Here is a 72,089-nt window from a genome sequence, read left to right on the forward strand (position 1 = left end):
TGACAAAAAAGAGGGACTTGATGCTCTTTCCAGTCTTTATTTTCAATTTTATTCTAATCTATCATTCCAAATTTTCCTAACAACTGTTTTAAATCAAGGTGTTTTTAATTAATAAAAATATTTTTATGAAACAGCTGCATAAAAATCCAAGTTTCAAGTTAAAACTCTGGGAAAAAAAGTAATTATCTTTGTATGAGAGAGTGATTTAAGGGAGGAAAAGTAGGAGTCACAGGATGCAGAGAAAGTTCACTAAAATATATCAAACAGCACTGGAAGTCAATTAATGAGGAGGTAGAAGCAGGGAAGCATTCAGCTTTACCACTCTCCAGACAGCAATAAATCTCTTGCAAATTTAGCTGTCAGAAATGATTGCTTTGTTTTCGACAAGTGGCATTACTTCCTCTTATACTGGAATTAAAATTGATTGAAATTGATTCATGACTTTTCAATATTTCCCACACCCCTTCATTCCTTTCAATTTGAAAACATTATTTCTGTGAAACAAGCACAAGATAAAACCAGAGTATATGTTTCTGGATTTTGTTTTTTTTCTTTCTTTGAGACATCTAAGTATCAAGATGAGAGAGAGACTGGTATTAATTTTTCTTCAAAGAAGTGTCTTCAAAAGCGATGTCTTCCTAAGGGAATGCATTTTTTCAAATTGTTTTTTACTGATTTTTATGGGTCAAAAAATAGGAACAGAATAATTGTAAATTCTTAAGCAGCCACACATAATGGTTCAAATCAGAACAAAAGTTTTGCTATGCTGCTTGGAAGGATTTCCCATTTGAGGTCTTGCTTCTGCTTTCGGACCCACCTGGATGCAGGGCAGTGAACAAGCAGTGATGCCAAGTGTTGGGACTGGCTCAAGGACGGGGGCCAAGGAGGAAAAGAAGCCTGTTCCAGGCAGGGAGCCACAAGGGAAAGCAGAGTGTTCTCGTGGTTCAAGGAGCTTGTGACAACATTTCGTGGTGAAACTGCCTGCACACATAGCGCTGCCTGCACTTCTTTGGTCTCAGCAGCTGTAAAACTGTCCTTGTTTCGATTCAGCTGCAGTACCAGTTTACCTAAAGTCTTGCAGCAGCAGAACACAGTAAAATTCAAAATCTTTGCTAAGAAAAGATCATACTGAAAAGTCTGCTTATTCTTTTTCCAGGTACCATTTTAAGTGCAGGACCTAAATGCATCTTGAATATTTCTTGATCTATCATGACACCAACCTTGTAAGACAGCTGGTTTTTATGATCCCCACTTGCCTACAGGAAACCGAGGGAAAAAAAACGTGGAAAGATCAACTGGCTAGCACAGAGCTTTGCCTGTAACGTGAGGATGGGGAAAGGGCTGGATCAGTCACTGCTAAATCTCAACAGAGAACTGTAACCATGAAAACATATTTTCTCCCAGAATATTGACTTTTATATTTAGTCTAATTGAATTCTTTGTTTTTTGTTGTTTCTACTCCCTTTTATTTCAGGCCTTTGCTGACTTCAACTGCAGAACCCCACATGACGCCAGGGTGCATTGCTTTAAAAGTGAGACCAGCATGGCATCCTTATAGTGACACACTGGCAGCAGTCCAAGGACTTCCCTTATCCCAGTGGGCTTTTTCATATGTTCCAAGCAGTGAATAATGAGAAGATCACCAAAAGCTTGGCAGAAAAGTAGAGGACAAGGGTAGTAATCTGAGCAAGGGAGAGCTGGTGGGAAAGGGACCCATGATTGCATAGCTAACTCGTCAAGAACGGGAGTGACTAAAATAAATACAAAGCAGCTGGAGTCACGGGGAGCATTCTGGGATAGGGTGAGAAGGATAGCAGCGTTTCTTTCTTGCCATGAAGGTATGCCTTATTCTTGGTGATTAGTACCTGCTAAACCTGTTTTTCTAAATCTTGCTGTACTAAATTTTTTCCCTCAGAAGGACACGAGGAAGTAACATTCACTGTTGTTACACAGCAGTCTTTGGATGACTGACGTAGTGAAAGGATTTAACAAATATATTGTAATTAATAAAGTCTATGGAGTTACAAAAATGACTATACAATCTTCATAAAAACTAGATTGTGAAGCCAATTCCATTCTTAATTCTCCAAGAACCCTGAACCCTTGTTATAAGTTGGTACATTGATATTACTTGAGAGAAAATTGGTTCCTGAAGCCTGTAGCCATTGCAGGCAGAATGGTGGAGCTCTGTGTCGCTAGGAGTCAGAAACGCCTTTTTCTGAGAGGTCCTGAGGGACTAATAGTCTGGTTTTCTTCTGCACAGAAACAGCTCTCCTCTATGCATTTAATGACCTGATAACCTTTAGACTTCTTGGTGTCTGTGCAACCTGCAGCAGCAGCAACCTGTCAGAGTCATGTAACCAGAATTGGTTCCTTCCTCTTCTGTCAGACTGCTTTTCTTTGTTTTCATCTCCTCTGTGCTAACAGCCCTTCTGTGTAGCATCCTGCAAGGTCAATCTCTGGCACTCTCCTTTGGCACATCTTGTAACACCCTGGTCTCTTCTCTACCTGTACAGCTATCTGCACTGGGTAAGTGTCTTCTCTTCTGCAGCTTCAGTACCTGGAACAACCTTACTTTGTCTCTTGTTGACTCTGTCTTGTTTCAAATTGCATCTGAAATAGCTTTTCACCTTTGCTATATCTATTTTTTCTGTTCACTGCTTGCTTGACTTGTAATTGCATTAGAGGCCCTCAGTGAAACACTTTGGCACAGCTAAAAGACAAGTCCATATACGTATGTACTGTATTAAAGGGGCATTCACAGGCAAGAAGAGTTTTCATTTGATACATGCTGTTGTAAAACCAAAATGATGATGAAACACTGGAAGTGTGAGTTTGGAACTGATGCACCCCTCAGCCTGTGCTGCAGGGTGTTTCTCCATGGGTAAGAAGCAATTAGCATCAACAACTTCTCACATAATAATTTTTAAATACTCATTATTTTGCAGTATTTTTCCTCCTTTGCTGTTTGGGACATATACTAACGAAGAATTATGAGTGTGAGAGGAGAAGGTCTCTCATCCCCACAGTGTTAAGAAATGGTTTATCATAAGCTGTTGCAACGTGTCAATGAAGGTTTTCTGCTGCACCGAGGAATTTCTGTGCTGTCTCACATTAAACCGTGGTAGATAATTCGGGAAGTGTGATGTTGCATCCTGTCACTGAAGCTAGAGGCAGTAGAATCTGTTTAATTAATCTGTGTAATCTGAACAGGCTGCCTTCCTTTAACAGTAGTTTAGTCTGTATTGAACAGATGGCTCTTTCTGTCTTCCTCTCCCATTTTATGATTCTATACTTGTGACAACAATTCTGAAAAATTAATACATACATGAAGGCAACAATCTGTGTATTTTCTTTCTTTCATGAGTTTTGTGCAAAGGCTGTAGTTTGAGATTTGACCTTGTTTGATACTACATACCTTCTTGGCCAGAGAAGCATCTGGTTAGTTTAAGCAAACATGAGGTATACAAAATTACTGGCATAAAGTGTGCCTCTCATTACTGTAATTACTTTGCAGACATCTTTCTTTCTTTCTAATACACACACAGGTTATATGCATGAAGCTCCAACAACATAAAGTGGAGGTTAGAGTACTAGGAAATGAAGGGAAGTTTCTTCATTATTTAAATAATTCAGGTTGACAACAATTCTTTTGTATAAAGGTAAATACAGTGTGGGACTTTTATACGACTCCTGATATAATCAGAAGACTCAGAAACAAAACAGAGCAAGAGACAGGTTTACAGACCAGAGCTTGGTGAAGTCCTGCTCATGCTATGTGTTTTCAGTAAGAGAAGAGACTCTGTGATGGGAAGCTGCTATCCAGCCTCCACTGGCCTTGACGACTCAAGGGGGAGTAACAGTTTTCATTAAATGGAAAATTCTGTATGTATTAACTATGTATGAAATAATGTAGCATATGCATGTACAGCTGTATAAGAGACTGCATATTAGAGGGTTATTAGAATTATCACAGAACAGGCTACAGAGGCACAGCTTGTTTTCTCTCACAAGCATTAGTAGGTGTATAATTCTAGTTTTGAGGCAAATGAGTTTGTGACAATTGATTTAGCCTGGCTGTTGCTACAAAACTTGATAACAGCACATTGTAGAACCAGTGAAATAGTTCATAATTAAGTAAGAAATGTTATTATATTTATGTATAAACAACTTATTTGTATTCATAGTAGATTGTCTCTACAAGTCTATTCTTGTCTCAGAGCCAAATAGAAATTTAATGTCATTGTTATGTTTAGGTGAACATCACGCTCTTGTATTCCCCTCTGTTTGGCCTTGAATAAAAATCAGAGCAACAATAATATAAATGCTATGAAAGTAGTCATGAACAGTAGCCCATCTGTACTGGACAGAATTCTACAAATCAATTAGATGGTCATAAAAAGTTAATCAGATGTGGATGAATCAACTGTGGAAATAAAATGGATTGAACTCTTATGTTTATTGTTCATGAATAACCCTTTTTAATAATCAAGATGGGTAAATTACACTAATTAACCTTTAAAAATTTAGATGATTTCTAAATAATACCTTCCAACAATGCCTATTCTTTTCATTGTTATTTTTAAGTGTTTTGTCCATGACAAAGCAGTTTCATTAGATCTACAGAAGTAGTTAAGTTGTACTTTCTTTTTTCCTGAATCATTAGATTTTCTACTGTATGTTCTCCCACCTCTCCCCCATCAGATAGCATTTAAAGTCAGAAGTCAAATTCATATATCCTAGGATGAAGTGTTAAGAAAACTTGTCTCCTGGAGACCCGTTGAGTTGGGTCTCACTGCTTTTGGGTGGGATAGATTATCTGATGTGGCATCAAACCCTCCTCCTAACCACAGGAGCACCTTATCTGGGCTAGTGCAATGCTGGCAGCAAGGGCAAGGCATAGCCCAGCCCCTTTGGACCTAGGCTGGATCCTTGGGATGCCTGGATCCTTAGGAAGCTGCAGGGCTGGGGATAGTTTCATCCACCTTCTGTCATGCTTTGAGGTAGCGAGCAATTGTGAGAGGATTATGTGAGTTCCTGTGAGAGAATGGCTGAAGGGAGAGCCCTACAGCTACAGGAGCCTGGAGCATTTGACAACTTTTCAACAGGAAGGGTTATGGAAAACACACACCTTTATGGGGCAAGGGAAAAGGTATCTGTAAGAGAATCTCTCCAGAGACTTTTTATTGCCCCTTCAAAGCCCTCTCTCCAGGTTTTCATTGAGGAGAGGATGGCTACTGCTACAGCATCTGCTACTGTAGAAAATGCATTGTTTATTCTCACTGGTGCAAATGATTTGTAAACTGATCAATCAAAAATTTACTTTTATTCAGTATTTTGACTACTCGTCCTTCAAAAAATTAATTTTCACCACTCTGGGGTTAAAACTTCTCAGTATTGTTGTAAGGTCTTAATTAAAACAAAAGAGATAAATTGTGATTTATTAAATAAATAATTAAATAATCCAGGACTGATCACAATACATTGGATAGAATGGTGAATGGTTTGAGTTTTCTAAATTACTGATATTACCTGCTGATATGAGGGCTGTTCAAAAGGGCACTTCACTTTTGGGTTTATTTATTAAAATCCTGCACTCAACTGTAAGAAATTAGCCTCCTAGAGCTGAATCGCTCCCTACTCAGGGGAGCCTGAAGCAAAGAAACTGATCATGCACACATTGCAGAACTGTAACACAAGCTACAATGTTTTACTACATCTCTCACAGCAATGTGAGACAAATGTTCTTGGCATAATAGTGATGCTCTTAGACATTTTACTCAAATAATTAATTCCAAATTTACTGTGTTGTACAATTATCCTTTTTATCTTGTAACTGGAAGCCCTTAACAACTGAGGTGCAGCATGAAACACAGGCTATTGGACTCTGACAAAACCTGGAAAAATCAATAGATCAGCTTTCAAGTAAGCATAAATAAGGAGAAAGAATTTTATATGTGAATTTTGTATATTGAAGTTCAGATAAAAGTCCTTCTTGAGTTCTTGTCCTGGAAACAAAGTTATCATTTCAGGTCTTGGTTGGCTACAGGGATTTTTAGCATTTCCTTCAAAGCATGCTCCTTGCAAACACCGGGGCAGTAGAGATGCAGCTCAGGTAAGTGCCTTGGCAACCTGGAAGGCTTTGCAATCTCTCTCCAGCAGGACATACATTCGACGGTCATTCTTTTTCTTGTCAGTTTACAGCACAGTAAGGTTGCAGTTTTTGATAGTGTGGAATAGCTGTACACCAGAAAAATGATAACCCTGTTCTGGGTAAATTAATTAAGCAATGCAATTCCTAATTATCTGGAATTTTAATTTGATGTGTGAGGGAAAGGTTTGCAGGATTTCATCTGAACCTTGCAATGTATCATCCTGCAATCAGTTGCAGTTACGTTTGGTGCAAGATTTCTCAAATGGGAACACCTTCTATCCAGAATTAATATTGTGTAACACGAATATGGGTGGTAACAGGGAAGAATGGTAATAGGAACAGGAGAACCCACCTGATCAACATGTGGTGTAAAGACTGGTATCCTGTAAGAAGGTGCAGGAGCAGGCTGTCCCTATGCGCTCACAGGCAAGCCAGCAGGGAAGACTACCAGACTGGCTAAAAAGGGAGCTTTTCTGGAACTCGGGGGAAAACCAGGAGTTTATACCCTTTGAAAAAAGGGGCAGGCAACTCAGGAAGATACAAGGATGCCATTAAGTCATTTACAGTGAAAACTGGAAAGGCAAAAGGCTCACTTTGATCATTCTTCCTTGTTACCAAAGGGATTGAGGAAAACACCACCTGTGATCCTATCCCTTAAACCAGTTATCTTAGCATCCTGAAGTCTTTTTTAACTGCCCTGGAACTTCTCTCTTCTGCCTCATGACAACCCTGACTGACAAGCCAATTAGAAGTGGGTAATAATCAGATGTTATTCATCACCTCGTAACATTTCTTACCTGAAACCCAGGGAAGCAGCAGACTTTGGGATGGATCCAGCCAGGATACGGGGTCCCCCATTTCCCTGAGAAGGACATCACTACAATAATTACCCTTCTTCTTTTCTTAAAATCCATAGTTGCAATGTGACTGGCTGACTGACTTGCTCTGGGTAAACCCCTGGGTGGACCTTCACCTTCACTAGCATTTGCTTGAGTTCTACAAGTGCACCTGAGAGGCTGGTAGGGGATTCTCCTGCCTTTCAAACAGGGACTTGTTTCCAATCCCTCCTGTCTTTTAGGTCCCCTCCTTCTGCCTGATGGCAAGAGGCTCAGGGTTCTTCTGACTCCTGCTAAGCTTCTATCTGCTGCATTTCCCTCAAGGATGGAAGGGTGTGACTCCACCAGTCTATTTCTCTGAAGTTTGCCTGTGCAAGAACATAAGTGCTTTTGTACTTCTGTACTTTTGTACACCTCTACTTGGCTGCAACATGGAAGGAATGTCTACTGTATAGCAACAGGCTCATCTATCTGCAGAAACAGTCCTGACAGTGGAATTTAGTTGAGAAGGTAAAACCCAAGGAGACAAAAGGCAAGGAAGGATAAACTGGTAAGACCAGTAGCAGTGAACCAGAGAGGAGCAGCCTGTTCCTCTATGTCTCTTTGCATAAAGTCATACAGCAGAGGAAGGGAAACTTCCAACAGCCTGGCAAACCTCTGAAATATGCAAGCTTGTTTAACATTCAGCTCAGAGCAGAGAATATCTTGCCCCTGAATTTTTACAGTATAGGCACATTGACATTAAGCATTCAAGAAAGTAAGAACTTGAAACCAAAAAATGGCAAAAGACTAGGAACAAAGATGAATGCCACATGACTTTTATCAAGTTTTTCTGTCACATGCATTTGATAGATTATATAGGGTTAATAAATTACCATCCAGAGTACATCTGCTGTTGTTTCCTTAGCTATTCATTATGTTTTTAACACTTAACTGCTACCTTACTGCCATCTTAAGAAAGAGGAGAGTTACAAAGCAAGAGATCGTTCCAGTAGCTAGTAATTCACTACAGAAAAAGCCAGTTTGAAACAGCTAATGTGGTCTTTTATCAGTAACCAGTATCTCGTGAGGAAATCAGAAGTTTGCAATTCATTTCAAGAACTGACCCCTGATGAGGATTGTAGGCTTTTTTCCTATGTATATATACATATGCGCTTGTCCTAATGTAAACCAACAACACAGAATTTTAATACTAGACAAATATTTCAGGCCTAGGATCTGCAAAGTAGTATTTTCTAGGGCTTCACTCCAGAATTTTCCAAAGGAAATGACATACTGCAGAAATACCTCTACAGCAAATGCACCACGTGCTACCAGTATTACAACACACATGAGTGGAGGCTACTGCATTATAAAAGCTAAATACCTTCAGGCATTCCTCCTGGCCCTGTAACAGCCACCTCCTACCACTCTTTCAAGTACTGCTTGAAGTGTGTGGTGTGGCAACTATACCCACATTGTACTCTTTCAAGCTCTGGCTCCCCTGCCAGAGGGCCAAAAAAAGAAGTAAAGCTTATCTACTTGAAGTAAGAAAGTTGCACCTCACTGTGCTGCTTCACCAAAACATCCCTCATAAAATACTGTAATAGGATGTTCAACAATGGCAAAATAACAAAAGTTGTCTCTGTAGGAGACTGTACTGATATGTAACACACATGACAATCTTCCAACTGTACCAGTACCTCTGTGTATCCACTGTTGTATCCGAGATATCCTTCCTTCCTGGAAGGAGCACCTTAGAGGTTACTAGCATACTTTATCCTTCCTGAAGCCCAAGACAAGAGCTCAAGTAGCTTTCTCTCCCGTCTCCACTGGTTCACCTCCAGAGAAACATGAGCTGCAGTTGCTATAACAAATGTTGTTCTGGATAAAAAGACAAGGTCACAGAAAACACCTATTCTTCCAAAGGCTGTGTCAAGTCAGTACTGTTCATATCACCTGTCACAGAAACTGATACAGGGACATCAAAAATATGACAGCTGTCAGCAGAGCAGTTTACGTAAAACTCCCTCTGTAACAGCCACTTTTCTTTTAAACTGAAATAATGACAGACAGTAAATAAAAGAATTTGTATAAATAGAAAACAGTTTATTAAAAAACAAACAAAACCAAACAAAAAGTCACGACACAATCTCTCTTCACTGTCTGGCCAAAGATCTGACTTTAAGCTAACATTCATGCTTCAAAAGTCATGTAAGCATGCACATGGAATGGAAGTTGGTGCCTTGCTGGCATGCTCCTCAAATTCTCCTGTGGGATGGTTTTTAGAATACACTGTGAAAAGGTTATGAAATCTGAATTTCCACAAGACACTGAAAGTGAAGAACAGTTGTTTTTATTTACACATATAGGATTTCCATAAATACCTGTCACACAAAAATGCAATTTGCTGCATTTCTAACAGCTGTAAAAACAGTGATAAATACAGAAAAAGACCCACAGGTAAGCATGCCTACTGCAAGGTTTTGGTAATTTTTTTCCCCAAGTCAGTTTATTTCTGAGGAAGTATTTAATTTAATTTCACAGGTGTATGCAAACTACTTACATGAACAGCATCCAAAAGATAGTCCTTTTGAATACTTAATCACCAAGAATTGCTTGTGAGATGTAGCTTTTGTATGCAGGTTAAGACTTTTCAAATACTAACAATGCTGCAGTCCTCCTTTATAACAGAAGGGAACAGATTATTATTATTATTCCTGAAACATTCTTCATTTTAAAGTAACTATTTCATTAATAAAGCTGCTTTTAAACAAGTTAGTCTGAAAGCTTTCAAGATCATCCAAAAGGAGCTTATGTGCAATTCTTTGTCTTCATTGCTAGTCCTGTCTGATGAACACTACTCAGATCTATGGTTCAGGTATGTGTAAATCATGATGAGGATTCTGAAAACACTTTTATCGAAGAAACTGCTCAGCCTCCTTGGACTTGCTTTCTTTTGTTTTCCTCAGCAATGCCTGTTTTATAGCATTGATCTTTTCATCAAGTTCAGCCAGTGAATAGCTCTGCTAAAAGAACAAAATAAAAATCACAATCATTTACATCTCATAATTGCTAGAGAAGTGGCTTACCACTTGATACTTGAGGTCAATGCATATTGCACTAAGTGACAGAACTACTTCTGCAGAATTGTCTGAATCTAGTCTTTGCCTATTTGAATTTGAAGGAAAAAGAATGTAAACTTGCAAGAAAGACAGTCCTAATCATGGATCAATATATTCATGCTACTTCTATTAGATGCTTGTTTAATCTGCTCATAAAAGAACCCAAGAAATCCCTTCATGTTAAAACACTGGATGAGACTACCTAGATTTTGCAGAACTTGGGTTTACAGCTAAAGGTGTTTTTTTTCCTACTGCCCAACATCAAGTTCCTCTGTGCCACTTGACCTGACAATTTTTTTTATGTCGTCTTACACAAGCGGGTCATCATTCTTTTTATAAAAATATTTCACTCTACGCAGGTCATTTTTTTTCCTAAATAAGCCTACTTTCTCAAGTCCCAGACGACCCATATCCCATTCTAAGCATTCTCGCCTGTCCATCTGTCTCCAAGGGTGATAGCTAGGAGCAGACAAGGTTCCAGCCATAGTCCCACCTGCACCAATGATAACTTCTCTCTTGTGGCCTAAGAGGTACATGGTAAATGCAATCCCTTATGTAAAGGTGTTGTGAAAATGGCAAGTCTTACTGACAGGTTAATATCTGCTATAATGTTGGGTCCTTCTGCAAATCTTCTGCCAAGCCAGCCCTTCTACTTTTGTATTTTCATAAACCAATAAAGCAAATTGAAAGAAAAAAATTTGAATCAACAAAAACCACTAAGCCACAAAAGAACCCCAGAAGACATTAATAGAGGGCTGATCAGAATACAGAAATTGCCTGCTACTCTCAGCTTGATTAACAGCATTACACATTTGTTTTATTCTGTCATCCTCCTAACTGGTGAAAACCCTAGTATATATTCTTAGAAAACTCATTTCATTGTAACCTCCATTAGCTTTCTGTCTCCTTCCCTCTCTTTGGCAGCAAGCTATCCAATACTGATGCTGCTACTTCTCAGAACTTACATACTTGCTTCAAAGAACTTCTCCATACTTTCCACTCAAAACTAAACTTAAGAAAAACAAGAGTTAATAGCACTTACATGGGGAGATTGAACCTTTCGCCTCTTGCCAGAACAGCTCTGAAGAAAAGACAATCAAAACAGACTTAATGTTGCACTGACAGAAGATCACAAATAATTCTGTAACAACATTGTCAAGAGTCTTTAAAGTATAGAAAAAACACTGCCATTCCATGGATTAAAGAAATCTTTTTTCTAATTAAGTACTTTGGATCATGAGAAATACTACTGGAGAGCAGTCAGAAGCTGTTGAAGCTTCCCCATACTTGGCAGTCAACAACTATCAATTTAACTGAAGCTTCCTTCAGACAGAATCGAGCTTTTGAAACTGTCAATATTTTTGTCCCTAAAATTTGCCTATATCCACACCAGTATTTATGCAAAACTTTGGATAAAATGTGCTAATTACTGTGCAACACTACTATTGCCACCATCACAATTTTTTCCCTGATCCTCATTCTAGAGATCTTAAAGCATTTTCAATAGAAATTTCAGCTTATGATAGTGTAACTGTTTTAACTTCTGGTTTTCAGCCATTCGAAGGAATAGCCTCACAAATAAAGAACTTTACTGATCTCCAACACAAATTAAAAAATTAAACAAAATGCATACTATTGCTATTGATCTTTATTAATTGACTCTTCTTTGGCTGGTCTCAAGGGAGAAGATGCAAATTAAAATGCAATCAACAGTAAAAGAAACATTCTTACTGTTACATGAAGAAAGAAGAGCAAGATAACAGACAAGAAATTTCTACAGTCAAACAAAGCTTAATGTAGTAAAAACTAATGTTCTCTTTGTCCTAATACCCTTTGGTGAGTGAAGGTTAAGGTGTACTATTCAGAGAGAGAGAACTATTCCTGAAAACCAGAAATAAAGAAAACTAAATCACAGAATCACATGAAGCAATTTTTAAACAGTTTACTCTCTCATCCTTTTGGAAGTTATTCATGTATTGTTAGCAATCAGATCATGTACAGAAGCCTGAATGATTTCAGCTGTTTTAAGCCATTAATGATTTGTATCAAAAATCAAAACTTCAGTCAATTTTCTTGACATAAGAAGCACTTCAGATTTCAAGGCAAGGGGGAGAAATACAACCTCTTTGACACATTTCTTACAAATTAGTTAAGCTTGGGTGGCAGCAATTTTTTCCCCAACAGATACTTTCTTCTTTTGAGTAAGAAATTAGTTAAATATGAACTTGATTGGATGGTCTACATGTAATATAACCATTACACCAAGCCAGAGTTGTTTATTAAGTGTCTGCTCTCTAAGTTTTTCTCTGAATTTCATCGAAGATTCAAGCACAAAAGGCACAAACACACTTAGATATGCCGAAAGAAGGTAAAAAATTTCTTACTACAGATTGAAAATATTCAGGAGACAGTCCTTCCAGCTCAAGGATTTTATCTTCAAGCTTCTTAATTCTCTGATAAATGTCTCTTGGAACTGGACCACCTAAATACATCAGTAGTAATGCAAAGAAATCAGGAAGAGTGCTTGAATAACTTATTTAACTAAAGATTGAAAGTTTGACATTTGAATTCTTCAAGATTAGCTATCAACCAGTAGCTGAACAAAATAAATGGATGGAATAATATAAAGGAAGGATAATTAATATGATCCAGGGTAAAACCTGATTGATAAGCCAGTGCAGTCAATGAAAGCAGTAAGACAACTCCATGTGGTAGGCTGTCTGTCTGTCAAGGTCCCTGAAACAACTAATGATGACTCTTACAATACATTGGTCATATGTGAAATGTTGCCACTTCAAAGCTGACACCAGCATTAGGAGAGAACAGATGAGATGGCAGACCACACATTAATTCAGCTTTGATATCTAAGATAGGTTTCTCTCAGAACAATCTCCACTGAGCATCAGAGGTTAGAGGACAAGTATGAGTTGTGCTTGACAAAGAATACAGCATTTGCCTGACCATAGATGGGAGAACAGGAGTGGGGAATGTGTGTATTGAATTGAATAACAGAGGACTGGGAAAAAAAAATTAAAAAAATGACCAAACAAACAAAAAAGCCCCAAGCTCACCCAAGAACCACCCCAACCAAAAACCCCACAACAAAACCCACTCACACCACAAAAGCAATAACACCAAAAAAATCCCACCTCAACCCGTTTGCTGTTTTCATCTATACTATAGAAGCTTGGGCATGTTTCCCCATGTAAAAATAGAACTGATCAAAAGATCAGCCTTAGCAAGCATCTTATTTGCATTCCATAGTATTTTATAATTAAATAACTATATAAAATAACTGTTTATCACAAATAAGTACTGGCTATTCTAATTAAAATGATAGTCTGGGTCTGAACTGCATTGACAACCAAGGCCATAGCAAGCTTTTACTTTTTGAAACTCATTTCCTATTATTTCTGGGTCTGTTAGACAAGACAGCTCTATTCCACAAACGACCAAAATAAGCACTAATGTGGGGTTTGGGTTTTTTGGTTTTCTTTCTTTTGCCATTCATCTATTTTGTCTCTTCAAAGAAGCAATGATGCAGGTAGTTTTCACTCCTTCAGTTCTGTTCTAAACACTCAGCAGCTACTAATTAAATTGGCTAACCTATCACTCTTAATATTGCTTTCTCTTAATGTAAAGGGAAAAGAGCAGTACTAACACTAGAAGCTGTTCTGAAAAGCAGCCAGTGAGTCAAGATTAACTCTTTCTGTTGCTGGAAGCAAAAACTCATGGAACAAGTAGCTGAGGTATGTTACCTGTTCAGATGAGTATTTTTTTGCACAGCTGCTGGGGTATGCATCAAATAATATTGAGACATTCCCCATGAATGCTGATTTGAACAGGAGCTGAGCTGGTGTTGCATGTTTCCATCTTCTTAACCTATACTATAGTTTAGTTTAGCTGATCCATTCCTTCAAACAAAATTCAATTACCTTTTACAGGCACAACCTGGAAGCAAGGATCCCTCCTTAGCTACCTCCAACTGTTGTGCCTGATATGCATAAATTCCAAAGCTACACACTGTAACCCTAATGCTGGCCAGCCACTTCCAAATTCTATTTCCATGCACAAAAGCCAGCTTATTTTTGAGACACCTATAGAGCTATGCATCAAGTTCTAACTGCTGCCTCAAGAGTATCTATGCATATCTTACTCTCCCCTTGCTGCCAGAGAACTTTAATCCACTATGCAGTCACAGGAATCTAGCAAACTAGTCAACATTTCAAATATTTTTAAGATAATGGATTGGCATCTATTCAGCATTCAGAAGACAAAAAAAAAATCAAGTGTGCCCACAGTGTCATGTGTAGAAAATTCACTTTACTAGATGGAGATTTGGCTTCTGTTTTGAAAATCATTTTCAAGAAAAAGCCTAATTCCTCCTTGATAAGAGCATCATTGTGCCTCAGTGCCATATTATGGAAAACAGGGTCTGGGGTGAGGAAAGAAACTACCTAAAAAACATCAGTAGCCTGATGGCTATGGCATTTATTTTAGAGAAAGAAATGGACTCATGTTTGCAGGCCTAAAGAGAAACAGTGACAACAAGCTTACCACATTCTGGGAAATAAGCTTTATGCCTAAATGTATTTCAGGAAACACCCATCTTTAGGAAAAGATTTCAGGTCATCCTTTGTGTTGATTCTACCACCAGCCCACACGTTGTCCATGAAGCAGCCCTTAGTCCTAAACTCAGCTTTTCCTGTTCAGCGGGTCAAGGCAGGACTCCAGTAGCTATTGAGAACCCAAATCTCCAGATATTCCATATTATTTTAAATCCTGTTCTGATATGCCTTTCTCTTATTGCCGCTACAGAAAGTGTACAAGTGTACTAACTCAGCATCTCAAATTGGGCATAAACCTGGGTTCCATTTTGGGCATAAAACCCTAAACACTAGATCACTGTACTTGGGGTGAACTAAACCCTCCAGTGGATCCATCCACTTTTTTTACAGCATCAGTTTTTATGGACTTGCCCAGTTTCACCACAGTAATTGTAACTACAGTATAAAACTACACACCAATGTCAAAATTTAAAACATCATACAAACCTGTTTGTAACCGTAAGTGTGCCTCAATGTTTTGCAATCTCTCCTCGACAGCTTGGTTTCCACAATCATGCATGGGTACACTGGCTTTGTGACTGGACCCATGCGTTCCTTCAGATCTGGTCTGAGGTCCATATGTATTTACTACCCTAGAAACTAGATACAGAGAAAATAAATTTCAAATATATGCACATGAAACACAAAGCAGATCTAACTAAAAAATCAAAATATTGAAGCATGAAAAGCTGTGTTAAATCAGTTTTACAAAAGTCTTGCATGTGAAGGGTTCCACACATTGAGATCAAAAGTTCAAGTAAAAGCATTTTCTTATTTTTTTGCATGAGTAACTAAAGCTAACATAACCATTGGATTTTATATATGCTAAGTAAAAGAATTAGTCATACAGTCATGTAGAATGGCAGTGTCAAGAATTTGTCATCAGCTGCTGATAAACAGCAGAAACATTGATATCTATATCAGCAGTTGTACATGTGAGCTTTTATGAATGCAAAGTAAAGGCCAGACCTAATATTACAGGAAGTATCATAAATACATGAAGATGAAGGGAGGTACACAACTGAAAGAACCAATACAAAGGAAGTTCACTTCTAATTTTTGTCATTTGGGTAAAAGCTTTAGTGACTCTTCAGCTGCATCTGGGACTGTCTTTTACCCATGCTGAGCCATGTCTTCATCAGATTTGCTCACTTCTCATTAAATCAGAGTAATTCCTTAAGTAATTCCTTAAGTAATTACTTAAGTAATTCCTCCTCACAGAACTACTGCAGTGTACTGCAGATTTAAAGACTATACTGGCCAGATGCTGAAGCGTGCGCGCACACACACACACACACACACACACACACACACACACACACACACACACACACACACACCATCCTACTTAATACTTCATGAAGGCCACATGCCACATTCTTGCTTTAATTTATGCTGGTTTTACTTCCAATTCCTTTCCAAGTGTTTTTCACATTTCAGTTATGAACTGTTCCTTGAAGTGCAAATTTCCCTTTTTTCCTGTATTATGCTGCCATCCAACCAACAAATTAACACTCACTTTAAAACAGTGACTATTGAAAGAGGTTCTTTGTGAAAAATTCTAAAATCAAACTCATTTCCCCATTTCCTTCTCAGCTCACTATACCCTTCAATAGTTTTTACTTTGTTTTACAGTATTATTATGAATTATAGAACTCAAAATATTTGATTTCTAGGACCAACATCAAGCAGATAACTGAATATTGCCACTCTCAAAAATGCAGAAGAGGGTTACTTCCATTCTCATTTTGGGTATCTTGTTTGTTTGTCAAGAAGGGTAACTTGCGTACACCTAGAGAGCAGCAGATGAACAACCCGTATTTTATACACAACTTCTGTTAGACATAATTTTTATATTATTAATTCCTTTCCAAAAAACAATGCAGTGAAAAACTCATTCTCCAGCTTGTCACTTCTTATAAATCTGTCTTAGAACTTCCACTGTCCTAAAATACACTTACACCAACTAATGAAAAATAGAAGATAATCCTATTCAATCTCAATTCCTTATTGATGGCGTCACCTTAGAAGAAAAACTAAGTATTGTTCAGCCTCTTTGTCCTGCTTTATCTTTTTCACATTTCCTTTCCGACAATGAAAATAGGCTACTTTGTTTCAGTCTTTAGTGCCTAAACATTAATTTACTGAAGCAGTTAAGGGATTTAAAACCTTGAAGACATAAATGAAGACGTAAAAGTATTCACTGGAGTCAAAAATCAATATGTTAAGTTTGCATTTTTGAGCATTCTATAAAAAGTTTTGATATCAAAAACTTATCAGTGCTGTTATATCTATATCTGGACACTTAAATGGGTATTAAAAGAGTTGCTTACCCTTTATATGACTTTTAAATCCAGGATAGGGTGTGAAAATTGCATCTGTTCTGGCACAGCTATTTTCTAAATAAATAATGATATAACAAGTGAGGTCCAAATTATATATTTGTAATTGAAAATATTCTAACCACTCTCAGCTTTGATGCTTTAAATAAATCTAATTAAAATGCTTCAAACAATAAAAAAAAAACCCAGAAATACTTGTAAACACTTGCCCATTAATAGTTTCACACACTCGCATGGACCTACTGCTCTTAATTGGATAAGTCACTTATATAAGTATAGGCACACGTGTACATAGAAGTTTACTGGATCAGGACCAAATGTATCTGGTTCTTACTTCTCACTGCATTTCTCTGGAACTTATGTCCTTCTTCATGTACAGAAGCCTTTTTCCTACTTACCACTGTTATTCTGGTTTTATTCCTTTTCTGAAACTCTCCTATTTTTCCACTGATCCAGTTTACTCATCAGCATTCTTTCCTAAACTTTTCTGCATTTATTCTGATCCATGTGACTTCTTTCATTTGCTTAACCATAAAAACCTATAGTATAGACAACCTTAATTTATTCTAATGTTTATATTTTAATCTCTGTTCATTACACCAAAGCTTTACACGTATTTTATTATGCCTGAACAATGTGACAGGTCTTATTATCAATTTTTCTGTACATAATTAACAATTTTGGGAAACAGTATTTCACTATCTAGCATATTCTACTAAACCTCAGATGTCCTTTGCATTCCAACTAACATTCAAGCAGTCAAACTCTCTAAGAAGCTTACTGAACAATAAGCTTTGATCTCTAAGAGCTTAAGTACCTCATAGAGACAATGCACATGTGGGTTCACAGGTACTTAGAAAATATCTCTGTGCTACTTACAGTTTTATATACATAAAACTGTCTTAACTTCAAAGATGCATTTGGCTACAGTTACTGATCCTGTAAATGGGATCCAGTCTGCCAGATGGATTTAAGATTGGTTACAGATACAGCCAATTGTACTACAATGTGAACAATGTTAAAAAGAGAGTAGCTAGTAATTTAAATTCATTGTAAAAAATACTACTTTGTAATTTAACTAGCACTAAATTAACTTCAATTTAAATACGCAATTCATAAGACATTTCTGAATCGCAATTCCATTTACTTTGGAGGAACATCTAGTTGAGACACTGGGAACAAAAGCTACAAAATCATCTGATCTAAGATAGCAGTTCTTCAGATTTACACAATAATAGATATAATCTTTCTGTATGGGATGCATTAAACATTGTCATCCAGTGACTACTCAATTTATTTTTCCATCTGACATCTGCAGTGCACATGCAAGTTTTAAATTTTTAAATTTAATTTTAAAACAAAGTTACTCTTAAAAAAAAAGTTCCATCTTAAATACAGATTAGTGCTTTTGAAAAATAAAAAGAACAAAAAAAACCCCACAAAACAACAACAAAGAAAACAAGCAAGAAAAAACAAACAAACCCCACACAACTTAAACTGGTATGAAGATTAAAGTCTGGCTAGCCAGTTACCTTGATTACAATCAATAACATTGCAAAATTCCCTGACATTATTCTCATTGATCTCAGCTTGCTTCCTCTCGATGAAGGCTGATATCCTCCTGTCAATCTGCAGGTAAATAAACATGATGGCATATATCTCTTTCATTCTTTAAATTTAAAATTTAGAAAGGTCTTTTATTTTTCTGTTTTTAAACTCACATAAATCACTTACTTCTGCTTTTCCAGCTTTTATTTGGACCACTTCTGGATCAAAATTAAAATGAGCATCCTTCAGATCTCTCAAGTCATAACTTCCATATTTTTCTTCAGTCTGACTGTTACCATCATAAACATCTAAACATGTTCGGCTTTCTGTTTTACCTGCAGGTTCAACTTGGCCTATATTTTCCTCTTTGATCAATGACTGGAGTTTTTCTAAGAGAGGCTGAACAAAGAAAACAGTGTATTAGGGTTAAAAAAATAAAAGTCTAAAAGTCCCAAAGCCAAGAAGACAAGTACTATTACAATTTCCAAACCAAAACAGTGGAAATAATTTTGGGAATTACAACATAATAAGATTAAAAAGAAGTTCCAAATATTGCATACACCACGATTCTGACCTTTTTGACCCGTGTCTTTTAGAGGTTTGTAGAGGAAAACTCCCAAATTTCTGTAAAAAATCTGCCCATACTCCCATGTTACTAGCTAAATCAAAGCTTCAATCACTGGCATCAATGCCACTTAATTAACATGTCATTCAAATGCTCACTCAGAACAGTAAGGCTTAGTATTTTTCCTCCTTAACATGAAATCCAGTGCTCTTACACTGTAAAGCCTTTACTTTATCACATCAGCACTATATTCTCCACTTGAAACTGTAGTTGTCCAAGTGAATGAGAGAACACAGACATGAAATTTGTAGGCATTACCATGAACACATGCTTTGCTTGACACGGTTGATTATCTGCTTAGGTCATGAATTAAATGAGAAAAGGCACTGACTTTTGTGGCAGGAAAAATGCTTATTTTACTGCAATAACTCTTACGTACATATAACATCAAAACCTCAGTACACATATATGTTCTGGTCTCTTTTTAATTTCCATCAGTTTCATCTAGTCTGAATTTCACTGCTCATTTTCTCTCTGTAAATTATTTTAATTTTTTTAAAGACAACATGACATTTAGCAGTCAAATTTTCTGAAATGGAATCAAATTCCTACTTGCAGCATTCTTACATGTTGGAAACAAATTTTATTTGCTTTTATCTTGCATATTTTCTCTTTCTGCTCATCACACCAAAGATGTGTGGTGGATGTCTGGAAAACAAAGGGTCTTCTGTTTACCTACAAACAAGAAAATACAGAATCTTCCCTTTTCATCCTCTCAGTACTATGCACCTCAAATAATTAATTGACTAGCTGAAGCAAAAAAGTAGTATTCAAATCCCATCTTCTACATATGAACTCTCAAGGTCAAAACACTGCTCAGTTACCAGCTAATGAACTGCTCACCCTCCCTGCCATGCAACTAAATTACTTTTGGCAGGGTTGGAAAGTTTCAAATAGTTAAAAGAAATGACAGTAATGGTGACTGGCTACTTGGCAAGATGAGACATTAATGTCAAAGAAATTACTCTTTAAAAAAAAAAAAAAAAACCTACGCTGAAAATATATTTAATTGCAGTAAGACACTCCAGGATGTGTCATGCTGGGATAATGCCACTTCTTGAACCACTGAAAGCACTCTATGAGCCTCAAAACTCACCCAACGCATGGAATCATTATCATAGCATGACACACACCTGCCGTGTCTTATTGCTTAATTATAACCCACCATAGATGGAAATGTATCACATTTACAATGCAAGTCTAGAAATCAATGAGGCTGCATTTATTCAGCCTGCTCACCTACAGTGGCTATTCCCACCACTAATCTGAAAAATCTGTAAATGTAAGTACCTATGGAGCATAGTGGAATCCCAAGCATTTAACACTTTTGCATTCCTTTTTTGTTCAACACAGCAACGGATGATCAAAATTACTGGAATTTTACAGTTGAGATTACTTTTAGTTGTTGATCACTTTTGTCAAGTCAAATGTGTCCCATGAAATATTTACCTGTAAACACAAAATATGCTGCTGAAGTGCACTAAAGAGCAAGGCTGGCTGAAGTGCTGATGTGCTCTGAAGCTTGCTCCAATCGATTACAACTTTCACAATATCCTCTCCGAGATTAAGCTTCAACAGGGCAAAACAGACACAATAAAAAAATATATTTTCTGTATTAACATCAAAAAAGCATGCAAAACTTCTACAAAACAACAATTATGCTCAGTTTCATACAGACCCATTCCAATTTTAGATGAGAACATTAGAAAGATTTGATATTAATTATAGTCCAAGCAGCTATCATAGTCCCAAGTAAGCTAGTATTTGTAGAATATATTCTAAAACTAAAAATTCCTTACTCATCATACTTTCATTGTATTACTTTGGTCCTTGTCTTTATTTAATTAATTCTTGTATGAAAGGATATTGTTCATGTTAATTACTCATACGATCTCTTTTTTAATAGATACTAGAACTACCAATATGAAGAAACATGACCCAGGATAGCAGTCTCCTGTAAATTCACATATTTTGTTTCAAGACTGCAAGATTATCTATGCCCGCATGACCTATGTCTTGATGTAAGACCATGGCACATTTCTGATTTTTTACTGGATGCTAATACAAAGGAATTTTTATATTAAAATTAAGTGCATAAAAGTATGTATTTTTTTAATATCTCAATAGATTACATAGGAACACTATTAAACCAGTTTTCAAATCACACTATTTTCCTGTATATATGCATTCGTATTGAAATGAACAATTGCCACAGTCTATTCTCACTGCCAAGGAACTGCAATGTTTAACTCCCAAGACAATAAAGAAAAACACACATAATGAATTTGAAGTATTATTTAAAAGAAAGGTGTATCTTCTATAAGCTAAAAATACACTTTCTAATACAAAGATGATTGTCCATAAACTAATGAGCTAACACACTTTCACACATAATTTTGTCTTTTTTGTTACATTAAAGCTCTTCTCAAGATCTTAAAGAGATGATCCCTTTCATTTCCCAAAGCCAAGTAGTTTGTTCTCCAACGAAACATCCTGCGAGTGATACCCCAAATTCTAAATACAGGTAAAATTCTTGTTTGAAATCAAGAGGACCTACTGATATTCTGCTTGTAACACTGAAATCCCAATTCATATGCATATTTGTACATCTATTCCTCACTCCTTCCATTAAAAAAAAAGTGGGGGTGGAAACATTAAAAGGTACCTCAGGAAGATGACAAAAGTGACCTCTAACTCATGGTCTAAAGACATTTAACTTCTAACAGCATCAAATACTATAAACATGAACACAGAATGTGTATAAACATGTGTCCTGAGGCCACCACAAAGTGTATGAGCAAACACTGAGAACTGGACACAAGAATGCCTCCATCACTCTGAAGGCAAAGCTATGGATGATAAGCTTCCCATGCTGGTTTCAAATCCCAGCACTGACCATTGTGTGAAGAACTATAAGCCTGAAGCTTCCTTCTTTAGTAAAAGATTGTGCTAAATTCAGGATTAGTTCCCAAATTACATAGCAAAGTAGACAGTCTGACTAGATACATAAAGTATTTTAGGTAATTTTCATATAAATGATTATTCCTGTTTAGTACCTAAGCTAAGTACACAGGATGTAGGAAAAGTAATGTTCTAGGATATACTAGTCTTGAACAAGTTTCAAAATCAAGAATGTCTTTAGAATTTAGTAGGAATAAAATTTATTTTAGGAATTAAGCCACTGTGCATGTGATCATCTGATGCACATACTTCTGCACAAAGTTTCTAGAGTAATATCTCCTACATGCTATATTACAGTCTATTGACAGGGGTAAAAAAGGTGTAGATTAAGTCATTCAAATGAAACAAAATAGAAGTGCTACTGAAATTCCCTAATAAGCCTCTTTTTTCAAAAAGAATAAGCTGATATGTGCCTTCATATCATAATGGAAAACTCCTGTCCAGGTGGTTCAATGCACAAAAACCAACAGAACTTCTAACTTAGAATAATTTAGAGGCCAGTCATTTTTTTAACTCACAGACACTGCTTTTAAATAAAAGTAAAGAATAAACCCCGCCTGCATCAACAAAAGTTTCTAGTACAATAGAGTAAGTTCTCAGTCTCTCACATCCTATTGCTTATTAGAACTGTTGCAGATTTATAAATTCAGTGTTTTGATAACTTCAAAGCCTTTGTCTGATTGATTACAGCCTATTCAATTTACAGGATCATAAGTAATTTCAGCCCTTTGAAATTTGTTTTATGAAAACACTGGATATCACTTGAATCTTAAAGAACTTTTTAGGATCAGCTATATTGGTTTTAAGAGTTGTTATTCTCAGATGTCCTCCTGGCCATGTACTGCCATTGATTGCTCCAGTAAAAAAATTCCTGTGCTAGAAATATTGCTGGTTACAGCCCAATTTACTAGCATAAATCCAACTTAAACTACTATAATGAATCACAAACTGTGACCGCTAACAACTTGGCACATGCTCAGTCATCTCTATAAAAGGGAAATGGGGAATCAGTAGTTTCAGTCAAAAATGCAAGACAGTTTGCTAGAATCTACAAGGGGGTAAAACACAGCAGTTAAATCTGTCAGAACTCAAGCAGAGGCAGACAAGTGTGTAACTCAGCAACTGGAAAGGATCATAACTGAGTAATTAAAAGGACTTTCACAGCTAAGATGGAGCAACCAGATCCTTATCTAACCAGTACACTGGACAGTAAAATATGTCTGTCGTCATGGAAAGAAGACACTCCAAACACTAAAGAAGACAATTATACTCTGCACTATAGCTACTGTAATTCTATTGAGGGGATGTAGCAACTCTAAATGGCTCTCTCACTATTGTCTGTGCACACCCAGTTATTTTTAAAAATCACTAGGGCCTTTCCAGTAACATGCTAGTTGTAGAGGCAGCTCTGAAGAAAAAGCAAGCTGCTGAAGTCACAAGAGAAAAGTAAGCTTTTAATGTAGGTTTAGAAACATTTAATTAAACTTGTGATGAATACCCTAGTTAAAAGCTTAGGAAACTTTCTCCTTAGTCTGTATATTTCATAAATACAAGAACTCCAACATTTCTCTGATGTGTTCTGTCATTCATAGTGCTGTCCTCACAACTAGATAAACGGACAGTCAAGAGCTCTTCATTGATCACATTCAGAATTTTTACCAGGAATAATTATGGGGCCTTTAAACCTCAACAGATAGTTTTTATACCTTAGTAGTCCTACAAGTTAGCTGTGTCTGAACATCACACTGTTTAACACTGTACTCCTGTTCAAAAGCCAAAAAAGGCAGTTTTTAATAATTTTAGAGATAGGAAAACTGAGACTCTTAAGTGTGTGCCTGAATTATCAAGCCCTTAATTTTGATTGTCTTTTGTTTGAAAGCAGTGACAACTATTAGCATACTTGGAGGTGAGAAGCAAATATAATAGAGTTCTATACAGATGAGAGGTGAAATAATCTAAAAAATACCTTCAAATCAGCCAGCAGCTACTCCTAAACTGCTTCTGCATCTAAGAGCCCATTTCTGTACCAAACATACATTAAGTTACACTAGCTCCTGCAGATATTGTGTATCATCTGGCCTCAAACCTTCAAACTAATAATTCTTGAAATAAGAGTGTGCCTCTACTGCCTTCACGGAACTACATAAATGTTTCCATAGAGGAAAATTAATCTTCAAATTATTTATAGCAATAATTAAGTTATTACTAAAACCTTCTCCTGATAAGGGCCTTCCACCACTACTGCAGCTGTGTTATACAATTCACAGACATTACTAAACAAAAAGTAGGCGTTTCAACTTAAGTACCATAGAGAAGAGCACCTCTAAAAAGTCTGACCCTCAGATAAACTGTGTGTTTTGTAGCATATTATTACCAAGGCAGGGCTAACTTCAACCTCCTGATCATTTATCTTGATTTAATGCACCACAAGCTTTCAGTAACTTTTCAATTCAGAGAAATTAGTTAAGATACAGCAATTAAGCAAATTGCACTTTCCCATGGAAGAGATCATCCGTCAAACTACAAAGTGACACCCGACGTCCCGTTACTGTCAGGCAAAGGCCCGGTCCCGGCTGTGGGAGAGAAGCAGCAGCAGCAGCCACGCACCCTGGGGCTGCCCCGGCCGGAGGGAGAGGGGGAGGCAGGCGGCACCGCCACCCCAGCCAGAAGCCAGGCGCGAACAACCTCCACAAACGAGGCAGCTCCCTTGTTTGTGGCGGACTTATGTCCTCTCCAGCACCGTGCTCTATCCCTGGAGCCCACCAGGGTCACGCAGGCCGGGGAGAAGCAGCAGCTAGCCCTGCGCGGGCCCCCAGAGCGAGGTGATGTGAGGCGGGCAGGGCGCCCAGCCCAGCTCCGCCCAGAACCTCTCCCTCTGCCCGCCCCTCACTCACCTGCCCCACCAGCCCGGCCAGACAGCGCAGGGCGCTGCTCGCTACCTCGGAGGCAGCAGGGTCGACCTGCGGAGCGCGGGCGCCGGGCGGGAGCGGGCTGGGAGCCACCACCGCCGCCGCCATGACACCGGGCCGGGCCGCGCCGTCGCCCCGCGATGACGAACGCTTGGCTCTGGCCCCGCCCCACGCGCTGATGGACAGGAGCGGCAGCCAATGGCGGGGCTTCCCAGCACCGGCCCGGCCCGGGGACCGCGCTCCCGGGGTCTCTGTAGGGGCGCGCTCCCGAGGCCGCTGTAGGGGCGCGCTCCCGAGGCCGCTGTAGGGGCGCGCTCCCGGGGCCGCTGTAGGGGCGCGCTCCCGGGGCCGCTGTAGGGGCGCGCTCCCGGGGCCGCTGTAGGGGCGCGCTCCCGGGGCCGCTGTAGGGGCGCGCTCCCGGGGCCGCTGTAGGGGCGCGCTCCCGGGGCCGCTGTAGGGGCGCGCTCCCGGGGCCGCTGTAGGGGCGCGCTCCCGGGGCCGCTGTAGGGGCGCGCTCCCGGCCGGCCGCGCGCTCCCTCAGCCTCGGCTGTGGCCCAGCTCGGCCCGGCCTCCGGGCGCTGCCAGCGCGGGCGCTTGGTGTGCACGCCTGCAGTGAGTGCTCCTTCGTGGGGGAGAGGATCACCAGTGTTTATTTCAGTAGATCAGATTGCCGCCCTTGTTTCAGCGGTACTTTTTTGCATTCATCTGTGTTGTTCAAAGCCTTGACTCTTCTGCTTGCAGCAGCGTTGTTTTGAAATCAGACTACAGGGCTTGTCTGAGTACTCTATGGGGATTGCAAAATTCTCTTCCTGTAAGACAGTTTACTTGTAAATTTTTTTTCCTAAGACAGTATAAATGCTTATAAAGGTTTCCTACCTCATGTCTGTTTTGATAGCCTAATTTTGATCTTTGCACTTCTTTCTGTTCCCTGACCCTCTACCAGTACTTTTTTATTCCATTGAAAAGGGGTGAATGCAGTTGTATACACACATGTTAAAACATTCTTAAATAAAAATATTAGAAAGTCAGATGAAAATTAGGTGTTTTAGGGGTTCCTTTCCAGGTAAGACGTACCTTGATATAGTGAAAATGAATCCTACTAAACAAGGCTTTCAGCACCAGCAACCCACAACATTTGAGGAGACTCAAGCAGAGAAAGCTCTGCTCAGTTCCAGAGAAAAATTAGTTCCAAAGAGGACTTCAGTGCTAATGATTACAAATATATTGCATGGACATCTGCATTTTGCAAGAATATCGTATCTAGGGTGAACTAGATGGCATTTGCTTGGATTCTGTTGATGAGGGCCATTCTTTGGATTCAGAAATACTTTTAACAGAATGTGATTTAGAAGCTCTGAAACACAGAGAAATTTACTTAATTCCTGAAAACACACAGTTTTTGTAGAAAAAACAAGCCCTCATGCACAGAATATGGTAGTCAATTAAAAAAATTGGTGAAATTTTGTTTTGCATTTCTGTGCAACAATACTAATTCCAGCTCGTGATCAAGGGCTGCTTCAACCTGCCTTGTCTCTTGCAGTTTTGTCTCTGGACATGCAGCTGGAGAACCCTGCAAAGTGTAATCATGTCATTTGGATCAAATCATGAAGCTTTCAAAAATAAAGGAAAATACATTGCTCTTTCCCCTTCCCCACCAGCACTACAACACTGAATTAACACATAAATGATCTGCTGGCCAGAGCAGAATATGGACCACAGATGTTAACAACCTGGCACTGCTTGTTGTTTCTCAGTGTTGCAGGAGACAGTTTGTCCTGACTGAATTCCCAATGACCTGAAAAGACCGACCAAGTCCAGGCATTTGAACCAATTTTTAACTTCAAATGATGAGTGCTCAGCTACCTGATAGTTTCCAGTTCGGAAAAATCTATCTTTCCTGGAGTGATGGAGCAGATGTGTCCTACTTTAGCAATGGGTACGTGTAGCTTTCCTAACTGAGAGGCCTAAGATCTTTCCTTTGCTTCTGAACATGTTATCTTTACCTGTAGCCAGAGGTTGTTTTGGAGTAAAAAGCATTTCAAATGAAAAATAAACAGATAAGCATATAAATATCAGAAAGATACACTGAAATATAAGAGAGATTTAATGAACGTGGAGGATTTCAAGAGACAGTGGGGGTGATACACCATTATTTTTTCAGTGGTCATTACAAGAAAAGTAGGCAAAAGACCATGAAGTAGTCACTAGAGTTATTGATGCCCACCTTTTATTTACTAAGCAGAAACGGGATCTTGGCCTTCTTCCTGTTTGTAAATGTCTTCTCTTAGAGAAATGGTAATGATTCCTATGGGGAAAGATTTTCTTCCTACTTGCTCTGTCTCAGAAGACCTTGATCTGGGTTTCAACTGCTAGTTGAATAAATTTGGTATCATCTGAAGTTTCACAGATTAAATTATGCAATGCATTAAACAAACATGAACAGAACAGAAATAATCCAAGTTGATTTAAGAGGTTAGGAAAATGAGAGCATGTGAGAAAATGAGTGCATGGGGAAAAGAATGTGCAAATACAGCTAATGCAAAGATGTTAAACCTTCATATCTAATGGAAGAGACAGACCAGAGCGGAGTGGTTCCAGAAGATGATTATATGCTCACTGCATGTTGTGCTCAGTAAAAATGAATGCACTTGTAATCGCCTCTGGAAGTAAAGCTGGCCACAGTAAATCCAGGCCTCCATAAAGGCAGAGGAAATTACATGGCGTGCTTACTAAAGCTGGTGGAACAATAAAATTTTGGAAGCTCTCATTGCTGGAAAGATGCTGGTAATTTGGAATAAATTTATAGAAAACTGGCAAGAAGTGGACTGCCAGAGATAGAGATACTTGTTTAGAAAGAGGAATCAGAAGATTTAAATATGTCTAACTTGGCAGTAATGTCCAGATATTTTAATAATATGACAAACAAGGGTGGGGGTAATCTGGAGTTGTTTTCAACACTCAGGGATAGAGTTGTCATGATAATATTAAATCTTCTGCAGCTTTGATCTCTGAATGGAATACTGAGGCATATAAAAGCCTCTCCCACTGAAACCACCTTGAAAAATATAAGCACAAACCCACTAAGTTCTTAAATATTATCAAATATTGTGATTTTAGTAAAAAGGTTTTGAAATAGGAAACCATTTTCTTTTGGTTTTGGACTATTGTTTCTTTTTATTTTGTTTGTAAAATGATAAACATATTCACCTCTTTCCAAGTGTAGGTGCCTTTAAGCAATTTAAAATCACAGTAAATCTCAGTTAAGTGACACAAGTTCTCTTTGTTGGTCACTGCTGTCATAATTGCTAGCAGTTTCTTCTGCTGAATATTACAGTACCATATTCTCTCATCTCACACTTGAACTTTGTTCCTAACTAATACCCAAAGAAAGGTGGGTGCTTGGCAGAATGTACCAGCCAAAGAGTGAAGTGCTGAGCTAAGGAGGCTGTGTAACATATAAGCAGATTTTTCTCCTGAATTGAAAAGCTTAAGCTGTGTACTTCTGCTTATGTCAGCTGTAGCACAGAGAGAGGCAAAAGAAGCAATGCTTCAGAAAAAAACCCAAAAACCTGAAATAATTTGGAGCTTCAAAGATTAAAACAATACTCTGAATTCTGCCCAGTGTCCCAGGAAAATGGTTCAATTTGACACCAACTGCTGTAAATGTAGTTTTTCCTAATATTCAGATTATTAGTGCTGCTCTAAATTATCTCAGTTATAAAAAGAAAATTGATAGTATCATATTCATTAAATAATTAATCGGAAATAATTAATAGGAAATGACCAAGTCCCTCCAAAATAAAAGGTTTTATTTATTTATCCAAGCATTGATTTCAGAATTAAGAGCACTTCATTTCTGTTGCTTCCCAAGTACCCAGGAAAAGGCATCACTCCAACAAAGTTTATAGATCCTGGTTCACAAGATACTTAAATTGGTGCCTAATTTTAAGCACTACCCCAGCTGAAAAAACCCTCAGCCTGCATCCCTAAAATGTAGTCATGTGCTTATTAACTTCATCAAATAAGGCTCTGAATTGCAAATCTAGTTCTCCAGTAGGAGCTGAATTCCTTCAAAGCAAATGTCTCTGCTGACCTTTTGGTGTTTCTTTCACTTTATCAAAGTTTAGAAAGCCCTGTTCAGACAGGGTTGGAATGGGGTTTTTTTACAAAATGACTTGGTGGAAATACAGCCCTGATTTGCCATTAGAAAAGAAAGGCAAACCAATAAACCTATAAGTATCTTGTATTTATGACTTGCAGTAATTTGATTTTTTCCTAACATTCACAATGCTGTTGCCTGCATTCTGTTTAGTGTCCTTATCCTGGCACACACATATACCCATGACCCTTCTTTTCTGAATTTTTTTTACCCTTGTGATTTTCTAATACTGCTTCATGCTCTTCTTTACTTGGGTCTTTATTTTCATTTTCTTTCTTTAGTAATTTTACAATTTTATATATCTGCCAGCCCCCTTTCTTGCTACCATCTGAAAATGTGATTAGCACTCTGCACAAAATCCTTCAGTTCAGTTATATAATTTGGGATTGAGAACTGACCCCTGCAAGTCCTAGCTCAACAGCTCTTCTTAGGAAGTCAGTGACCCATTATTATAATTATTCTGTGTTTGCAAATTCTAGACTTCTATAACTACTTTGAAAGATTTGATTATAAATCTCTTTCCTATCATTTTCTTGTGAGACTATCACATAAAAATGTAGAAGGTGCCTTGCAGAGTAGGTGTCTATGCTCACAGTGTTTCCCCTTTTTGCAGACTGTCAGTACTTTGACACAAGCATTGTGAAATTAAGCATTCATATCTGAAGACAGACTAAAAATTAATAATTTTCCATTGCATTAATATGTACATGCCGTACGTATTATATATTTAACTCAAGTTTAACGGGACACTTGAAAATCTATATTTAACAAGGAAACAGGAATATAGCATATTTATTTCACAGAAAATTTAACTATTGGGGTTCTTTGATTACTGAGTGCTTGATTTTAAAAGCTGTAGTTTGCATCTTTATTAGTATAATTTGACTATTATTTTAAAATAAATAATAGTGATGGATGCTTAGGAATGTTTTAAATAAGATTCTTCAGTTGTGCTATGTACAAGCTTTTCACTGAGCTTAGGTGAGAGCAAGTCCTTTTCTAAACATTACAGTCTTCTTAGCCTTTTCTGTGGAACAGCTATATTACTAAAATTTAAATTTATCTCCTACTTCAACAGTTCAAGTTATAAATTTCTATACCCCAGGAGCTAGACTGTTATCATCAAATAGACCACATCTGTCATTATTGGTCTGATTGATCATTCCATGTTCTGGCAACCCCCTGGCAGACTTCAAAAACCAGATCCAGATCTAGTTTAGATATGAGATTTGTAAACTAATAGTTGAAATTGGGGGCCTGTATTATGTAGTTGTGTTGAGCCTTTCAAATTAACCTTAAGGAATTAATATATTTATATGACACAGATAAGTACTTGAATCCTGTAAGCTTCTCTGGATATATCCCTCTGTGTTCATACCAAATACATAATGCCTGTTTTGGATATAAAGTAACTATAAAGTTATTTGTATTATAGCAAATGAATAAAGGATCACACTCATCATTTGACATCACTGTCAATATTTTTCTAAAGCAGAAGAGGCATTTGTTAATAAGGAATATGAAGTTTGAATCCCAAACTTTCAGTGAAGCTGGTCATGCACCTGCTTACTTTGTGCACAAATCATTCTAATGAATTCTAAAGGACTATTCATGTGCATAAGGCTAAGCCTGTGTGTAAAAGCCTTTGCAAGACTGGGCCTAGGTTGTAAACCTGAAACTGATTCAACAGAGAAAAAGCAGACCCTCTAAAAAGTTGAGAAGTGTCACTGTAGCTAAGCTGAACAGGTATGGGCAATACTAGGAGACCTCATAGTACAGAACTCCGAAAAGTGACCAAGAAAAAGTGGCAAAAGTTATTATAAATATTTTTTTTATTTACATTTTATCATACTGAATTTTACCTTAAGCTTATTAATTATTCACTTCCTTTTCATTTCATTATCACTGTGAATTCAATTTGAATAACTTTCTTGCAGGCACTTAGAAACTTTCCTGTTTAAATTTCAGTTATATATTTATATATACATATATATGCATATATACACACACACAGCCTTTATGAAAGAGTAGATCTGCTATGAGAATTGTAGTTGCGAGAAATCATAACTAGGCTCTTTGGAAAACTTGCTTGAGGAGGAGGCAAGACATCAATACTGTTTCATATGCAAGTGTACAGAAGAGTTTTGCACACTTATTTGTTCGTACCGTGTAATATTCCATTTTCTGCTTCAAGTGTTTTGTGCTGCATGGCAGTAGTTTACGTTTCAGAGACAGTGCATTACCTGCAGGAGCTTCCCAACAAAATCTGGGAATTCCAGTTGTTGTGATGCATCTCCTAAAACAATTTTCTAGATATAGCTTCCATGAATTGCTTCCACCAAGAACTTCCATAGAATTAGATAAAGCTTTTTAATGTGTTCCATGTGTTTAGCATTAAACACACAGGCAATGCTACTAAAATTACCATGAAAAAGAAATGAAACTACTTATACAAATCTTTTCCCTTACTTAAAGCTAATTGTTGTCTTATCATGATCTAGTCACTGCTAAAGTGGTCACTCAGTGGCCTTTAGATTACATTGACTATGAAATGTCACTTGTTAGGCTCGCTAAGTTAAAGTTGTTTTAAAAAAATAAGAAAAGAGGTTTTTTCTGTAGTTTAATCGACTTTTATTTACACTAAACTGATTCTCTCAGAAAATTCCAGTTTCCTCAGTTTAAAGATTAATTAAATAATCTCAGCTAGGTGAAGAAGAGAACAGGTTAGGCATGGACAAACCATACCAAAGGTGCAGAGAGTGGAGGTGAGAGTCCAGGGATAGCTACTGCTGACTTTATTCTAGTTGTTGGCCTTGGGGGCATGACTGATCTTTTGCTCAGTTTGATGCAGGAAAAAGAATGAAGAAGGTACATCTTATAAGACATGGTGTTCCTTTAGTAACCTTTAAATTATTATTTAAATGAAGATTAAAGTTATGGAGTTGGAGAGTATTTTGCTGTTTTATAATTTAGCAGTTCAGGCTGAAGTTTCTTTTGTGTTCTTTCTGTTTTTATACAGGCAGCCTAGAAGATGGACATTTGACAGGCGACAATAGACTGCTCCTTTCCCAGGTATCTCCTGCTTGTTTCCTTTATCTGTGAATAGGAAATGGCTTAAAGGCACCTGTGTTATGAAGGTCCCAGGGGCAGCTGCCTGACTAGTGAATGCCTGATTATGTGTTAACATGCTTTGTCAGATATTGGCAGAATCTGTTCTCTTCTTTTGCCTTTTCAGCAAGGGTACCATTGACAGACTGGCTACCCATTTATAGAAATGTTGTCCATCAAACTGTGAGGAAGGACAATGGTGTTTTTCTGTGACCAGTGACTGTGGGAAACTTTTCTTTGGCTATTCAGGCAATTTTTGTAGCTTGCTCTGAAGAGGAGAGACTGATGAGTGCAAAAAGTACAATTAAGCAAAGCCAGACTTCAATTGAAGGCTGTAGTGTAGTCTGCTTGTTCTCATTTTTTTATTTGGAAAAAAATCTATGGGTTTTCACGTTGCTGTGTGGCATTCAGCGGGGGGCTATTACAATCCTAAATTTTTTTTCTAGACCACCTAATTCTAAGTAAAAATTAAATGTAATGAGAGCCACTTGGAGTTCTGAATATTTTAAAGCATAATTCCCACAGAAGGGATTCGACCTAAACTGTGGAGAGCATCAGTTGGCTAATTATAGCTGCATTTTATATTACAGCAGGTGTCAGATGCAGTCATCTCAATAAAGTCCACATAATACTCTGGAAAATAACAAAAGCTTTTCTTTGAATGTGGGTACTAATTTCTGCTAGGTGTCATATGAGCTCTGATACTTCTCATTGGTGTTAACAAGAGCACTGCAGCACTCAAACATGCTTTTTGCTTGGGATGAATTGATACTGTAAAGCACTTACTAGTCAGCCTTGGCAGATGTCAGTAGTTAATACTAGTGTTGCAGAGGTTGGTATATAATGCAGAGTCCTACTTAAATACTTTTAGATGATGGGCTGGTTTTGAGAATGAGTGTGAACTGTGCACCAACTTGCTTAATGAAAGCTAAATAGACAACAGCAGGATAAGAGTGCTTCCTTTAGTTTCTATCTTATGTTAAGTCCTATGCAAGTAAAGGGTAGATGGGAAAGCAGTAAACTAGGTGAACAAAAACATTAAACTTAATAATCACTTCATGCTGTCATACTATTTTCCCAATTCAATGGAAGCAGCAAGTTTGAGTTACTGAAGTGATTGGTGAGAAAGGTCTTTCCTAGGGCTTAAAGTTAAAAATTGTATCTTCAGAATAGCCTGCGTGTGGTGAAACTACAATCTGTAGACATTTGGTGTTCACCTGACTTCCTAAATAAATTATGAAATTATGTGATTACAAGAGACTTGTGTTTTAAAATATTAATGAATCATTAAAATAAATACTGAAGTGTGTTGCATGCACAGAAACCCTTGAACACAAGGAACTGAAGGCACAAATGGCAGGGTGAAAAGCACAGGTAGCAAAACCTTCCCAGATGATTGTGCTTGGCCTAGCATGCAATAGAGATGCTTCCCAAGCTTGCCTGAGAAGGAGTAAGATAGAAGACACTTCAGTACAGAACAGCAGGGTCAGGCCACAGGAGCTTGCTGCTTCTCCTGATGGGGAAAGGATGTACCTGGTTCAGACATGTATGAGGAGAGGGGTTTCAACAAAGAATGATACAAAATGCTGGACTAATCGTGCAGGAGGGACAAACATGTACTAGCAAAACAAAGGAAATTTGGTAGATTATAAAATCCTCCAATATCTGTGTCTTCTGGAAGAGCAGTAAGACACTTAATGAACTAATGTCTGGTGCTGTCTACCTCACCCTACATTATTTACTCTGAGAAAAGGTAGTCCAGAACACCAGATTGCCTTTGTCTCTTACACAGAAGTCCATAGAGAATTGCAGAGGTTATGGAAATAATAAATACAACTTAATGTTATAAGTCTTTTATTTTTAAAATGTAATGAATAAAACTGAATCACAAACTCCAGCATGTTACCTTAGCAACTATGTAAAGAACAAAAATTAATCACAGATTATGAAATATTATTTAATGTTTTGTAGAACTGCAGAATAGTTTGAAGTTTAATCTTAATGTATAATCTTACTGCATTACATATTCAATGCACTAACAAGTAGGAAGAGCATGGTCTTGGTCTGAAGACTAGATGCAATAAGTAATTTGTAAAAAACAAGTGAAAATAAATTATATATATATATATTCATATTAGTATGTGTTTCTGGATTAACATACACATATGGTTCAAAAAAGTTTCTAAATACAAGAATAAACATATAATCCATCTAAACTTGATCAAAACCAGATACAGAAACCAAACACAGAGATGAAATTAAGGGAGAAATAATTTCTTAGCTAATCTGTACCTGGCATCTGGGGAGCAGAGGTCTGTCTATAGGAGAACTGCTTTAGCTCTCACACATGAGGTTACCTCTAAGAAAAAGACACATGAAAAGGCCTAGTAACAAAAGCCCAATTACAAAAGCTGAAGGCATGATTGCCATTGTATAAATGAATTTACTAATTTACCCCATTTATTCCACATAGCCCCTTTCTGAAACCTTTTAATATTGAGAGAAGCCCAGCTCAACTTGGAAAGCTCTGAGGAATTCTGTGAAAGGCTGGGAAGGTAAAGAAGAGGTTATGTTAACTGCAAGAACTCTCAGTCTGTTTAGGCATTTGGTTGTCTCCCTTTTAGCCCAAAAAGCATGAGGAGACCACCACTGTACTACATTCCTTCTGCACTACTGCTTTTCCATATCTTAAATTTCTGGGTTTGGGATGTGCTCCTGTGTATGTGATACACAGCTAGGTATTAAAGAATAAAACCACCTCTTGCCAGTAGACATTCTAATCTTTTTTTCTGTATTTTACAGTAGAAGGTAAGGGATAGTTATCAGCAAGTAGAGGTGCTGCTGTAAAAAGTAGCTACCAATAGTATCACTCAAAATTTATTACCCTCTGCAGATTACACAAACCTAACAACTTCTCCTTGTGATGTCTCTTAAGGATTCTATGGAAGAAGGCTTCTGACAGTTCCTCTGGTAATGACTGTTACTGCCCTATATATGACAAGTGTTTTATGTGTGTGTAATTCTCCTTGATTATTCTAAAAAAATGAATGTGTCTAGGATAATTTTGTATATCACCTACTATGAAAATTGCTTTTGTGGCAAGCAAAATCAACTGCTCCATGACCTACACTTCTTGATATTAGAGGTTATATGAAACTTACTGCTCTCTCCTTTCTCCACCGTTATTGCTACTTCTTTCCCTCCATTTTTACTCTTAGATTACAGAGATGTGATTGCACAATACAAGCAGCACAGATGGCAGCTGAAGGTCTCTATCTGCCAGGTGTCTGCATAACAGCTGAGCCAATGTACACAGCTGAGCACAGCTCACTTTCTGACATAGATGTTCAGCACCATTTCTCTGAATCATAGCCTTGCACAACCTTTGGAAGTACCTCTGGGAAATTTTAGAGTGTACTCAAGTACACAGTGTTTTGGCAGGCAGAAAACAGAGGAAGTCTTGCTTTGAATTCATCGTGAATGCTCAGAAGAAAGAGGTACTTCCTGCATTTTCTGCTGTGGATGCAAAGGATGGGCTTGAGGATGTAAAACGCTGGGAAAGTGTAGACTCTATAGAAATACATCACCTATAAATATAAAAATATATAAATAATCACCTATACTCAGAGAAAGTCTGTGGGAGATCTGCTCAGGTTTGCTGATGGACTCTGGTAGAGAAAGGAAGATGAATCTTTAGAGCCAAGGAGGAAATTCTGTGGTCCTGTAATAGCTAGGAGAGAACAACTGGCTTTTGTAGTTTGACAGTGCAGTGTTATGTCAGTCAGAGCTCTGTGAAACTGTCTTCCTCTTATTAGGGCTCAGATGTGTCCAACAGCTCCTTTCTGATTGAGGTTCACAAATTAGGTCTCACAAGAAGTGATGTGCTCCAATACATGCACCATCCTGTGACTGTCCCCAGGGAGATGCACTTTTCTGTAGACATGCAGATACACACCCATGAACAGTGCAGACACTTCCAGCCTAATGCTGCTGGTCTCCACGTGCAAACAGGTGCAAGAGGTTGGAGATTGGAAATCTTGGCTGAAGAGGAGAAAGACATCTGAGGAAGAAACAAGCCAGGTGATGGTTTACATAGGAAATAGCTTTGGAAAGAAGAGGTTTGCACTTGGTATAGGGCCAAGAACTTGAAATAGCTTAGGGAAAAAAGGAAAGTAGGAATGTGAGAGGGAGTTCTGGCATGGTGTCTACTGTCACTGACACTTTCAGGGACCAGAAGTGGAGCCAAAGCCTTATATCTGAGAAGGGTTTGGGCTTCTCCAATAATTTTATAGGTTACATTATTTCATTGTCTGCATGAAACATTGAAGCTGTTTACAGTGCTCTAGGTCAAAGAAGCTGGGGAGGTCTGGGGAGGAATGACATTTCCTTGAGTAGCTTCACATGATCAGCTTACAGAAAGGGGTGGAGAGTGGCAGGAAAAAAACACATGGGAAAGAAGAACTGAAAATTCCCAAAGCATTCTGCCAAACATTACAGCTATCAGGAAGATCACTGGTGCATAAGGGAATGGTAATATCCCAAGGGTGCCAGCAGTGATGTTCACTGTTTGTAATGATCTTGTAGTAAGATACAGAGACAAATTCACCCATTACCAGCACTGAGAAAAATTGAGTTATGGTATCTAATGGTGGAGAATATATTTCCTAGATCCAAGCCTATGAGAGTGAAACAATGCTTCTTCCTGCTCAGTGTGAAAGATGTCTCTTCTTTGAAAGCTCACTTTTTTCTTTCATTGAAGAGGAAAATAAAAATATTTTTGTAAAAATTATGAGTAAACACTGTGTCTGTGGACATCGTTTCATTTTACTTTAGATGTGGGATGAAAGATCATGAAGTATCTTCATCTGGCCTTCCTTAAACCACACTACCTTTAAACATATATTCAGGAAAATACAGTTTGAAGTATTAAAAACGTTTAAAAAGACTTTGCAGGGAATGTGTGTGTGAAGGTTCAAGCAATCATCCAAGGCCAGAGTACTTGAACAACTGAGGAACTGTTAAATTACTGTGATCTTAAAAATGATTACTGTAATACTTTAGAGAATACATTTGCTGTAACAAATATAGAACATATTTTCTAATTTCTCTTATGGTTATCAAGGTCATTCCATGACAGAATGCAAAACGTTTTATTTTTCTCATTCAGATAGTGTTAGGTGCATAAATTCTATAGCTAATATAGAAAGGCATTTAAAAGTTGAATTTTATTAATGGAGAGATTATGTCTTTGTCCAATATCATACAACAATTTTTATCTTCCGAATGGAGTTTAACAATACACTGGCTCAGGCTGGCTTTATTCCACTAATACATGCCATTTCCAAAAGTGTGTTGCCTTATATGTTAAACACAGTGCACACACAATTACCCTAGCATTCCTTGAAAATTAATTTCAAATCCACATTTATTGAAGTGCCTTGGGGCAAGAACCATCTTTTGTTATTAAACAATGCAAACAGGATCTTGGTCCATAATTGGGGCTCCTAAGCACTGTGAATTCTTTCACCAGTGTCTCACATTCTCTTTCTCTCTCTCTTTGTCCCTCTGCAGATTATGCCAGTGTTTACAAAGGTTGGGATCCCTTGCATCCTCATCAGTTTTTACATTTGCCCAAGAATCAGATTCAGTTTAGACTAGCATTCTTCACAAAGATAAAAGGGTGACAGATCCTGACACATCTGTGCTTTTGAAAAGTAGGAAAGCTGATTTAATGCATAAACCCTATGCTAAATCTGTCTCCAAGGTGAAATTGCACCAGTCTTGGAACAAAAAGTGGAAGACTGATATTAAAACTACATACAGTGATATACTTGAGCACTCGTTGTATAGCCAGAAAATGCTGTAATAGCCTTATTTTCCAGTTTTTAACTACTGAAAATTAGCTTTAAATATGACTTTTCTGTGATCAAAAGACGCCTAAGACACCTGATTTGTGTCAGGTGATAGTTGATCTTCTTCACGCTATGGGCTTCTCACAGTATTATTTCAAATTGTAGTAGTGGGCAAGATATATTATTGAATGCTTATTTTTCAGTTTCACTACCTGGGCAAACATATGAGTCATATATTGATCACTGAATTATTAAATTTTAATGCTTAATTTATGCATGACAATTCAGTATATTAGATCATAAATAAATGGGTGAATTTACCATGGTGCTGATAATTTTTTGTGATTTTGTTATGTGACATGGATATAGGAAAATGGGAAAGAAATGTGAAATTATTAAAGAAATACGAAGAGCCAGAATGAATGATCCTGACAAATTAGAAATCTCTTTCTAAGCTCTGATACTTTAGCCTGCAGTTAAAAAGAGCTTTGCCTCTGAAAGAGCATTGTGACCGTAATGCTTATTCCCCAAACAGGAGTGGTGTAGCAACAACTATTCAGTCACAGGTTCTTAGCTTGTTTGTATAGTATAAAGCCAGTAGAAACCATTGCAATTCTCTAGCTGGACCTCCCACATAACATATAAGATTTTCCTGGCATTAATTCCTTTGGAAATTAGAGTGTATATTTGAGAAAAAACACTAATCTTGATTATAAAATTTCCAGAGATAAAAAAATCTACCAAAATACTGAATATGATGTTTCAGTTATTATCAGAAAAATGAAAAAAAAATGTGTCCTCTAGTTTGAATTTATGTAGAATTTAATTTAAACTGCTAAGTCTTGTTACACGTTGATTTGCCCAAAATAGAGACATTGATTAATCTTCATTCTTCTTTAGTAAAAACCTCATAGAACTTGGACAAATCAACTTTAACTCGCTTTCTGGGTTTCTTTACTGAAAAAAGGTAGTGTGCAGAAAAGCATATGAATTTACAGTGCTTGAACTCATGAGGTCTGGCTTGCCAGGCATACCTATCTGATCAGCTTTAAATAGCCAAGACACAAACTACCTCAACTTAAAGACAAATTTAATGTCTTGAGATTTTTTAATTTAACTTTGAAATTAAACAAAATGCCTCTAAAAAGGCTGAAACAATAGCACATGAAAAAAGTCTCTACTATTATTCAATGCTCCTGTATACATCTGCATATAGTTCACATCAGGCCACAGTTACAATTATCATATGTACATCTGGCCAGGCTAAACTTTATATTCTCAGAAATATACAGTATGTTTATACTCCCATGTGGTCTGGTCAGGAAGCAGAATTACATCATTTGAGTTACAGTCTGCATTGCACATATGCCTTAGCTGTAGTTTGGTTTCTTCCTAAAACTCATGTATTTAGTTCCAATGAATTAGTCTTCAGGGAAGGAAACAGTTTATGCCAACATCTTTTCATTTCATTATTAATAGAAAAACATCAATGGAATCCTCACCTTCAAGGAAATCACAATTAGTGGCTAGAAAAAGGTTGAAGAGATAGAGGTACAGCAGAATGTCAAGGGAATCTTGCTAGCATTTTGTCTCTTGTGACATGCTTCATAGAAGTCACAGAATTAGTAACCTCATTATGGGTCTGGACTGTGGAACTACTGACAGGCATGTGACTGAATGGAATTGCAGGATGAGGGGAGAGCACAGTCCCACACTGAAAATCTGTATTTTATTGCTGAAGACCAGAGATGATAAGGGTCCTCTCCCCCAAAGAAGACCATTAGAAAGATTCAACAACTCAATTTTGTAAAATATTGATTTGGGCAGCTGGTGTTACCAGCTTGATCATAGTATTTCAGAAGTCTTTCCAAAGCAATGCTGAAATGAATTACAGGTGGTGTGTCACTGAGTCACTGCTGAGATAAACATGCAGTTCCTAAGACAGGCATTCTTAAAGGTGGAAAATACATGCCTGATGGTGATTTTGAATCATTTAGCTAGAAATATCAATTACATCAGTAGCTTGATGTAACTCCTGATCTGAACTTAAGGCATCCTTAGAAAACTCTTAAAACTGAAAAACTAAAGAGCTACAGCTTGAGCTTTAATACACTGCTTCAGAGAGAATTCTCATCTGAATTTCTGGGTTCGTTCAATATCCTCTGGGTTATTGACAACATCACGGATTTTTGATTCTGGCTATCCTATTGAGAGAATTCCTTCCAGATTCCATGTTCTATGGCCAAACCAGGCCATATAAAACCATATGTTACTTGTTTGAATCCCGTTACCAAGCAATGCAGGTGACTCAGTGTCTGGTTTCTTCTCAGACATTTTTGCCTGAGATGGCTAACACCAGTGAGATTAATTTTAGGCTCACAAATGAGCTATTTCAGCCTTCCCCCCAACCCAAATCTCCCCCCTCCTTTTTTTTTTAGTTGGGCTTCTAGCAGTGGTGCCTTTAAAATTCCGTATTTTCTTCTTTTCAAAGTCTTTTCTCCTCAAAGTCTTGATCCTGTTCTCTACATTTCTGTGTTTTGTACTATGTAAGTGCTCATTTGCTTCCTCTTCCACTCTCTCCTGTAAGGGCAACACCTTCTCTGATTTCTTTGAGACACAGGTCTATCTGGTGTTCTTCTTGTACTTTATTTTCAGAGCACTGCACATGATTTGGAGAATGTTTGAATTCTCAGATTAAGGCTATGTCAAGGGTAATTTTTGAAAATCTTCCTGCATATTGACATTCCTTTAATTCTGTCAGACTTCACCTTGTTTATCCCGGTTAGGATTCCTCTCATCTGACACTCAAAAGAAGTAAGAGTTTGAAGGATAATTTGACATTAACGTGTTTATAACATACTAGCTATAGCATTTGGGCCTCAAACAAATGTCTGCATACGTCTTGGAAGAAATCAAAAACAAAATACTTCTGTGCAAACTAATTCTGTTTTGTCATAATATTTCCAGAATTGCAGTCAGCTATAAATTTCCAGCATGAAATTTAACATTCAAATTGCAATCTCAAACTGCTACTGATACTGAAGAGGAAATAGAAAAAGATTAGAGAAAGAAATAGGGAAAGATTTTAGCTAAATCTGCTCCAGTGTATATTATGTAGTTGGGTCTTTTGATAGTGATATGTTTAATGCAAATGGACACAATAATGAAACTACCTGAACAGATATTATAGTATTCTAAATTTCATAATTTCACATCCTAAAAAAAAAATTTCTATTGTGTGTGCTGCACAGTTAAACTTAGGTCCTTTAATTTATTTATCTTAGTCAAGGATTTCAAGAAGGGTTACTTCTCGCAGTCTTGGGTGTCTCCATTTTTTCAAGTTAAATTTGGGGCTTCTTTAAAATGGGGTTGATTTTCAAATGTGTAAGTACTCACCTGGTTGCTGTAGAGCACATATTTAAAAGGTTTATTTCTCTGGTGTTCAAGCATAGAGACACTCAAAATTTTCAGTTGTTTCTGACAAATCTTGATGATACCACATGTTCATATTTTAAAGCACACAAAATTTTCTGAGCTGAGGTACAACAAATTTTAAAGGGTAGCATCATGATGCTGGATGGATCAGAAACCTGTAAGTGAATTGTTAGTGCTAGAGAAGGGAGAGGTTAAGAAACTGTGTGCTGTAATTATCAGATTAGCTCCCTGGTGAACATGTTGCAGAAATTATTTATTTTTGCATACAAAAATACAATTTTAAATCTGGATTCTAGGACCTTATATTCGAAGGGGCTGAACCTCTGTAAATCATTAAAGCACCAGAGTAATTCCACTTACATCAATACTGCTTCAGCATCTGATTAGAGTTATATACGTGTTTAAGTACTCTGTTGGGACTTAAATGATGTGGGTTTGGATAGCCTAATGTTGTTATTTCTTATTGTCACAAAATATATATAAAATGGAAGTTCAAACCCCTATCATTAATACCTGTGTTTTTCTACTCCTATTTGTTTCAGAATAATAAAGTTTTCCTCTTAGAAAAATTACTTATTTTTTCCTCCTACCAACATTATAGTACAATATATTAATTCTTGATTAAAAAATTTCCTGAATACTTTCTGAAAATTAAAACAAAATGTATGGTACCTTTTTGTCCTCTGATTATGTGTAACCTGAAAGAAATTCAGTAGTGAAGCATGACCTTTCATTCCTGAGGCAATATTAGCTATGCTTCATCAAGCTGAGCTTTCCTAAATGGTTCCCATTTAATGTCCAGAAATGCTTTTTAAGATTCCCTCCTCCCAAAAGGCATCAAAACTAAATGGTCTATAATTTTCTGAAGTGTTCCTTGAGTCCATCTTCAATAATGACATTATATTGGCTATTTTCCAGCCGTCAGGCCTTTTGCTGACTAGAACAACTTTGTGAAGAGTCTGCAAAACTTGAAGTAATAACACCCACGTTTGGAGGTGGGGGGTTTCAGAAGTATTGAATATTGTTAGCTGTTCATTAGTGGAATGTTGTTATTAAATGTGAATATATTATTATAACATACATTAATTATTAATTTCCCTTTCCCAAAAGCATCCATGTTTCATCTAGAATACACTCACATGAGCTATTCAATGTAAATCCTATGCATACCTTAAATGTTCTTTAAAAGAGGTGTTTTACAAATAGCGAAAGAGCTTTTAAAAAAAATCCATTAAGAAATTTAACAATAATGCAAAAGGGTGAAATCACTTTGTTTACTGCATTGTCTTTTAGACTGAAAGACAGTGTTCATGGAACCGATTTGGAAAGAACACTAGCACAAAGTTAAAGAGATATCCTTGCTATTTAATATATATTCCTTTCATTCTCAGTGCTCCAAAACTAAGATACGAAATAAGTGGGGGAAAAAAATTAGATGGAGGGCATGTACAACAATACTGTTTAAAAAGTTGGATATTAACAATGGTTCTTGTACACTTGTAGGCGTCATGGTCCGTGTGCTCTATGTACACCGGATAAAAACCAATAGCTTGGTAGCTCCGCCCCTCAAGTGTTACATTTGTTTTCAAATAAGTTTAGTAGCAGTAATGGTGACGCTGACATTTCTCTGTACTGGATCATATGTCACTACAGGAGTTTAAACCTAACTGTTCTATGTCCATATAATAAAACAATATATATAATAATATATAATAATAATATATATATATAATAAAAAGTGGTTACTGCCCCACATAAACTATTTTTTGGAATAGTGGAAGGGAAAAAAGTCTGGATACTGCAAAAAGAGGACACAAGACAACAGCAGGCTGTCAGTCACTAGCAGTTGCTATGAAACTACTTTTGAGGGCTCCTCATTAAGTCAGTGCTAACTGAGTGACCGTAAGCATCCTCCTGGCTGAACCGAATGCAAGGTAAAATATTTCACATGAAACTGCTTTCCATCAAAATAAGGCTGTGTGCATATATGGTCAATTGCTACAGCTCAGTTGATGTTCAGTACTTTGTTAAGAGGTGGTACTGCAAGATGTCTAAGCCTTGTGTTTTGATTAGTAATTTTTGTGAAGTTTTTGGTGGTTTGTTCAATACATTCCTCCAGCACTTCATTTGCAATACAAATTTTCATTTTAAATAATTCATACTTAATTACAGTAGTTGTCAGTTTATGTGGTCCTTTTCATTCTTGAAATGCTTTAGAAGCATTAATTCCCACAAAGTTTTGAGAAGCAATTAAGTATTAATGTTCCATTTTTACAAACAAAAACCAGAAAATACAGAGGTTGGGCAAACATTTCAGAACATCAACTGTAAAATTAGGCACTGACTAGATAGAGACTTGATCTAATTTTCAGAGGCACTGAAGACATTTGCATATTCAGAATGGAAACTTTTGTCCTAGTAGTTAAATTCATAAAGACTCTTGGATATCATATTACTGAGCATTACAAGTTTTTAACTACTCAGGATCAAGATATGGGAGGAGTTCATTAACTCAGAATGTTTGCAGCAGGTGAGCATGAAGCTGCCTGAGCTAACACAAGAGAAAGACTGATTTCCAGATTCTCACAATTCCAGCTGTATAAATAACCCTTTACAAACTTCTTTCCACGTGGGCTGAAGAACTCTGCATCCTTTCCTAGCATGAAATGCTTAAGTAATTTCTGAAGAAAAAGGAGATGGAGAGAACTGGGGATTGGAGTATGATCTATTTCCTCAAGTACTCACAAGACTGTGCACATTTTAGGACTGCCATTTAACAGTTCTGGCAACCAATGTAGAATTTGTGTCCAAAGAAGAGATTTCTGTCAAACGGTGAAACTCTTGGGAGCTGTGGTTTTGCCCTTGCTTTGTCTCTCAGCCTAAGGAGAGCGCTGAACTTGGGAGAAATGCTCTGATCACCAGCGCAAGGTACAAAAAGCAGGTCAGTACTTGTCTTTGGTTTTAATAAAATAAATATCCAACATTAATTTCCACACAGAATAAGTCTCCTAGGTACACACTTCACATGCTCTAAGCACAGCTACTATTTCAGATTTCTCTAAACACTTAGGTGAGATGCACCCAGGTTCTTGCTGTGAACAAGAGAAAGTGGACATGTGAGGGCCTTATGCTGCTGCTGAAAGGGGGCTGCTGCTGAGCATTAGTGACCATGTGTAGAAAGAGGTGTTTAAGTAGTGAGAATTTTAACTGGTAATATCTCTGGCCTATAGGACTGGGTTCCAGCTTTGAAGGGTTTGACAAGCATGACATTGAGACTACTACAAATATACATGCTAAGGATATGTCTGTGATAGTTACTCTCAGACATTTGAAGTCCCATTAGCCATTTTTTCTTGTTTGCATCATATATCTATGGGATGTCTGGTGTAAACAAAAGTTGATAGCATAGGATTTCTATTTCATGAACATAAAGGTAAGATTTATCCCAAGTTTCCTTGTGGGGCAAGGCATTTCCTGCTGTGAATCATGTGACAGCCTAGTCTCCTAGGCAAACAGCCACCTATAAATAGTAAAGGAAGGATGTACAGAAGGACTCAGAAGCAAAGAATAGCAAATGGCTACATTTATGGTGAGGGTGTGTAATTATCTTCTAGTGCAAATTTCTGCAGAAGTGTAGAAAGGTGTGGTACAGTGAGAGTCAGACTGAGCTTCATACCCTGAGCTGTGGCAGAGTTTGCAATAGTGAGGTACATGGCTGGTGATCAAATTTAAGTATTCACAATTCCTAAAAATATTGTGGGTCCAAGGTTGAAGGTGACTGTAGCATTGATCCCAGAGCAGGCAAGACTGGACTGAATTATTCAAAGCTACAAAGGGAATTTGTGGCCAGAGCTAAAATCAGATGTTAGGTTTTTAAGCTTCTTCAATCTGTAGCCTAGATCACTGCACCTTACTTCTCCAAAAAGCTCAATCAAAACATAAAAGTTCAGAATGGCACTCAGTGTTTAAGAAAAATCACATAACAATGAAAAATGAGGAAAAACTGATGTGCAAATTGTTAAGAGCCATTTATATACATACTATTAGGAAAGGATTACATGCATCGATGAATCAGCGGTTTTAATCAGATGAAAATACTTTTGAGCACAGTTCCAGTGTGATGAATATGCTAGAGTTGTAGATCACCAGGAAGAAGATTAATATTCTGTGTATAATTATACACATTTCTTCTCAATTCTTTTTTTGACAGCAAAGAGGATTTAAAGCAACAGTCATTCACTTCACATGAGCACAAAGGAAATGTATGGGGAAGCATGCAACTGCCTGCTCCCCACCTGCCAGAGAGCTTCCACCGTCTCTTTGGAAAACAATTTTTTCTTAGTTTCCTGTCTACTCCCATCCTTCTCCCCTGAGTTTGCTCTTATGGCCCCATTCAACTTTGTTCTTCCATCTTTTTTTAGGAGCAGAGAGGCTCCTGGCCATGGCTGTCGAGTGCTGGATAGTTACCCCTTGCTGGCAGTGGTCTCACACTCTGTCCCCAGCATGAGATGTCTTACTGTAGCTATGTGGTGACTCTTGACAGTGGAGATTTCTGTGAGTCCATCTGTAAGAGGGCCTGCACAGGATGAATAGCTTGAATATTTAATTTGCAGCTGTTTAGAGAATATGCCTGTATTCAAGTCTTTGATGCTTTTCTCTCATCAGTGGGTGACGCTGTACCTTCTTGTACACAACTACAAACTGTCCATCTTTAGCCTTGCTTGAGGCGTGTCTCAGCGTTTTTCCTGGCTGGTCTGTACACCAGCTTGCCAGAACAGGCAGTGATCTCTGCACAGATGTAACTGTTTTAAATGAGCAGTCTCTTCCATCCAATTTCCATTTGAAAAGAAGCAGATGAGCCTCCTACTGGGATGAGAAGTTGTGTGTCCCTATCTCAGCCATTTGACACTATTAAGATGAAACATTTGTGCTGTGTTGTTTTGTGTATTGAGGTGGAGTCACTCTGAGGTGGAGTGTGAACTGCAGTTTGGGCCAAACTTGAGGTTTCACAGGACAGCATGAAGTCAGGCTTCTGTGTACCATTGAACTATCCACAATACTCTGAAGGCTGGGTGCTCTGAGGTTCCCCACTTGCTATCAGTGGAAGAGCTCAAAGTGCACCCTGAGGGATGGATAGTGACTGGGAAGTGTAGATGGTAAGGATGCTACTGGGCATGTGATAACATAGGTGTAGTTGTTTCTGCATCTGTGTGTCAATGGTCATTAATTTGCATTTATTGACAGCTTGATACCATCACAAGTCTACAACACAGCAATCTCAGTAATGTAAGAACAGCAGCCAACCCTATTTCAAAGAACTAATTTGATGGCTCATCCTAAATATCAATTAGTAAGATCAGGTCTTTAGTGATGATTTTTTAAGCATTAGTGTTAATTTTCTTGTTGGATTTTTTTATAGCCGTCATCTGTTGCTATCAGACAGTGTTAATGTGATACGCAGTGGTGCTCTTAGTAGGAGCAAAATGAGAAAAACATTTTTGTATTGCACACTGATAGCTACTAATTACCTTTGCTGGGGAGAACTCCATTCTTTGTTGAAGAAGTATTTAAATACATAAACTGGCAGAAAATCATGTAAGGTAAAATGATTTCAATTTTATTTCAAACTCCACCATTTCTAATAAAATATCTGACTTTCGTTGGAGCTGTTTTCCACAGTGCATCCACACCAGTCATCTAGATGAGGAACTCTTTCAGAGGACTACCCAACTCCTCCTGACATTAGTTAGAACAAGAATGGGGTGCACATTGGTTCCCAGTTCAGGAGCGCTCTTTCTTTGCTGTTTGCTGAAGAATATAAATAGTCTAGATCCCTGCTGCAAATGTAGTGGGGGATCAAGATAGCTCAGCCACAAAGCGTTCCTCCTGATGGCAGCATTTTTTTGGAAGGGAAAATTGATCCAAGCTGACAGCTGTGCTGGAATGGCTAGACTGCAGCTAAGTCGTTTAAGGCCAGTTCGGGTATCTCACCCAGCATCACAGCCCAGACACAGCATCCCCTATGCAAGGAAGTCTCACTTCAACTAAACAGTTATTGTGCTATTTTTATCACTAAGACAATTTGGTTCAGAAGTTATTAAAAATAATGACAGGTATAAATAAAGGAACATACTCTAAACATGAAGGGGATCTTTTTGCACCTGCAGTCCAACAGGACTATAAAATGGCCCTGAAAACAACATCCAAAATCACTTTTTAGATTCCAAAACTTCTACTCAAGCTGAAAGACGAGATAAGATACAGCTACTGGTGGCTCACTCAGAGAGCACAGAGGGACCCTGTCCTGCACTGCAGCAATGCCCACAGAGGAGCTTAGCCAGCTCTTTGGAGGCCAGCTCATCAAGTGGTCACAACCCAGAATGTAGGTCATAAACATCTACAGATATTCAAATGTAGCCACCAGTGCCCAGAAGTGGCAGCAACTGAATGCTCAGAGGTATTCAGCATTAAGTGAATTGATAGTTTCACTTTACTTTTTGCTGGTAATGGTCTACTTTATAGAAAATACACCTGCATGTGGCACTCTTGTTAGTACTTCCAGCAGTGCAAAAATGGAATGTGTCTGGAGAGTGAGCTGCCCAGGATCACTGTAATAAACCTGTGGCTCAGGAAGTCTGCACAGCCTCTGTCCCTAGCTACCTGTAGTTTGGACAAAGGGGTTAGCATGCTTTGTTATTATCACCAATTTAATTATCAGAATTAATAAAAATGCTTTGGGTTTTTTTCCACTGCCTTCCTCCAGTACATTTATATCTGCTGTCTGTAGCAATGGCTATGCCAGGCCTCTCCTTTACTCCTAGGCCTAAAGAAAATTTCATGAGGAGAGATAGAAAAATCTGTCATTCATTACCTGAGAGAGGAAATTAATAAGAGGGGACAAATAAGAACATGTAAGATAATGAGAAGCAGTGAAGACTGAGGAAAAATTTCTGTTCTCTGAGGCCGTATTTTAATTGTCTGTTTTAACTGGGGATATTTCTCTGTCTTCTGATCTAGGTATGGGATGTCCCTGAGGTGGAGACATGCCATCTTTCTCTATCCTCTTTATGTTATCTCCATGGAAAGTGAAGTTTTATATAAAAACCAACAGAGCTGGTAGCATACTCTAGTCATGTTCCTATGCACACCAAAAAGGTGCAGGATCCTGGTGCTTTTTAATTTTTTTATACTTATAAATGCATAGAAAGAGAGAAGCCAACAACATCAGCTTATCTATTCACATTTTTTCTCTTGCACCAGATTTTGTCTAAAAACAAACATGATGGCATGGAACAATTTTATTTTAAAACTGGGCTCATCTGTTTCTCACCATCATCTGATGAGGGAAGAAGAGGCAGTAGCTACTACATTATCTAATGCTTGTCTGAGCATATGTGCACTTCTGTATAATGTCTAAGCTTAAATAGGAGAGTTGGAAAGCATCTCCATCCAAACGAACTTGTAGGCAAAGACACCTTTCCAGAACCTGAGAAGTGCATCTGCCAGCTTGCTGACACCAAAGAGGGATGTTCAGCCCTGGTAGCCCATGGCCAAGCGAGCACCCTCACTTCTAGACAGCTTGGTTGTATGAAATAACAATTAAGTGCTTAATTCTTTGTGAAGGTTTTAAGATGAAGCAGTTTCCTTCTGATCTGACAGATCAGAAATCGGTGGCTAAGCACTGAAGAATGGGGTCATTCTGTACTGGCTAATTTCTCTCTTACCATCTGTTACAAAGCCCATTTTGAGATGAGTTTAGCCCAAAAGGTGCTTTAAAGCTTGGCACTGCAGTAGCCACATATTTTGTGGCTTTAGCTTCTAATCCAAAATCTTCCTTTTTCATTGCCTAAATATGTTTAGTGCGTCTAAAAATCAGGTCACGTACTAACTTCTTATATATGAATATGGCATCTGCAGCCTTTACTAACAACAAGTTTCTATTTTCTTCCGTCTCATTGATAAAGATATTGAATAGCACTGAACTAAGAATAGATCTATGTGGAACCCCATTATATAATGATGCCCTCTGTGCAATTACTTTCTGGCTGTATCAGCCTTTTCACGCCAGTTAAAATTTGCTACACAGATTTTATGTAGTGTCACATTTAACCAGAAGGTCAGAGTATAAGGTAAAATAGCTCAGTTATACAGAGCAACTCCCTTTAGCAACAGAACTTTTCATTTCATCTGAGGATGTAATCAGTTCTATCACTAATTTTCCGTGAAAACTCATTCACTGAAATGGATTAGGCTACTGTCTTTGTAACCTTACTGGTTAGATCCCATCCTATTCTATATCCCAGTATTTTGTCTGGTACAAATATAAGGTCAATAGATTTTTACTCACTTTGGTAATGTGTAGGCATTTTTGAAAAATAATAATGTGTTAGATGTTTTCCAGATCACTGAAACTTTGAGAGCATTACAGTATTTTTAAAAGATTCTTCCATGAAGAGTAGAAGTCATTAAACACGTTTTCTTTGGAGTTGTATCTTCTACCCACTCACTGCTGTCATCCCAACTCTCTCCATGTCCTCTAAGTCTTTCCCAATACATGTCATTCCCTCTGTGTTTCTAGCTCTCCTCCATCACATCACCTAGCTCTCCACAAAACTGCTGTGCACTCTTTCCACTGTCTTTGATTTCTGACATAGCTGTCCTTCTCCCCAGCTCCTTTCCATCTCCAGTACAACGTGTCCAGTACAACAAAAGCTCCATGAACTCTATGCTCTCTGTATTCTTCTTTCTATGTTTCCTACCTCTGTATTTTATCCTGCCAGCTGGGGAAAAGCCAGCACATCTGGCACAGACATGCTGGCTGGCTGGCTAGTACATGTGTGATCACTGAATTAGCTGGCTGCTCCTGAGTGTAAGGGACAATGAATTCTCCTCTGTGCTATGAATAGGCTTTCTCTTCTACCCAGACAGTATTTTATTTTAATTAAATGTGGAGGAAATTAATTCTCTTTGCCACTTCAAAGGTGCCTCTGCTGAATGTTACATCAACTAACACAAAGGGTGAAAATTATTTGGGCATTGGGGTAAAGTGTGGGGATGGAAAGGAGAACTAATGGCCAGATGAAGGGCCAGCCACACAAACTGCATTATTTCTTAAGCCACACAGATAAATCAACCTTAGAATGCCTCTTTGACCAATTGCTTTGAAAGTCTGCATTTAATATTGTGCCATTCTTCAAATCTGAACATCATTTAATGTCGGTGTTTACTGTAAACATTCTGTATCATTGGGAAAATAGGGGGTACTTTTTTAGCACTGAGATATCGCTCAGTTTCTTTCCAGTTGCCGAACAGAAGAATTTATATCATGTGTTGATATGAATTAATAGTATATTTTTACAGTAATGGGTCTAGTATCAACTTCAAACACAAAAGAGAAAAACATAACACATATACTTCATAACACAACCCTGAGATTAAGAGGGTCGGTATTAGTTCAGAGGCTTTTGCTGGAGACCTGTAAAAACCACAGGCTATAACTTGTGCTGCCAAAGAATGCTCTTGTTAACTTGACTCATATGAAACCCCTTCAGTTTACCAGTATTGTGCCCTGAACTGCCCCAGACTAGGAAAGTGCACTTCACTTAATATACATATAAAAATACTAAACAACATAAATTCTTCAGCAAGAGCTTGAAGCAGTATCTGTGCCACAATCGTATATCACATTAACATTTCATGTTATTACTGCCTCGCAGGTGCAACAATCCTTGGTCCTTGCCCCTGTGGGAGAGCAGTGGTTGACTTCTATTTCTTTTTTTAACTGTTTACATTTTTACTTCAATCATAGTTTGTCTTATCTCTCCCTCTGCAGGAGGGCAATCATCAGTGAGATTTGCCGCGAATACATTGTGGCTGATGTATCTAATGGAACCTGCACTTATAGCCAGACCTGTCAATAACCCTAGCACCATTACAGTAGATAGCTTTTCACAAGATTGGCTTCTTCTTGCAAAGATTATTCAGTACCATATGCGCAAACAACAGCAGCCATTATTGCCCTTTATTTCCCACCTCTCCTTTTCTTAGACTAGCACATCTCTTTATTATTATTTGACAGCAATGAAGAATAGCCCAATCTTTGCCATCATTTGGTAACAACAATTCTTAGCACTTTTCATGTTCAAAGGGCTTTGCAGTCATTATCTAATTAATCTTCACAACAGCTCTATGAGACTGGTAAGAAAGGTTTAGCCTCATTTTATAGATGGGTAACTGAAGCTGTGAGTTTAGCCGCTTGATTTTCAAAGGTGCTGTGCATTCTTGGCTCCCATTGAAGTTAATGAGAGTGCAGAGGGAGCAACATCTCCGGAAATAAAGGAGCTCGTGCAAGCTTGCAGAGGAGGTTAATATCAGCATGCAGTGGGCATTCCTTGGTCCCAGACCTGTGCCCAGGCTGTTGGGCCAGGCCTCCCTGAAATCTGGGTTGTCACTGGTAATCTGGCCATTAGACCTTGGCTATTCAAAGCTAGCTTTGCACTGAGATGTTTAAGTGTTACAGGGGAATATTTCAGAAACTCTGCCCTTTAAGTTTCACCCATGGGGTATTTTATCTATCCTCTCTCTAGACAAACATACCTTTAATCTGTAAAAGATATCACTATGCAACGCAAGCACTAGGTCTCACATACATTGATTCACTTGAAGTTTTATGACTACATTTTACAGAAATTTCACTTATTTTGAAATACTCCCTAAGCACTAAGGAACACAGACAGAATGCATTCCCTAATGCTTCCCTAATTCATGGAGGTGGCTGCTTTACCAGTCACTGTCAGATCCTTAATCAGTAGAGTTGTAAAGCTTGTAGATATTCAGCAAAAGTGCTTAATAAAAATCATTTAATTCTAAATTACAAGAGTGCACTTAACCCTAAAGATATTAAAACTGATTGTTTGACGCACTGCACTGAGCGGTAGAAATTTAAAAATAAAAGCTTTCCTTACTTGCATCAAAGTGAATAAATCATCTAGCCTTCATATCCTAGTGTCATGATACTATGCTGTAATAAAATAATCCATTTTAGAGCTTTAAGCTGTAAATATAAAGTACTTCAACCTGACTGGTGACAACAGGAGAAACTGGGTTTTGGAGAAAAGAGCAAGCATTATGGCTGGCATTCCTCTTACATGGTTCTTGAAGACCATCTGCCTCTGTGTACTTTCTGCAATGGATTTATAAATCTGTTCTATAGTCTGGCTGGTGGTACCACATAGTGGAGTGTTGTAGTGGCTGTAAGATACTTCTGATAATTTATTATAAAACATCTACATCTCTCCATTGTAAAATTCACCATAAGCTGCTTATTTCACCCCTGTGTGCATATGTATGAACATGTTTACATTCACCAGTCCCACCTGATACATGCACAGGTGTGTACACGCAAACTCTCACACACTCATGCACCACACATGCACACACCCCCCTTCCCTCCACTGAGACGGTCAGCAAAGTGCAGATTTTGGCTAAGCAGACATCTTGGTGTTTATTTCCATCATATGAAAAGTAATAACTAAGCATATTTAGGTCTCCTGTTAAATTTTTTCAATTGAAATTATTTTGCAGTTTGGTTGTTGTTAAAATGTAGCCTTTCTGAAAAATTAGTAGCAGTGATTCTTTTGAAGAAATGGAAAGCTTAACTTTTTGGGGAGCAGTTAATAATAAAATTCTTTCTTTTTACCCCAACTCAACCAATGTTAGTATTCTATTGTCAGAAAAGAGAGGAAATAAAGGTGATGGATGTGTCTGGACTTTGATAAAATGCAAAAACTTATGAAAATGTATTTATTTTTAGAGAAAAAAAAACAAAAACTTTTCAAGTCCCATCACTTTTCCCATTGGAACAAAAATCATCTTCCTTCAATATTTATTGTGAAAAACAACTATCCCAGAAATATTTAAAAATATTCTTCTCCTAGCTCTTTATATATTGTCTGTCTTCCTGGACCAGAGGCAGGACTTGGCTAAAATTAGTGCTGGGCAGCAGAACTCAGCTGGGTGTTAGACTCTATCAGTTATGTATTTCTCTCACTGCTGATACTTGTTTGCATTCAGCCTTTGTCATTTCCTGCTTTATAGCCAGATGCTTCCAGATGTATTTTTGACAACCTTAATAAGGCTTTCATGGCTTATAGAGTGTTTTATTTGCCTAATTTGGAGGATGTAGGAATGTGCAGGTTTTATTTTCACTGAAGTCCTCCAGAATTACGATATGAAATCTATCAGTTCACAGTACTGAGAATTGCTTATATTGCTTATAATTATTAAAAGAGTTTTAATTCCATTTTATGATGTGAAAAATCTCCTGTAATTATAAAATTATTTGTCTAAAAACTTTTATGTGTTCCGGTTGTTTGGATTTTCCCTATTCCAAAAGAGAATTTAAAATCTTTGGAATAAAGTCAAGGAATCATATGCCTTTTATTTATTTTTTTTCTTGTAATCTTTTCTGATTAATTTGTACAGTATGTTTGATTGCTTAATTGTTTAATTTTTTCTTCCATAAACAAGATTAATTGCAATTCACTAGCCTGAATAAATATATACCCATTATAGTAAATAAGCAAGTACTGACATTCTACTTCTGAGCTGTAATGAAAACTTAAGACAGATAGAAATGGATGCACTGCAGTCCTCTAACTGTGCCTGACATCTCATTACACACCATCCAAATGGAAGATTTTGAAAATATTATTGCATAGGTTTACACCCAGGTGAAGTAAGGAGGAGATGAAGGGAGGCACTGTTTCAGAGGCCTGCATGTCCTCTCCATCACTCCTGGTTCTGCTGGGATAACTTCCCCTTTCTTGCTGGTTTGAAAGAGAGTAATAGGATCTCACCACCCTTTAAAGTAAGAAGAATTCCTACTACATTTAAAGGTCATTCAGCTTCAAAGAAGCCACAGTCAGGGTTCAGGAAGGTGCCTGGCTTTGTGGATTTTCCATCATACACTTAAAGCCTCATTCTCATCACATGGTGCTGTTACACTTCATGTAACAGGTTTGACTTTGTCCACATAGTGCACACTTGAAAGATAATGGCTTAAATATTGTACGTCAAGAGCTATGATGCAAGAAAAAATTGCTAAAAACATCACTGATAAGTCACATATTAATGAAAATTGCCACATAGTAATTATCTGATTCAAAAACTGTTTATTTTAATTAATTTGTTTAAAATATTTCCATCCCCCTGACTCCCAAGTCACTCCAAGTAACAGATTGGATTAGTCAATCAAAGTTTCCACAGAGCTGGTTGATTCTGAACTCATTTTCATACCCATTTCACATGAAATTAAATATAACCTTAGCTTTTTCTATCTAGGATAAACATTGTGGGCACAAAATACAATAGTGACTGTTCTGACTCTGCTCCTCTACTCTTTTTTTTTTTTGGCAAAACCCCAGGTACAGTGTATGTAATCGGAGTATGTAATAATTAAATGCAAGGTGGTCAGCCATCTTAAGAGAATATTGCAAATTCAAGTGCCCATATATTGATAATATTAAGAGATTAGTATTTATGCATTTTCTTGACAGGAACACTGTAGTAAATTAGTTAAATATGCGTGCTGATAGTTTTGAGAATCGTTGTTAACTTAAGAAGAACAATCTCATTTTTCTGCATCTTGCATAATTTCCCACGGTATTCAAAGAATATGCCATGGTCACATTCTAATAATTTTGAAAAAAAAATACATTAAATATACATGACTCTATAAAGGACAAGACAGCAGCAGGAAATGGTTATCTCCCTTGTTTATATTACTAAATACTGTAGTGTTTAGCTTACTAGAAAAGGAAATAATCTGAAATTTGTTGTAATTGCTGTGGTTTTTTTCTGCTTATTTAGTTTTTCACGCTTATCTTATCTTAGACATTTAAGAATTACAAAATTAATTTCACTGCAGCTTATTATGGGCTTCTCTATTTGCTTCCTGGATTTAAAAAAATACATTTGTTATACTATTTCTGCTGCTTATTTTGTTTGGAAAAAATTACCGTTACAAAGTCATGTTTGGATTATGTTTTGGAATTTAGCCCAAAGATATTTTTTTTTTTAATTGAATCAAAATTAATTATCAGGCAATGCCATTTATCCATGCCCTTTTTCAACCAATACATATATCCTTGATAATCAACATTAATTTTATATGACATTAATTGCACAGTACAGAAACTCACCTCTGTCTGCCTAGATAATTTCTTACTACTTGCATTACAGAGAAAAGAAAATGTTCAGAGTATCCTAGTGGCAGATTTTTAGCTCATGCAAATTAATATTGAAATCACTGCTCCAGAATAGTTATTGTTTCAATGGCATGAGAAATAACGTATTGAGTTTTCATTTCCAGGAGTTTTTCTTTATTCAGCTCTGGTAGGTGTATAATACTAAACTCTTGAATAATTCCTTTTTAAATTAAACAGTGGATTCACATCTTACCAGATTTATGTGTCATTTATATTCCACTAAGCCACACTACCCAAATGGTTGTGTATACAATTTTGATGAGCTGGTAGTTTAAGTACAGAGATAATACAGAGAGCTTTTTCTGAAGTGGGTATGGGGATATTAGTATAGTTGGTGTTTAAATATGTTATCAATATGAAATAGAAAAGCTGGAATAAAGTCAGTCTGCCATGAGCAATCATAAGAAGTTTTAGTCTAAAGTTTTTCAGAATGATGTTGATGATATGATAAATCCAAAAGCATGGTGATACTAAAATTACCATGAACTACATATTAAGCACTATATATGTGTAGGTAATGTATCTGAGGTCACTGAAAATTGAAAATGGGTTGTGGTGGCAGAATTACCTCCAAATTACATAAAAATAGAAATTTTAGTTTCTCAAGGAATTCACTATTATGGCAGTTTTCTAGAAAGCCACTAGGTGGAAGTTATTTTCCTACTGACCAACTCTATTCTTTCACAGTGGCCATTGTTTCCTAATATAAAGCTGTAAAATTTTCCTTCAGTATTATCCTTGCTAGAGGTTCAAGCAAACACCACACAAAGCTGTCACCAAAAATCCTGGAATATAAAGCCAGAACATTCTTGATTGGGACAAGCATGAGGCAGGTGCTGTTCTACTAATATTAGTGCAAATAAATTGCTAAAATTTTGCCCAAGTACAAATTATCAAGCCAAATGCAAGTGAGAAATTTGTCTGTCAAACCAATCATAAATGGAGAAAGAAATTAGCACATGCAATAAAAAATCTGAGCAGAAATTTAAAAAGGAGTCTGGTTAAAAGTGCAGAAGTAAGAAGCTCTTTCGTCAAAAATGCTCCCAGCATTTTGGGATCACTATTTTTACTTTATAAAATTAAACTCATAACACAGGCTTTAGAATAAATTATTCTGAGTTTGACTTTCCGGTCTTTTCAGAACTTGTCAGTACAAAACCCGAATAGCAGTGAAATTTGCATTTTCTGCATTTGCAGAAAAGTTGAAAGAATCATGACTGTTACTGAAAGGATCTATTACTGAACCTCTTCTAAGAAACAAAACTTCCTCACCATGCAGGAGATGAAGACTGGTCTTTGCCCTGACGTTGCCCTTGGTTTGTTTTGTTGCCCTAGTAGTCCTAATTTCACTAGTAATGAAGAATTGTTATTTGGTGCTGTGCCAAAGAGGATATGAATGGCAGGCCATGCTCACAGTCTCCATTGCAGCTATTGCTTTCTTCTCCTGCCGTAGCCTTTACTGAGAGAGTGTGGGATGCACGTCGCCGATAACTGACATAACTTGTGTTTCATGTCAAATGGCAAACTGAAGACACACTAAAGGATTTTTGTCAAGGCATGGGGTGAGGACTAAAGAGAACTGAGCAGAGCATATCACTCACTTTATCTGGTCTCCAAAAGAGAAGAAAAACAACTGACTGTGGAGCATGCAAATATAGAAATCACAGCATAGGTACAGTGCACACTGCTGGGAATACCATGTGGATATTGTGTGAATATATAGTTCCAATAGGCTACCTGAGATATCTGAAAAACATCAGTTTTCAAAGTTTTGTTGTTATTGCTATTGTCATTTGTTTTGTGGAAAGTTTTTTGGGTTTATTTTTAATAATTTACTAAGCTCACAGCAAAGAATTAATTACTTAGTGCTCGAGAAAAAAACAACTTTCACCTTTGAGTACATTTATTCATAAGAAAAGGAAGCAATATAATTATTCATAAGAAAAAGAAGCAATATAATTATGTTGCTTTATGTAATATTAGACATTAGACACAAAATTCAGGAAATTGATAAAATTTAGTAATAAAATAAAAAATATATATACCTAAAGCAAATTCTTATGACCTTATAATGATTTTTTGTGGGATGAAAAGTAAAAGTTGAGCAAATCACTCTAATGTCTGCTACCATTTGCTCATATAAGGATTTATCCTGTATGAAGCATCTTGCTAAAAACATTCTTAATAGAAATATATCTAGATGATGGATGTAAGATAATTGCAAGATGTAATTGTAAAAGTCATGGAATTGGGTCTGAAATCCTTTCATGAATGCTAGCAGTTGTTAAACAAATGCTAATAATCAATATGAATATGCTTCCTTGTCTTCTACTGCTTCAATGAGCAGAAGAGAGAAAAATCTGTTGAAAAAGCCAAGATGGGGGCAAGTAGTTGAGAAAGTGATTTTTGAAGGTTTTTTTTCCTTTCTACCTGAACCTCTTCTGTCCAAATAGATTCTTCCATGAGTCATTTGGAATAAGAAAAGAAACTGATATGAGGAGACAAAAGTCAGTGACAAGCTAAATGGATACTCACTCTGGACTACAATCACTCCTCAAGAAAAGCCAGTTAATGATACTTGAGACAATGGCCTGATCTCCTGCTCTTCCATAACCACACTGAAATGCTTCTGCTGGAGCGGTTTCATGGCAGCCTGGTTTCTGCCTCAGCCTTTCATCCTTTGTGGGGATGAAGTCTGTGGGTCTCACCATGGGAGATTATACTGTGACATTTGTACATGGAAATAAAGTAATTCAGAATACGAAGCTGAAGGCATTTTAGGCAAAAAAAAAAGTTGAGTTTATTTTTTCTTTTATGTATTCATTTAGCAATTTTGACAAAATGTGTAAACTTTCCATGCTCTTTGCTGGAAAAGGGACCCTTCTGCAGTATCTCTAGCCAAGAAAATGGGGATTGCCTGGTGAGGTCATCTTGGAGTCCTGGCTCCAGCAGAAATGCCCAGGATCTAGGACACCAACTCTATGATAATAATCTTCTACACTTGAAAAAAATGGGTTGAGGACTGGGCCTTAGGTTTTGTGTACCCTCTGCCTCATAGTGAAATTGCTCTTTATAAGCTGTACTGATCTTCTCTGAGGTAAACCTGGGACAGCGCTGGTGGAGGCTGGGAGAGATGTGTGTTGCAATGGTTGGCATTTTAGCTGAGGGCAGGAAACCCTGGGACTTTCAGGGTGTTAGAGAGCAGGTATGATGTGGTAACATGAAGAATAAAGTAGGGTGAGTAAAGGGAGAGGAACTGAAGGACCAGTTGGGAAAGAAGTTAGGAACAGGACAGAAACTGGAGATGGAAGGATGGGTATAGTGATGCTCTAACAGTCAAAATGATGCAGTGAAGACAGTAAAAGAAGAAGGGACATGAGAAAATACCTGTCTGCGTGAGATGGGATCCTGAGGGACCAGAACTTCACATGACCTTCTCATCTATCTTTTGATCAGCTGCAAAAGGTTCTGTGGCCCTAAATATTTCAGTCCAACTGAAGAACCTCTTCCTTGGGGCGGGGGGGGGGGGGGGGGGTCATGAAATGACATGCAATGAAAGGTTTGTTTTTCCAAATTCTAAGATTTTATAATTTGGGAAAGTAGAAAAAACCCAAAGTTTAAAGAAATCCACATAGGAAGAGTTGTATGAAGGTCATATATTCAAGTACTTAAACTAAGGATTTAACCAGAATTTAGACTGCCTTTATTATTAAAAGTACAGTAATAGACTGTTTAATTTCATGATTTTGTAAGCTCTTCCAGCATGAAAAACCTAATCTTAATTCACTGTTCATAGGGACTGCTCTGAGGATGAATGTTTCGGGATATTGCCCCCTCATAACCATATCTCATTAATTGCTAAAGCCTGAGAAAGCATGCAGTTGATGAGAAAGGGAATTGTAGGAAGGAACTCAGAGCCCTGATGACTAAGGCAATGAAATGCTGTCCTAATTAATTGCTTCTCATCCCAAATTCTTCCATGGAGTTCCTGCATGATGCTGAGAAGTCACAAGCAACCATTTTCACAAAAGGATGCTATTTTTATTTTATCACTTTTTCAAATACCATGTTTGTGCTTCACTGTTGTACCAAGCTCTGACCTCTGCATCTTAGAGCCCTTGGAAACCCTACTGTGAAAATGAAGTGCCTTGAGAAGTTAACATAAAACAAAATTAGGTCCTTGGTCCTTCAAACTAGACACACATACTTGTCATTGTCAATTTAGGCTTTAATGGCAGTGTCTAAGTCTTCATTATGGAATTTCAAAGTGCTTTTATGCTGGAGAACTCTTTACAGAAGGGCATTAGGTAGGGGTGTGCATAAACCCCTTTCCTCTAGCCTGGTTTCATTCAAAATAAACCTATAAATCAGGTGCAAAAGAGAACTTTAGTGAGCAGAGTGTTTGCCACATTCCCTTTCCTGGACAACCAGGCTGTACATAAAGGATGCATTTTCCCTGACTTTCCCTGACTTGCCCATCTGGAACACAGGAAGGATAATATCACACATCAGGGAAAGAGCAGCACAGGTCTGAGTGTTTATGAAGAACTCAAAAGTAGGTCTAAAAGGGACTTAAATCATATGCTTCTTGCATTATCATGTGAAGACCTCTGAACTGAATTTCCATCCTTTAACTTCTGTAACTGCAGTAGTGTTAACTCACAAGTTTTGGCTTCCCTGCATCACTGTGTTGCACTCACACAACCAGACTACTTTCAGACCTGAGCTTCCAACTCTCTAAAACTGTTCTCCACTGTGTGGTTTTACCAGTTCAGGCTAATATTGTCTATCTTAGGCTTCATTATATTGAAATCTACTCCAGGATAAAACATGCCTCCAGTAAATGTCAAGAACCCCATTCTACCCAAAGCTGATTGGAGATCTTTACGAAATGTAGTTTGGGGTACCATTTTCTTTCCATTTTCAACAGGACAATAATGAGATGCTGCCCCCTTTCTTACAATAGGCAGTTACTTGTGATATGCTCCTTCAGTAATGAAACCAATTGAATACAGTTGGAATCCTTATAGGATGTCTTATAGAAGATGTCAGGATTTCAGACATTTGCTTATGTCTTGATATATATATTCTCTATATGGTTGGGACCATCTCTATACCATGTACAGAAATTGTTTTGTATTAAAATGTAAAATACAAGGTACCAGAAACTAAAATCCTCATTCTAGTTCAGTGCTTCAGCATTAATCATGCTTCAGGTCCTCAGACTTGAATTTCTGCACATGGGTTCAGGTCCAAAAGAGGTACAAGGAGAGAAGATTACATCTGGAATATCTTGCTAAAGTTAATGTGGGTTCAAGAGTAGATGGGACTACTGTGTGGAATACAAATATGGAAACCAGAAGTTAATAAATATAGAGAAATTGAATGCAGCTCTGGAATTATCTAAGCAGACAATGACTAAAGGCTGGAGGAGGGCTCAGAAGTAGTATACATATTTTTTCCTCTTGTACGGTTTCTGCTGCATTTGCTACTTGCCCCTGTCAGAGAAGAACTGTCAGAGAACATGGGATATGCAGCAGGCAGGTGGATAGAGAGAAAAATTCAGCAGTAATCCATCCCATGAAGATCAGCCATCTCATACATTGAGACACTTCCACACACGAAAAAAAAATGTTTTTTTTGTATCTGGAGTTACAGGGTTGTGCTTGCAATGGTGACTTTAAGGTGGCAACTTAAAGCAAGCTATATGTTGGGAAAAGACAACTTAGATCAGGCTAATACCTTTAAAAATAACTGTCTTGTCTTAGTGTATGCAGTCCCTTCTGTAAGTGTGAAACAGAAGCAGGATCTTCCAAAGCACCAGAAGATCCTGTATGATGAAGGCTGTTTGGCAAGGCAGTCACAGAAGATACTGAATGAGGTTAACATAGACAAGTACAGTGCAGTTTTCCTTAGCTTTTTAAGGCTTGTCTTTTTCATTCCTTTGATATAGCTTTGTTGTATATTGTTGACTGGAAGGCTATGGAATTCTTCCTTAATACCCAGAATAAATCCCAGTACTTTATCTCCTCACAGATGAAACTGCGTCATAATTTTTATACATTACCCACATTGCAACTTTGTGATCCTTTTAATTTGCATTCCACACCCCCAAAAGCACTGCACACTCTGGACTCACTCCTCATGATCCTCTTCACAGAAATAAAAGTGACAGCGTCTGTGAAAGGGGAAGTATTGCAGCGAGCAACATATGAGCGTTGAGCAGAACAATGCAGTAAGTAAGCAGCTGAACCTTGAAGGGAATCTCCATTGAAGTAAAATACAAAAGGAGAGGCTAATTCAGTTAGCAACTGATGCTTGTTGCTTGAACAAACTTCACTGAATTTTAAAAAAAAACAGGAAATACACAGCCAATGAACATGTTGGCAAAAGTAGAAAGACACAAGTAAATATCTTGAAGTTTTGCAGATTTTCTTAGATCTCAGTAGGCTTCCCAGGTAACTGGTATTTTGTTTTTTATCTTTCTCTCTCATCTTATGTATTTTCTTCTACAGATGAAAGTGATCTAATATGGCTAAGCCTCTGAAAATATTTTCACACCATCCTACTATCCTATGTATTTCAAGTACCTGCCTGTACAATCTTTCCTCTAGACCTGCTGCCCTCAAAGCCTTGAGTTATCCATGCTATTTCATTCCTATCACTGTTTTATTCCATTCCATTTCAAAGAAAGATGCAAACACTCGTGAAGCAGAGGTGTGCCATGCCACTAGCTGGAACATGCTATTAACCAGACTAGGGAAAAGAAGAACTTAAAATCACAGAAATACATCTAGTTCTCCAAGAGCCCACCTACCCAGACCAAAGCAGTCTGAACACTGATGACACTGATTTAAATGTCATACAAGAGCAATTCCATTTTTTCCTATTAAAACGTTATTATAAGGCAGCCAATCAATCCTTATGGTCACTTTAAGTGGAAATGAGAAGGACATAAGTCAAACATCAGATCATTAGTTTTGATTATTTTCATCATTAATATAAAAATCCTGTCAGGGTACAGCAGGATACTTTAAACATAGTTAATGTGATCTGATTTTTGACAAGGTTATTAAAATAAGAAAAAAAATCAAAAATATCAAGCAAAATTTATCCTAATTTCTATGCAAATATATGATTTCATCCTTTTAAGAACATCCATAACTGTACCACAAACCCAGTTCCCTTCAGCTTAGCAATAAAAACAATATAACTTAGCTCATGTCAAAGTTTACTGTGTGACTTTAAAGCAGCTGTTAACTTTAATATGATAAATGAAATCATTACTGAATATGGCCTCACAAGGCAATTTTTTTTTTTTAATGTTTAAACCGTTCTTGTCTATACCCCCTTGTCATTAACTGGTAAATCAGTAATTTATTTCCTATTAGAATTTATATAGTTTGCAGCAATTAAGAAGAAAAGCATAATTGCTGACAAACCCAGGGCACTATTTAAATCACTTCCTTGTTGACAACATATTTCTCCTTCCTAAAACTGAATGTCACTGAAATCTGATTTGAACAGAACCCTTGTGGACTCATCATTCAAATGTACTGCACCTGTCACCTGTGTGCTAGCATTCTGCTAAGGATCAATTTACATAACCTCATTTAATGGTTCATAAATCATACCCATTAAGCCCAGCTAACAGGAACCAAGGGTTCTAATTTATGCTGCCTTTCATAGCAGAAAATTGGGAGGCTGGAGCCTGTGGATAAAGAACCCAGGTCTTGCCTTTGATTGTTGATTGTGATGGTAAATGTATGGATGATGAGAACAGATTTTCACTTTATTGATTTCCTGCCAAAGCACAGCATGCTTTATTGTGAAAGGGGGCCTTTTGGCAGCAGTGCTAAAAGTGGCAGTTGTTTAGGAGCCCTTTGCCAAGATGACATCTAAGACAATACCGAGTGGTAAATACTAAAATAATATCAAGCTGAAATGTTAATTTTTAAAAAGAAACATCCCCAAAGGTTCATAAAATCAATGATTTTCTACCCCAGAGCACCTTGCTAATAAACATGAAGCCAGGTGATTACTGTGGGGAATTAATTTTTCTAAAATCTATTTTTCTTAAATTCTGTATTCTATTATAAATTATTCATGGTATTTCAGTCAAAGTAATGCAGATGTTTGAAGCCTGCTGTAGAGTGACAGTTCAGCCAGAGTTGTGTGCTGGGCCTGTCTTGAGCTTTGTACTCTGATCCTCCCTTTGATTAAATACCTGGAAATAGATTTTTCTGTCATTTGATTTTCCATTTTTAAGTTCTATTATTTAGTAGGTGGCTGAGTGCCGTATTGAGTGTATTGCCAAATGGAATATGCATATGCATATGCATAGGCATACAGCAGTCTTGCCACATGAGTTTAGGCAGGGTCTCAAAATACCAAAAATAGTCTTGGTATTACTTCCCAGAATGAAACAAACTCTGTTGGTTGGTTCCCCTTGCCTCACTCAAAATTGCACCCCTTCATTTCAGCTTGCTCTATAATTTTCTCCTTACAAGTATGAAGTCCTAATTTTTCTTTAATCTTCTCTTAGGGCAGACTGATTCTCAACAACTGGGAATTTAACCCCCCATTATTGCAGATGGACAAATAACTTTGCTGGCCTGAGAGTACAGTCTGTGTCTTCTGCCAGCCATTATAGTAATTCAGTAAAGACAAAAAACATGATAGGTTTCTTCTGCTTTTCTAGCTACACTTTAGCAATTAAGATCTTTGTCTTGGGAGATGCAGGCCATGATCTGGGGAAATACTGAAGTTACTGAATTGTCTTGATGTAAAATTTTGCTCAGAAAAAACTCACAACCTAGTGTTGGGGGCATTATCTGAGCCTGGAAACTTGATATTCAAGTCCAACATATATTTCCCTTGTGACTTCACCAGAACTCTATTCACAAAATGCACTTAATTTCAGTAAATTCCTAGAATACAATATATGCCTAGGCAACAGAGGAGGTGTTAAAGCCCAGCTACCTGCTTCCCTCCACCATTTGTATTGCCCTGTCAACTGAGCTGAAGAATTGCATCCCTTCTTGTTATATGCTGCTTTCATCTGATGGCCGTCCATCACAGCACAGAGAGACATCACCAAGCTCAGAACAAGTTTTGGCTTTCTGGTACTTTGAGATGGACTTTGAAGTCTTCAGTTTGGAAAGAATATAAACAAAATCTCCCATAATGCATTAAAATCCTCTACCTATTCCTCTGTGTTACAAAAGGCAGTGTACTCTTTCCTGCCTCTGTTTGTGCAGACCTTGGTCTATTAGAGTGCTCTATGAGACCTATATGAATGAGATCCAGGTGTGACAGACAGGGGAACATTTTGTAGTTCCTGATATGTCTTAGCATAATGGGGTAGTTTGCCACTATCGAGATGGAGAAACTGTGTAGCCCAGCACCTATAAACCTAGGAAAATAGAAAATTATGTGTTTCTTAGGAACACTTTCATGGACAAACAAGAATTTTGAGGATTTTAATCCTGGGCTTTGTGGGACTCATAGTTGTCGTTTTGTAGAGTTATATTGTCAAGCTCCGAGAGTTAGTTTTGGTTATTATTGCTGGGGTAGTCTTGCACATCACCACTGTAAGCTCCCTGCCTCACCTTTCTTCTGCAGATAACTGACCCAGTCTCAGTAATGGCAAAAGGAATATGCAACTGGACTTCAGCCATTCTAATTTGGCTATTAACTTAATGGCTGTCAAAGTCTGAGATTGAAATAGGAAGTGCAGCAGCTGAGGAATGAGCAAATCTCTTTTTCCTGCAATGGTGGCAGCAACCTCTGCAAAGGAAAGGGGAGAACAGATGGAACAAGAAATGTCTTGAACTAACATAGCTGTTTACTGTTGTGTGCAGAAGTGGATCACTCAGCCTCTGTCTCAATTTCCATTTACAAAATGGGGAGAGAGTACTGGATACATTCAAATGGACAGGAACAATTAAGTCCACATTAATATCCTGGATTTCTCCTTTCAGTAGCAGCATATATTAAGTGTTTTTCTATATGACTGTTAATTGATTTGTAGATTGGAGTCCTACATTGGTTTCTTTGTCTCACAAAATCTAATATAATATTTTAAAAATGGAAACTGATGAGTATCCTCTGCTTATTCTAATGCACCTGAGTCCTGGGCTCAAACATCCCTACTGTTCAAGTCCCTGGCCTTCACTTAAACAGAAACCAACAATCCTACTGAAGACATGGAAGGCTCCTGTTAGTAAGTTCATGTCACTGTAATAATTTTCTCTTTTGACGTAAGTAATATTCCAGCTCAAGATTCCAGAGGTGGAGGGTTTTAAACTTGACCTGAGCTCTACTAAAAAAAAATGTTTGGCTGTAAGAATTCTGTTATTGAGTTTCAAGGTCAAATTAATAAAAACACCCCAAGCACAAAAGCACAGCCCATAGAATATCATTCTGGCTGTTATTTACGTAAGTATTATTTATTTTTCATAAATAATTTTCCTCAGGTGGAGGATTGAGCTGAAGCTCAGTTAAGGAAGCAAGCATCTTTGCAGGTACTGGGGAATGTCACTGGCAAATCTTACTGACCTGTTTTCAAGGAACACAGATGTTCCTTAGCCTTGCTGACAAAGGTTACTACTGATGTAACACTGAAGCAGAGAGATCCTGTGCTTAAATCTCAAGTTCATTGTCTGAAATGCTGTTTGTCCTCCTTTCCTGTGGCAGTGATAAGCCCAAACAGGGTGATGAGATGACACCTCAGGAGCTGAGATTGTCACAGACATGGTGTTTGGCACCCACAGTTATTGTTTTCAGTTTATTTATGTAAATGAAACAACTGTTGTTTTGGTAAGAGCTAAAGCAGATCAGGACCTATTCTAATATCTGAAGAACATCTTTTTCTTAAGGTGCTACCCCTTCAAAGCTTCTGCACATAGCTTGTGCATTGCAGGTAGCCCACTGACATCACCAGGCCAGATCCACAGCTGACATGAACTCCGTTCCAATCAACAGCACTCCATGACTTGCAGTGGATTATGATCTTAATGAGTGGAGCTCAGATGATGAGAAACTGTAGCCATCATTTAGGTCAATCATTTTGACTTCAAGGCAGGCAAGGCTTCATACTACAGCATTCCCATGTAGTGTCAGTGGCATTAATGGATATACACCATGGTATATAACACTACCCAAGGGCACAGACTATACATGGTCTGAATACCCAGGGTTCACTGTACTGCTGGAACTGCCCATGTGCATATAGACCTATTTCAATCAGTTCATAGCAACACTACTTAACCTTTATTAAGAGAAAGTGAATTTAATGAAGCCATTGAACTGTATCAGTCTGAACTACCATATCCCTTAATTATTCCTTTTCTTGTCAAAAATGCAAACCTGAGTTTTGAAACGGCTTCATTTTGATCAAAGTCCAGTGCTGCTATGTGGCAGTATAATAAAGGGAAAAAAGAATATGGTGAGGGGAAGAGAGAGAGCAAGGTGGGAATGCAAGCAGATATCCAAGATATTTAGCATTGTGACAGAGATGTTGATGTCACATTAGATAGCTGAGACTCCTCTAGCGGGTCTTGCCACTCTCCAAGGCAGAGTTTATGTTCATAAATCTGCCAGTGAAAGGCATATCCTCAGACTGGCATGTTATAAGTAACAGAAGTTACTAATAATTCAATTCAACACCTTTAGTTTTATCTATTGACTTGTGGTTACTCATTGTGACATTTGCCAATATAGGCTGTCAGAAGTCAATCTGTATCAATAAAAGTTAGGTATATTTTCATTGAAATTGATACATTATCCAAATACAGATCTGGTGTAAATGGAATAAGGAAATTTTACAAGGCACTATGTATCTAAAATAAAGTGAAAAATACACTGTCTGACATTTTTTGTTTCATACGGATGTTAAATAAAACAGACTATGCAATGTTTTTGAGTCAAGTTGGGAGAAGAAATACAGTCTGATCCAGATCTAATATGAGCTTACTCAAATTTGATCACACTACAATTCTGTCTCTTAAAAGTAAAAATCATTGTACTTGCAAAACTGTGGCCAAGTATACCCTTTCAGCCATGATCCTATTGACAGAGTTTTTAATTTCTTACTGATATATGTCCCAAAAATATCCCCAAACCTCACAAAGTCTTAACATAAAATTCCAGACAAAAAAAATCAATAAACATCCTATATATGCTCTGGTCTTGTAACTTTTCCACTCCACAGGACAACTCTGTGCAGTTACTGAAAATGGATTAAATAATTTCTTCAATATTTAGTTCTTTTTTAACAGTGGATTGAAAACAATCAAAAAATATACCAATATTGATTCAACTGTATTGATTAAAAGTGAAAGAAATGGACTTTCTGAGGTCATGGAAGCCCAAGTAATGTGAGGGACTTTTAGCTTTTTTTCTAAAGGTAAAAAAGGTTTGTGTAATTGCTCTGCCTCTCCTCCTGCTGCTCCCCACTCCCCTTAGTAATTCCTCAATATGTAGTCTAATTTCAATGAAATTATACAGAAAGGTTGGAATTCTTAAAAGAGCGATTTCAGATTCAAGCTGAGTAGGAGATACATGAAAGCAGGCAGCTGAGCAGGGGTGCAAAATAAGTGTCCTCATTGCCAGTAAGATCGTGGGACGACATCAGCCATCAAGCCACAAGACATCAAGGCTAACACAGGAGAGAGACCATAGAACCAGGTTCCCTAATTCTGACATTCACAGAACTATTTTTCTCTGAGGCTTTTACATTCAAATCCAATAATTTATCTACAAACTAAGAGATCTGCTGACTTCATTTTAAAAGAAATTCAAGGGGCTTTTTCCTAGTATCTTATCTCTCCTTTTGGAAGCTTTTCTGGTCTCCCAATTATAGTGTCTAAATGAATAAATAACTGAATGCAGCTATTTGTATGATTACCAAAACCATGCTGATGGAGCTAGTATGCAAATTCTATTCCAATAAAAGTAGGTTATGCTTTTTGTGTGAAAAAGAAAGATGTAGTTAGATGAATTTCAGCAGTGGGTAACTCTCTTTAGAAATAAAATTTCAAACAATTCTGAGGTACCTGGGAGGGGAGCTGCATATTCATTTTCACAATAAATATAGGCCGGGTGCAAGAAGCCCTAGTGCTAGCTGCAGTTCAAAATAGCTTCACTTAATAAACACATGTGTGCCATTGCAAACATAAATCTTATAGAATGTACTTAGATGTTCTTTACTGATCCATCTCTGCAATTGCTACTGCAGCTGATGGATCTAACACATGATTAATTGGGAAAAGAAATTAAATTCCAAGCTCTGTGAGATAATGACTATCTGTAGTTCCTGCTGACTTCTTTTTTAGAAATATTCTTTAAGAATTCAGTTGAAAATCTGTAACAAACCCCTGTTCTCTTCTTCCCTTAAGACAAGGAAAAGAAATAAAAATAGATGGTAGGTTTGTCTCAGTAATACCAGTAGTTTTATCATGCAGCTGGTATCTTTAGACGGATTTGAAACACTTTTGATGTGACCTACAAGATCAATAATGATTACAGTGGATGTTGGTGATGGAGCTTCCTCTGTGTATGTTCTTGTTTTAGCAAATCAAATTCTTAACATTATTTAAATGTAATTTTCTTTAATTCTATTTGATTTGTATAATATGAGGGCAGGGATTGGATTTTTGCTTGCTGGGATTTTTTAGAATTTAAAGGATTTTAATTTAGCTAATTCAGTGGTCACAGTACAGAAAAAGCTCAGACTGTCATGGGTCCTATCCATTCGTGGTGGAACTGCAGGAGACAACAGAATTACACCAGTGATGAATTTTGCTCATTGTGTTTCTTCCACTTAAATTTAATCAACCCTTTGTGAACCTCTTACATTGCAATGGCATTATATGAAACAACTCAATGTAATAAAATTCTTTTGTTGAAATTGCATTGATTCCTCTGGAGATGCAAACACAAGTCTGTAAGATCTCGTCTTCTTTAAGGTTACTAAAATAATTGCATTTTTATTTAATGCTTTTAGGATTTAAGGTAATAAAATATCTAAATGAATTTGTATGTTAAACTTGGAGTTGGTTTGTATGAGTTCAGTGTTACATTGTTGCTCTGTTTGTACTAGTATGATGAGAACTGAATAAAAGCTTTTCTTTTCCAAATATGAATGACTGTACTTCTGAAATAAAATATGCTTATCTAGAGTCCAGATCATTATTATATAAAATTAGGACAATTTATTTTTATATGTTTGATGAATTAGGGTTTTTTAGTTTTTTGGATGTAATTTTAAAGTGAATTGAGAATACTGAAAAATAATGCACTTACATCTAGGAACAAACCGTACACTTTTAAAGACATTAAAAAAATCATATTAAAAGTTTAGCTGGTAATAGATGCTTAGCAGCAATATATGAATGGGATTACTGAAATTATTATCCCCTGGGGTTGGAAAGAAGTCCTTTTGTCCCTGCCAGCTTCTGAGGCAGAAAAAAAATATTCTGCAATTCTTCCAACTGATGATGTCAAAGCACTCTGCAAATATCAGTGCTGAAATTAACAGTTAGAGCAATTTGCCAGATATAAATCCAAGGTTATTTCTCATTTTTCCTCTTTTCTTTCAAGCACAGGCATGCCAATACCCAAACCAAGAGACTGCCTATATCATTTGTGTATTGCTACAATGATCTGTTTACAGGGTGCATTCCACACCAGGTCAGTAGTTAGACCATGTCTTTAAAATGGCAACATTAGGGAGATTACTTCTGCTTTTTCTGAGTTCCTTTTTTTGTCTTCCTGACTTCATTTCCATACTTGAGCAATTATCAAAAAGTGTGTGTTGAAGATGTGGTTTCCTCTAGACCAGATCCCCTAAGTGTATTTCATTTTTGAGTATACTCCAGGAAAGGTTTATAACTGAGAATCCTGAGATAAGGAAGTCTTCTTCTGTGGCCCACCAACTGGATTCAACAAGTGAGCCAGGAAAGTGCCTCTTCTTCACATTTGTCTCCTTGGGAACTCGAGAAGGGGGCTACCATTTGATTCATCCCTGAAAATATTTTCCCTGGTGTCTGAATCTCTCCTGACCATGGAAAGCCACCATGTCCCTCAAGGATGAAAGTTTAGTGGAGAGTAGATTGAACCTTGGAATGAGCCTTCTGAGAACTTGGAAGTGTCTGGGCTTTTGGTTGCTGCTTGTTAAAGACAAGGATCCACATACTGCAATATATCAATACCAAAACATGTATCAATAGCATATCAGTAACCTCAGGGATTTCAGTGGAACTATTAAAATTTAAAAGGAGAGTATTTATAACCATTTGCACAATCAGTGACCCAAAAGTGATTCAGATCTCTTTTTCCCAGTGGTTTGAACTCCCCCATGAACTGGACTATTAGATTCACAGTAATCTTGTCATTATTAAGGCAGTACCTAAAACTGTGAAAGATCAACAGGAAGTTCTTCTTTTCCAATGTAAAATTTGAATTTACGTTTTTAAATTGCTTTGGGGGTTGGCTTAGAGTGTGTGTCTGTGTGTAAAAATGGCCAGTGCTAGCAATCTCTGTAAAATAGTCTCATGCAGTGTTCGCTATATTTTCTTATTCCCAGATACACTTTCCAAAACTTACCGACATTATGGTAAAAATAAAATAAATACTCTGTTCCTAAAATAACTCTTCAACTGTAAAACAGATAGCAAACCCATTCCTTCTTGCAACAGTGAGCAACAGTGTACTTTCCAGCAACCGCCAAACACTATGAAAATGGTTTCATTTACTTCCAGAATTTGCCAAAAACAGATGATGACTGAAACTGGTAATGACTATTTTCTATTCTCTATCCCTAAGTAATTGACCATTAATTATAATATCAATAGGCTGTGGATAAGTAAAGCAGACACATGTTAGGGCTACATTTCATTTGTAACTGTTTTGTATATATCATAAATCTCTAATATTGGGCTATTGTCACACATGATGAATTATTGTAAGCATGTCAGCACATAGTGGAAGTCAAGTACATTCAAATACTACTCAGTCAGAATTGAATTTGGCATGATAGTCTCATAAAAGGGGACTCAATTGAGAGTTTCCACTTGCCTGCTCTAAACTTGTCACTTGTAGGTGCTAAAGAGCTTGTTGTGTTGGTTTAATTAGTCAACAAATCGGTCCTTACTTGATTGCGTGGTCGTATCACATATG

The 72,089-nt window shown here is 37.5% G+C and overlaps 1 protein-coding gene across 4 annotated transcripts; it reads right to left on the reverse strand.

Annotated features, from left to right (window-relative positions):
- Positions 1-9,063: 9,063 nt before the first annotated feature.
- On the reverse strand, positions 9,064-25,235 carry MBIP (MAP3K12 binding inhibitory protein 1). 4 transcript variants are annotated; one of them, XM_058862383.1, is made up of 10 exons: positions 25,072-25,235; positions 20,666-20,785; positions 19,784-19,891; positions 18,778-18,990; positions 18,576-18,672; positions 17,035-17,100; positions 15,149-15,301; positions 12,479-12,576; positions 11,137-11,175; positions 9,064-9,995 (listed from the first exon to the last, which is right to left on the reverse strand). In XM_058862383.1, the coding sequence occupies exons 1-10, from the start codon at positions 25,192-25,194 to the stop codon at positions 9,888-9,890; spliced, it is 1,125 nt and encodes a 374-aa protein (XP_058718366.1). In that variant the 5' UTR covers positions 25,195-25,235; the 3' UTR covers positions 9,064-9,887. The 4 variants fall into 4 exon arrangements, with proteins under 4 accessions (XP_058718366.1, XP_058718358.1, XP_058718382.1 ...); XM_058862375.1 differs by having other exon boundaries at positions 9,064-9,998; XM_058862399.1 differs by lacking the exon at positions 19,784-19,891.
- Between the last annotated feature and the right edge of the window lie 46,854 nt (positions 25,236-72,089).

This window comes from Poecile atricapillus, chromosome 1 (genome assembly GCF_030490865.1).
Source record: "Poecile atricapillus isolate bPoeAtr1 chromosome 1, bPoeAtr1.hap1, whole genome shotgun sequence".
NCBI lineage: Eukaryota > Metazoa > Chordata > Aves > Passeriformes > Paridae > Poecile > Poecile atricapillus.

Coding starts and splice junctions, on each gene's coding strand:
- MBIP (XM_058862375.1), bottom strand. CDS start 25,194: ATGGCGGCGGCGGTGGTGGCTCCCAGCCCGCTCCCGCCCGGCGCCCGC. Junction 18,673..18,777: donor TAAAAGCTGGAAAAGCAGAA/GTAAGTGATTTA, acceptor ATTTACCTGCAG/ATTGACAGGAGGATATCAGC. Junction 12,577..15,148: donor ACACTTACGGTTACAAACAG/GTTTGTATGATG, acceptor TGATGTATTTAG/GTGGTCCAGTTCCAAGAGAC.